Source organism: Gossypium arboreum, chromosome 3, assembly GCF_025698485.1.
Source record: "Gossypium arboreum isolate Shixiya-1 chromosome 3, ASM2569848v2, whole genome shotgun sequence".
NCBI lineage: Eukaryota > Viridiplantae > Streptophyta > Magnoliopsida > Malvales > Malvaceae > Gossypium > Gossypium arboreum.
Window position 1 is genome coordinate 56996459 of NC_069072.1, and position 72089 is coordinate 57068547.

The following is a 72089-nucleotide window of genomic DNA, read 5'->3' on the forward strand; positions in this document are numbered from 1 at the left end:
GCGCTTCCTAATCAAGTCTACAGGTGGCTTACTCAAATTCACGGATCGATGAATCGATGGCATTACGGGCTCTTGGGGTGGATTATTCAAATTCGGAAGTGTTGGACAAATAGAATTGGTTCGGGCATATTATGCGACCCACTGTTCATCATGGTAAAGAAGGCTTGTTTAGCCCCTCACCTTGATTATTCGCAGATGACCGAGGTTCAACAGTGGCGTCCCTTGTGCGAGGAGCAGCCGCTTCTACGCTTTCAACGTCATCCGCCAAGGTTCTCTCTACACCAGGATCCATTTACTAATCAAGCAAAAGTTTTAACCGTCGAAGTCATCACACATTTAAACATTAACATTAAGGCATGTATAGCTAGACTCATACGTGCTATGGTAGTTCTAGAACCGACTAAACCATGGCTCTGATACCAATTTAAATTGTAACACCCCGAACCCGAGACCGTCGCCGGAGTCGAACACGACGTGTTAACAGACTTCAAACCACTTATTAGAAATTTCCCAGACAAGCTGCCAATCTGCATACGAGTCGCATTAAAAATCATATCTTGAGTTTTGAAACTCGAAATCCATTTCCATAAATTTTTCCCGAAACTAGACTCATATATGCATCTAAAATTTTTTTTCTAGAATTTTTGGTTGGGCCAATTAGTACAGTTTATTAGTTAAAGTCCCCCATGTTGCAGGGATCGACTACACTGACCTTTGCGCATTACGACTTCGATATCTCCCTGTACAAGGCTTCAATACTGATGCCGTTTGTTTCTAAAGAAACTAGACTCGAAAAGGAATCTTTACATATATGGTATGGCTTCTAATTATCTCTGGTCCATTCACGATGAATTTCCAAAGTCAGGACAGGGACTCCAGTAACCGTTCTGGCCCTGTCTCACGAAAACTTAAATATCTCTTAACATACGGCTCACATGGTCACTTCGTTTCTTCTATATGAAAATAGACTTATCGAGCTTCGATTAAATAATTTATTCATTATTTAATTCCATTCCCACTATTTTTAGTGATTTTTCAATCTCACGTCACTGCTGCTACCAGCATCTGTTACTAAAGCAACTATGCCTATTTCGTGATTTCCCCTTGATCTAACTAGTAATTCATCATACATATCACAAATTATGATCATGACTAGCCATACCAAAGGCTAATCATTGTCAAATATCTCCCTACTACACTATTGCCATATCATGAATTTTAACACCAAAAATAATCAACCATAACATATGGCATAAAAATCGAATTACCCAGACTTGCGACCTAACATTATAGAACCAAATCCAACCGAACATTTATGCCATTTTCGCATGGCTAAAAGTTTACATACCAAATTTCAACAAAACATATTAGCCTATACATGCCGAAATGTTCTCCTAGACCGACTAAAAAGAAGATACCAAAAGTTGCTAGCCGGTGTGATGACTTCGATGACAAATCCCGAGCACGCAAAAAGACGAGTCCAAGAAACCTAAAGTAGGTGACAAGCAAACACCAAGTGAGTATATAACTCAGTAAGTCATAAGCATTACATTTCCGTTCAGTAATAATATATCATAAGAGAAAATAAATAACGCGGGATTAAAATCCTCCATCCACACTCAAATTGTGCTATAATTCCTTAGGCATTTCGGTTTAATCTCATACCAAGCCCTACTTTGATATTTCATACATTACACCATATGACATTGGATGCATTTATCTTCAAGTATAATCACCACATAGGTTCAAGACTTACCAAGCTCAATCCCAAATATAAATAAAATGTCTATTCCTCATGAGCTCAAGTGTTTACTCATACTGCTGTCCATGATTGACTCGATAAGGCCGCACACTTAGAGCATGTATATTTATTAGAGAATGTATAATAAGCCCGCACACTTAGTTCTTAATAGTCGAACTCGCACACTTAGTGCTATATAATCAAACTCGCACACTTAGTGCTATACAATTTGAACCCGCACACTTAGTGCCAATTCATGATCATAAATGTTTACACCCGCACACTTAGTGCCGAAACCAATAACTCAATACATCTCACCTCTTTTCTTTTTCATTCAATACTTTCATCACCCCATGCATACATGTATATATATATATTTATCATTCCATTCAGCATCATTACATAGACGTTATGACCATTTAAATTAATACAAAATATATGCTTAATGACTTACCTTATATTGGATAAAATGATTCCCAATCGACTACTCGATTATCTTTGCTTTGCCTTTGTTTGATTCTCCTCTTTGATGTCTTGATCTAAAATAAATACATTTAGTAGTTTAATTTTCTTGCTGGATACTTATGTGTATAATTTAATGGTTTTCACCCCATTTCACAACTATCCTTGTTCAAAATATCAAAACCTCAACCATTATTCGATTAATGCTTCAAGGTCAAATGTATTATCACTATTAAGTTAACCTAGTCTCAAGTATTTTTAATCCTAATATACAACATCATGAATCAACTCAACCTTATAAGCCAATATTACTCCTTCAATCGATTGTAAAGAGTTAACAAAGAAAAATATATTTTCACAAACATATACACCTATATGGCCGATTATACCAAATTAAATTTAACCTTACTTATTAAAAAATCTTCATTCCATACTATCATCCCCCTTCTAACCCAAACAACATGCAAGTGACCTCCAATGTTAGCACTTAGATTCACGGCATGATGCCCAAACCACCATAAAAGCTCCAACTTTCTTAACATTACTAAGAGTGCCTCCAATTACTAACTTAACCTATCATAAAACTAAATCAATAATTCAAAACTTACCTCTTACTAACTAAAGAAGAATGCCGAATTTCTTTTGGTAAGTTCCCCTTATTTCTTCCTTTTCATTCAGCCAAGAAGATGAGAGAAAGATGGACACTTTTTTTTTTGTTTTCCTTCTTACATTCACGGCAATGGGGAGGGAAGCAACTACTCACACTTTTTTTTTTCATTTCTTTATTTCCCATTCTCATTAATTTATTTTTCCACCCATGATGCACCAACAAAACATGTCAATGACATGTTTTGCCCATAATTCTTTGTCATGGCCGACCATTAGCAAATTAAAGGGGAAATTGACATGCAAACCCCTCATTTTTGGATGCATGATCAACTAGTCATCACACATTTCCCCATCATACTTTCAGAGTTTTCTACTAGGTCCTTTCTAGTGAAATTCACATTTATAACTCTAAATCAAAACATCAAAAATGTCACACATGAGTTAACACATATTATAGGCATCAAAATAAATATTAAATTTTTTTTATGCCTCAGTTTTGTGGTCCCGAAACCACATTCCGACTAAGGTCATTTTAAAGCTGTCACAGGATAGCTACCGCCAAAAGGTCATGGACAGGCCAGGGGTGGTAACAGTAATGAACGAATACGTGGAGCACCAGGCGAAAATGCAGGCCATGCTGAGGTGAGACAGCTAGCTTTGGTTTATGTTGCTCATTGCTGAGAGGACGGGGATACCCCAGATGTGATAACGGGTATGTTCCTTATATACGAGTTACCTTACATATCCTTAATTGATATTGGATCAACGCATCCATATGTTGCATGCAATAAGACTGAGTATTTGGGTGATATGTTTGAGATTATTGCGAATGAGATGACTATGATAAACCCGTTAGGGTAGTCTGTAGGAGTGAATAAGTTGTTTAGGGAGGTACCCTTAGTAGTTCAAGGGGTTGCCTTTTTAGCGGATCTGATGGAGCTGCCATTTAGCCAATTTGACTTAATCTTAGGTATGGATTGGCTGGTGAAGCACCGAACCACCTTGGATTGCACTACAAAGCGAATGGTGTTAAGAACGGTAGAGGATAAGGAGGTGGTGGTAATTGGTGAACGCCGGAATTACTTGTCGAATGTGATTCCGGCGTTGAAGGCTAAAAAGTTAATACGAAAGGGATGTGAAGCCTTTTTGGCTTATATTAGTGATACAGATGTTTAAAGCCTTATTGTTAAGGAGTTGAGAATAGTTAGGGAGTTTTCAAATGTCTTTCCCGAGGAGTTGCCTGGGTTGCCACCCAGCAGAGAAGTGAAATTTGGAATCGAGTTGTTACCTGGGACAGCTCTGGTGTCTATCGCTCCTTATCGGATGACACCAAAGGAGTTAATAGAACTTAAGGCACAGATTCAGGAACAGTTGGATCGAGGATTCATACGACCAAGTATGTCTCCATGGGGAGCACTGGTGTTATTCGTAAAGAAAAAGGATGGAACATTGCGAATGTACATCGACTATCGACAATTAAACAAGTTAACTGTTAAAAACAAGTACCCTCTGTCGAGAATCGATGATCTTTTTTATCAGTTTAAGGGAGCTTCTATTTTCTTAAAGAACGATCTGTGTTCGGGATACCACCAACTAAGGGTTAAGGAGGCAGATGTGCATAAGACAGCTTTTAGAACTCGTTATGGGCACTACGAGTTCTTGGTCATGCCTTTTGGGCTGACAAATGCACCTGCTGCTTTCATGGATCTCATGAATCTGGTCTTCCAACCCTACTTGGATCGGTTCGTGGTAGTCTTTATAGATGACATTTTCGTGTACTCAAAAAATGAGGATTGTGTTGCAGACTTTGAGAGTGAAATAGCTATATGCCATATTCAGTAAGTGTGAATTTTGGCTAAGGGAGGTTACTTTTCTAGGACATGTGGTGTCAGCCGGGGGGATTAAGGTAGATCCCTGGAAAATTGCAGCGGTGTTAGACTGGAAAACACCCAAATCAGTATCAGAAATCTAAAGTTTTTTGGGCTTGGCAGGATACTATAGGCAGTTTGTTGAGGGCTTTTCAGTAATTACTGGACCCTTAACTAAGTTGTTGAGGAAGGGGGTCCGTTTGTTTGGACGAACAAGCAGGAGGAGAGTTTTGGAAAACTTAAGAAAGTTTTAACTGAGGCCCCTGTGTTAGTTCAGCCAGTGCCTGGGAAAGAGTTTACGATTTATAATGATACGTCGCATGTGGGCTTAGGATGTGTCTTGATGCAAGAAGGAAAGGTGGTTGCATATGCGTCACAGAAACTTAAGACTCACGAAGTGAATTACCCAACCTATGATTTGGAGCTAGCTGAGGTACTTTTCGCGCTTAAGATATGGAGACATTACTTATACAGGGAGAGATGTATAATTTATTCAGACCATAAGAGTTTGAAGTACCTCTTTACCCAAAAGGAGCTAAACCTTAGGCAACGTAGGTAGGTAGAATTATTGAAGGATTATGATTGCATGATAGAATACGACCCTGGTAAAGCAAATGTGGTAGCTGACGCATTGAGTCATAGGGTTAAGTCAGACTTGAGGGCTATGCTCACCTATTTAAGCTTGTTGAATGATGGTAGCTTGTTGGCTGAGCTTCAAGTAAAGCCAGCTTGGGTTGAGCAGATAAGGAGCAAGCAATTAGTGGATGAGACTTTGAGTGCTCGTTTTAAACAAATAGAGACTAGGGAGACATCGGACTTTGGGATAAATAGTTAAGGAGTATTGTGTTTTCGTGGGAGGATGTGTATACCAAAGGACGATGATCTAAGGCAGTCCATTCTGCGGGAACCACATAGCGGTCTCTACGCAATGCATCCTGGTGGAAACAAGATGTATCGAAATTTGTGTAAGCTTTATTGGTGGCCTGGACTTAAGCTCAAGGTTATGGAGTTCGTAGGTAAATGCTTGGCTTGTCAAAAGGTGAAGGCGGAACATCAGTTGCCCTCAGGGTTGCTTCAACCAGCAAAGATTCCACTCCGGATGTGGGAAAGGATCACTATGGACTTTGTTAGTGGGCTACCCTTGACGCCTACTAGGAAAGATTTGATATGGGTTATAGTGGATCGGTTAACCAAGTCTGCCCATTTTGTACCTGTTCACACCGACTACCCGTTGTAAAAGCTGGCTAGGTTGTATGTGGCGGAGATTGTAAGGTTGCATGGAGTGCCAGTGTCCATAATGTCCATAATATCCAGTGGTGGAGATTGTAAGGTTCAACTTCAGCACGACATTCCACGCTCAAACTGATGGACAGTCGGAAAGGGTGATCCAAGTGTTGGAAGATATGTTGAGGGGATGCGTGATTGAGTTTCGAGGCAGTAGGGGACTTAGTTTTTCTTAAGGTTTCTCTGTGGAAGAAGGTATTAAGGTTTGGATGAAAGGGGAAGCTGAGCCCAAGGTTCATTGGCCTATATCGGGTTATAAGGTGGATTGGGCCAGTCGTTTATCAGCTAGAATTACCTCCTGAACTAAGCCAGATCCACGATGTGTTTCATGTTTCCATGCTGAGACGGTATCGCTCAGATCCTTCACATGTCGTGGCGGTTGAAGAAATTGAGGTCAGGCCAGACCTAACTTTCGAGGAAGAGCCCATTCAAATAATTAATCGAGATGTCAAAGAGCTGAGAAGGAAGCCCGTTCCATTAGTCAAAGTGTTTTGGCAGAATCACAAAGCTGAGGAAGCTACTTGAGAACCTGAGGAAGTGATGCGACGCCAATATCCTCAACTGTTTGAATCAGGTAAAATTTCGAGGACGAAAATTTCTTTTAGGGGTAGAGTTGTAACGCCCAAAAAATCCCGAAACCCAAAAATCCCAAAATCTTGAATTTTTTTTGTACTTAGAAATTTCGGTTAAAAGTTAATTGCGTAAGGGTAGGTCTTGGTCAAGGTTTGAGTTCGAATTAAGGGGTAGAAGAAATTATAATTTAATTATTAAAAGAATCATGGTTGGCAAGTAGTTGGGCTTTTAAATAAAGATAGGGGAAAATAGCATCAAAAAGCCTTATGGAGGAGTGGCTAAGCGACGCCACTTAGAGTGTAGGGAGGAGGTGTTTATAGCTAGCAAGGAGGTCCAAGGTTCGAATCCTAGCTTAGAGTTTTTAGAAGTTTAATTTTGGCCTTCTAGAAGGTTGGAAGTGGCATGGAAATGGACTCCAAGGGAAGTGTTTAGGAGAGAAATCTGAGGAAAAGATCAAGGGGTTATCAATGAGAAAAACGAGGAGATAAGAAGTGAAGAGCAAGTAGGCTCGAAATGGGAACTTGGGCTTGAGGAGTTCGGCCATAAGGGTTATAAATAGGTGCTTAATGCAAGAGTATAAGGCTAATACCGAAATCTTTTTCTCACCTTGTTGCCAGAAGCCCTCCTCCCTAAAAGCCGAAAACCCTTCTGTTTTCTTCCTTTTCTTTCTGCCGATTTCTCCAAAAGCCAAAAACCCTTGTTCTCCTTTTTATTTTCCTGTGCTGATTTCTTTGTTTCACTTTTGGGTTTAGCTGATTCTTCTTTTTCTCTCCCTTGGTGCCGAATAAACAATTGTTTCTATTCAAATCTCTAGAGCCGAATACTCTTTGACCAAATCTAGTGAAAGTATTACTCTTCCAATCGATTTTCTTTGCTAATTATCAAATATTGTCCCTCAGTCTTTCTAATCAACTGTGGTAGGGAATTAGTATCGGATCTCGGATCGTTGGTCTGTAACACCCCTAGCCCGAGTCCGATCACCGGTTTAGGCTATGAGGAGTTATCGAGCTAAACCTTTAATTTCAATCACATAATTATACAACAAAAGCAGAAATCAAACTGAATACATATAGATTTATAAGTTATAAAATGCCATTTTCATACGGCCAAGATATTTACAATTACAAAACATATTTTGTCAATAGTCCAAACTATACATGCCATATCGAGAACAAAATATAACTGTACCAACAAGATCGATAGTACGATGAACTGCTGACGATCCCCGAATCGGTGGCCAAAATCAACAATCTACAAAACAGAAAGATAAGAAACAGAGTAAGCTTTCGAGGTTTAGTAAGTTTTAAGCATTTCAACAATTTAAAACATATCATTTAAATCGAACAATGAATATTACCAAATTCATATTCTAATTACAATCATTTGGCCAAATATGCACAAGTATACCATACATAAAGACTATTGGCCGAATATAATACATAAAGAAATTTTTAGCACATGGCTCACTTTAATATATGGCTCATACAACTAATTTAATTCACATATTTTCATACAATGACAGACATCGATCGAATAGGTCATTTCTCTATTTCATAGATATATTAATCATTCACATAATTATATCGTTGTTTGATACTAATGACTTACTTTGCAACCAATTCACATAACGGTATATAATACATACCTGGTCATTACCATGTATTATACATATTCGATAATAGTTTACTTTGAACATTTGAGTTTGTAATCTCATTTGAATCACCGGCGTTAAGCCTGCTAGGTTTCAAAACCCGAATCCAGATACTAGCTCAAAGCCTGCGGAACTCTAAGTCCGGATATAGTACCAGGACTAAGCCTGCGGGATTTAACTCGGATATATATATTACCAACATGAAGCCTGCGGGATTTAACCTGGATATATATTATATCGAGAGCTAAGCATATTTACCTACATGATAATTCAGCTCATATAACATATCACATTTGTACTTCACTTTCTTTATTCGAGTATGAGCACACAACTAAAACATACTTTCAATATAACATAGGTTCAACGCTTATACGCAAGAACACATAACCATCTCTTTGTCTCAGCTTAACTTCTACTATCCATTTGGTTATATGCCATATACTCAATCTATTTATCATACTTATTTCATTATATCAATTATCTAATAATTGTAATTACTCAAAACTTACCTCGGATATTTTTGAATAGTTGTGAATAGGCTATTCGACTGCTTTCTCCTTTCCCTTATCGGATCTAGCTCCTCTTTGCTCTTGAGCTTAATTTAAACCAATAAATTTGTTTAATGATTTCGAACATTAAAGGTAATTTAAAGCACTTAACCCTTATACTCAATAATGAAACCAAACGGTATACCTAATTATTTTAACACATCACCTCCAATGCATATATTGACTAACATATACCCAATCCACATGCCAAGTTACCATGAATAAAAAATTACATATATATATACTACTAGTAATCTAATTTTGTACTCGATCATATAGGGTAACTTCAATGCATCATAGTTATACAATTTGCCATACACATACCACATATTTGACAAACCGAAACTACTCTTACATATTATCCATTATAATCATTTCAATATATATACATATAACATAGCTGAATATTCCTTAATATAAATGCATATAGTGATACTTTAGTAAAATATAATAACCATCTCTATAAGTATATTTTTTACTCATGCAAAGACCGTACCTAAATCAACCATAGGTAGCACCCAAATCACCAGCATTTTAACGCACCAACTACTTAAACTTAACTTTTCATACACTTATATCTAATGTCATAAGAAATGTCGAATGCTTAATTTAACCAAACTTAAAGATTTAAACTTCATCACTTTAATTAACCACAACCTATTTTTCAAGACTTCAAATACAAAGAAATGAACACTTATACTCTTATGCCGAATTAGCTAACACTTATAATCCATAGCCGAATGTCATTAAACCTAAGCTACCATAAAAATTTTACCTATCACCTTATACTTTATTATCAAAATGAATTAATTATACTTATAAAGATAATATGAAGCCGAAACCTATGCATAACATTACTTATATTATTCAAAATTATACCTTAAAAATCATATACATAGCCGAACCTTTTGATAATTAAACCTCTAATTATTTATTTCAATCACCCAAACGGCATTTGCTCACATTTAACACTTATATACCAAACAATTTTTCAAGACAAACAAAATCTCATCTCCTCCCTTGACAACCACAACCGAAAGCTCAAACCAACATCCAAATTTCAAAGTTTTCAAATGGGCTAAATATGAAACTAGTTAATTAACTTAAACTAAGCTTAAAATTTCGAAAACTAACATAATTTACTAACCTTCTTCAAGCTTCAAGTGACCGAATGTTTTTGCCCCATTTCTTCCTTTCAATTCGGCCAAGAAGACAAAGATAAAGCTTTGTTTTCTTCACCCAAATTTTCACTTATTTATTTATTCATTAATTCATTTTGTATACTAAAATATTAATAAACAAATTAAAATAAAATGCATATTATATGAGTTAATCATTATCATGGCCAGTCACTATCTCTAAATGGCTAATTAGACATGCAAGTGCACTTTTTTTAACAACATGCATTAATAGACTTTACATTTGCCTATCACATTTCACAATTGTCTCACATAAGTCCCAACTAATAAATTTCACTTACAAGTGACAAAATTAAAGTATGAAACTTTCACACATGCATATTCACATATAATAAACATAGAATATGACGGTTAATTATTTTTAAGACTCTGTTTTTGTGGTCCCAAAACCACTTTCCGACTAGGGTCAAATTAGGGCTGTCACAACTCTCCCCCACAAAAGAAATTTTTGTACCCGAAAATCTTACCAGTGAATAAGTTAGGATATCCTTGTTTCATAGAGTTCTCGGGTTCCCAAGTAGCTTCTTCGATCCCGTGCTTGAGCCATAATACCTTTACTAATAGAACCTTTTTGGTTCGCAACTCTTTCACCTCGCGAGCTAGGATAAGAATCGGTTCTTCTTCATAACTCAAATCAAATTGAATTTCAACCTCTGATGGATTAATTATGTGTGATGGATTGGATCTATAACGTCGAAGCATCGAGACATGGAAAACGTTGTGAATCTTTTCAAGTTTAGGGGGCAAAATTAATCGGTATGCGACTGGCCCAATTCGTTCGGATATTTCATACGGCCTGATGAACCTCGGACTCAGTTTGGCTTTACGACCAAATCTGAGCACTTTTTTCCAAGGTGAAACTTTAAGAAACACTTTGTCTCCGACCTGATATTCAATGTCTTTTCGTTTTAAATCCGCATACGACTTCTGACGATCTGAAGCTGCTTTCAAACTTTCACGGATTACTTTTACTTTCTGCTCGGCATCTTTAATCAAATCAAACCCGAAAATTTTACTTTCACTAAGCTCGGTCCAAAATAACGGTGTACGGCATTTACGACCGTACAAAGCCTCGTAAGGTGCCATCTTAATGCTGGATTGAAAACTATTGTTGTAAGCGAATTCAATCAAAGGCAAATATCGTTCCCATGAACCACAAAACTCAAGGATGCAGCATCTTAACATATCCTCGAGTATCTGAATTACCCTCTCAGATTGACCATCAGTATGGGGATGAAAAGCAGTGCTAAAATGCAACTTGGTACCCAAAGCTTCTTGCAATTTCTTCCAAAATCGCGATGTAAATCTTGGATCTCTATCCGACACAATAGAAATAGGTACCCCATGTAACCTTACGATCTGAGAAACGTACAATTCAGTTAGTTTGTCCAGTGAATAATCCGTACGTACGGGAATAAAATGAGTCAACTTTGTCACTCTATCAACAACAACCCAGATCACGTCTTTGTTGCTTGACGAAAATGGTAACCCAGATACAAAACCCATCGTAATTTGATCCCATTTCCATTCAGGTATCATGATCGGCTGAAGTAATCCCGAAGGTACTTGATGTTCTGCTTTCACTTGTTGACACACCAAACACTTCGAAACAAAGTCAGAAATGTCTCGTTTCATACCAGGCCACCAAAACTAACTTTTCAGATCGTTGTACATTTTCGTGCTACCAGGATGGATCGACATTGGGCTATTATGAGCTTCATTCAAAATCATCGAAATAAGTTCTGAATTTCTTGGAATACACAATCGACTTTTGAACCTCAAACAATCGTTGTCTTCAATTTGAAACTCTGAATCAACATTCGAAACACATTCAGCTCGTTTAGCCACTAATTCATCATCAACTTTCTGAGTTTCACATATTTGATGAATCAATAACGGTTTGGCTTTTAATTCTGCTACTAACACATTATCGGATGAAACAGACACGTGAACATTCATCGCTCGCAAAGCAAACAGTGACTTGCGACTCAAAGCATCGGCAACCACGTTAGCCTTTCCAGGGTGATAATCAATAACAATATCATAATCTTTCAACAATTCAAGACAACATCTTTGTCGCGGATTCAAATCTTTTTGAGTCATTAAATATTTGAGTCTTTTATGATCCAAATATATATGACATCTCTCTCCGAACAAGTAATGTCGCCATATTTTCAAAGCAAATACTATGGCAGCTAATTCAAGATCATGAGTCGGATAGTTTTTCTCATGTGGCTTCAATTGTCTTGATGCGTAAGCTACAACTCGACCCTCTTGCATCAATACACAACCCAGCCTATGCAAGGACGCATCACTGTAAATAACAAACTCTTTACCGGATTCGGGCTGCACCAACACTGGGGCTTCCGTCAAAAGCGTTTTCAGTTGGTCGAAACTTTTCTGGCACTTTTCTGACCATTCGAACTTAATATCTTTCTGAAGTAACTTTGTCATTGGTGTGGCTATCATTGAGAAACCTTTTACAAACCATCTGTAGTAACCGACAAGTCCTAAAAAGCTCCAAACTTTAGTAACATTTCTAAGAGGCTTCCAATCAAGTATGGCTGATATTTTACTCGGATCAACACGAATACCCAATGCGGATACCACATGCCCCAAAAAGCTGACTTCTCTCAACCATAACTCACATTTACATAAATTTAGCATATAACTTCTTGTCACGTAAAATTTGCAACACTAATCTCAGGTGCTCGGCATGATCGGTTTCATCTCTCGAATAGATCAAAATGTCGTCTATAAACACAACTACAAACCAGTCCAAATACTATTTGAAGATCCGATTCATCAAATCCATAAATACCGCAGGGGCATTAGTGAGCCCAAACGGCATCACTAAGAACTCGTAGTGACTATATCTCGTTTTGAAACCAGTTTTAGGCACATCTGAGTCTCGAACTCGCAACTGATAATAACCCGATGTCAAATCTATCTTTGAAAACACTGAGGCTCCTTTCAGCTGATCAAACAAATCATCGATACGCGGTAACGGATATTTGTTCTTGATTGTCACTTTATTTAATTGATGGTAGTCGATGCACATTCTCATAGTTCCGTCTTTCTTTTTCACAAACAATACTGGTGCACCCCAAGGTGAGAAACTCGGTCGAGTGAAACCTTTATCCGTCAACTCTTGCAACTGAGCTTTCAATTATTTCAATTCGGTTGGTGCCATACGATACGGAGCTATCGAAATTGGTGTAGTTCCAGGTACAAGTTCAATGCCAAGCTCTACCTCTCGAATAGATGGTAACCCTGGCAATTCCTCGGGAAAAACATCTGGATATTCACAAATCACTGATACTGATTCAAGCTTCTTTTCTGATTCTTTACTATCAAGTACGTACGCAAGATATGCCTCACACCCCTTTTTGACATATTTCTGAGCCAACATCGAGGATATAACTGTTGGTAACCCATTCATATCAGTAGACTCAACTCGGATTATCTCATCATTTGCACATCTCAAATCAATAGTCTTTCTTTTGCAATTCATAACTGCATTATGAACGGTTAACCAATCCATACCAAGAATAACATCAAATTCATTAAATGGTAAAAGCATCAAATCGGCCGGAAAATAGGAATCTCGGATTATCAGGGGACATTTCTTGCACACTTTGTCAACTAACACATATCGACCCAAGGGATTTGAAATGAACTCAGTAGACTCAATAGGTAGAGTCTTACTGGATGCTAAAGTCTCACATACATATGAATGAGTAGAACCAGGGTCAATCAAAGCAATCACATCAGTATAAAAGAGAGTGAAAGTACCGGTAATAACATCAGGCGAAGAAGCATCCTCGTGTGCGCGTATAGCATACGCTCTCGCAGGAGGACGAGCCTCGGATCTGGTTGTAGCATCATTAGACACTCTCTGGCTGCCACTAACATTTCCCGTATTCCTAGGTGGTCTACCTCGTGCTGTAGTACTCGGTTTCCCACTCTGATTCATATTCTGTTCAGACAATCTCGGGCAGTCTTTAATAAAGTGGTCGGCTGATTCACATTTATAACAGGAGCGGTCATGAAATCTACAACTCCCCGAATGCCATTTACCATAACACTTGCACTCTGTCCTGTCCCGACGGTCATTTCCAACACTGGCAACTGAAGTGGCTCGTGCACTCACAGGAGGTTGATCGTGGTCTCATCTGGAAAAACCCAAAATATTCTTTGATCGGCCTGAATCATCTCGAAATTTCTTCGATGATTGCTGAAAAGACCTTCCTGAAGATCTTTTACGAAATTCTCCAGCTTTGACCTCCGCTTTCCTTTTTTCTTTACTAAGTTCTTCGGCTTTGCAAGCTCGCTCGTCAAGTACTACGAACTCTCGTATTTCAAGAATGCCAACAAACATCTTTATATCTTCATTCAGCCCATCTTCAAAACGTTTACACATAATAGCCTCAGACGATACACATTCTCGAGCATATATACTAAGTCTGACAAACTTCCGTTCATAATCAGTAACTGACATGGAACCTTGTTTAAGCTCAAGAAATTCTTTTCATTTCTGATCAATGAACCTCTGACTGATATATTTTTTTCGGAATTCAGTTTGGAAGAACTCCCACGTCACCCGTTCTCTGAGTACAACAGAAACCAATGTGTTCCACCAATAGTAAGCAGAAACACGTAGCAAGGATATAGCACATTTTAGGCATTCATCGGGTGTGCAAGATAGTTCATCAAGTACCCGAATAGTGTTATCCAACCAAAATTCAGCTTGCTCAGCATCATCACTATCTGTAGCTTTAAATTCAGAGCCCTGCTTTCGATTCATCAACCGGAGGCTTATTTAACCTTGTTTGATTAATTACCGGAGGTATTGTAGGTGCAGGGGGCGTATTATTCGGGAGTGGGGGTTGTGGAATAGCCGTATTAGTTCGAATGTATTGGTTGAACCAATCATTCATCACACTATAAAAAGCCTGTCTAGCCTCGTCGTTCTGATTGCTTGCAATAGGTTAAGAGTCCATCGGCACTGTCCCATGCGCGGGAGCAGGCGCTACACTCTCAACATCATCGGCTACCGCTCGATTGGGATTGGGATTGGGATCCATTACTATACGAAAACACATTTTCAACTGTCAGAATTCATCATACTATCGTATTAATACTATATGGCACGTATGGCTAGACTCAAACACTTTACGTTGGTCCTAGAATCGACTAAACCGTAGCTCTGGTACCAATAAAATATAACACCCCTAGCCCGAGTCCGATCACCGGTTTAGGCTATGAGGTATTACCGAGCTAAACCCTTAATTTCAATCACATAATTATACAACAAAAGCAGAAATCAAACTGAATACATACAGATTTATAAGTTATAAAATGCCATTTTCATACGGCCAAGATATTTACAATTACAAAACGTATTTTGTCAACAGTCCAAACTATACAAGCCATATCAAGACCAAAATATAACTGTACCAACAAGATCGATAGTACGATGAACTGCTGACGATCCCCGAGTCGGTGGCCAAAACCAACAATCTATAAAATAGAGAGATAAGAAACAGAGTAAGCTTTCGAGGCTTAGTAAGTTTTAAGCATTTCAACAATTTAAAACATATCATTTAAATCAAACAATGAATATTACCAAATTCATATTCTAATTACAATCATTTGGCCAAATATGCACAAGTATACCATACATAAAAACTATTGGCCGAATATAATACACAAAGAAATTTTTAGCACATGGCTCACTTTACTATATGGCTCATACAACTAATTTAATTCACATATTTTCATACAATGACAGACATCGATCGAATAGGTCATTTCTCTATTTCATAGATATATTAATCATTCACATAATTATATCATTGTTTGATACTAATGACTTACTTTGCAATCAATTCACATAATGGTATATAATACGTACCTGGTCATTACCATGTATCATACATATTCGATAATAGTTTACTTTGAACATTTGAGTTTGTAATCTCATTCGACTCACCGGCATTAAGCCTGCTAGGTTTCAAAACCCGAATCTAGAATCTAGCTCAAAGCCTGCGGAACTCTAAGTCCGGATATAGTACCAGCACTAAGCCTACGGGATTTAACCTGGATATATATATTACCAGCACGAAGCCTGCGGGATTTAACCCGGATATATATATTACCAGCACGAAGCCTGCGGGATTTAACCTGGATATATATTATATCGAGAGCTAAGCATATTTACCTACATGATAATTCGGCTCATATAACATATCACATTTGTACTTCACTTTCTTTATTCGAGTATGAGCACACAACTAAAACATACTTTCAATATAACATAGGTTCAACACTTATACGCAAGAACACATAACCATCTCTTTGTCTCAGCTTAACTTCTACTATCCATTCGGTTATATTGCATATACTTAATCTATTTATCATACTTATTTCATTATATCAATTATCTAATAATTGTAATTACTCAAAACTTACCTCGGATATTTTTGAATAGTTGTGAATAGGCTATTCGATTGCTTTCTCCTTTCCCTTATCGGATCTAGCTCCTCTTTGCTCTTGAGCTTAATTTAAACCAATAAATTTGTTTAACCATTTCGAACATTAAAGGTAATTTAAAGCACTTAACCCTTATACTCAATAATGAAACCAAACTGTATACCTAATTATTTTAACACATCACCTCCAATGCATATATTGACTAACATATACCCAATCCACTTGCCAAGTTACCATGAATAAAAAATTACATATATATATACTACTAGTAATCTAATTTTGTACTCGATCATATAGGGTAACTTCAATGCATCATAGTTATACAATTTGCCATACACATACCACATATTTGACAAACCGAAACTACTCTTACATATTATCCATTATAATCATTTCAATATATATATATAACATAGCTGAATATTCCTTAATATAAATGCATATAGTGATACTTTAGTAAAATATAATAACCATCTCCATAAGTATATTTTTTACTCATGCAAAGACCGTACCTAAATCAACCATAGGTAGCACCCAAATCACCAACATTTTAATGCACCAACTACTTAAACTTAACTTTTCATACACTTATATTAATGTCATAAGAAATGCCGAATGCCTAATTTAACCAAACTTAAAGATTTAACCTTCATCACTTTAATTAACCACAACCTATTTTTCAAGACTTCAAATACAAAGAAATGAACACTTATACTCTTATGCCGAATTAGCTAACACTTATAATCCATAGCCGAATGTCATTAAACCTAAGCTACCATAAAAATTTTACCTATCACCTTATACTATATTATCAAAATGAATTAATTATACTTATAAAGATAATATCAAGCCGAAACCTATGCATAACATTACTTATATTATTCAAAATTATACCTTAAAAATCATATACATAGCCGAACCTTTTGATAATTAAACCTCTAATTATTTATTTCAATCACCCAAATGGCATTTGTTCACATTTAACACTTATATACCAAACAATTGTTCAAGACAAACAAAATCTCATCTCCTCCCTTGACAACCACAACCGAAAGCTCAAACCAACATCCAAATTTCAAAGTTTTCAAATGGGCTAAATATGAAACTAGTTAATTAACTTAAACTAAGCTTAAAATTTCAAAAACTAACAGAATTTACTAACATTCTTCAAGCTTCAAGTGACCGAATGTTTTTGCCCCATTTCTTCCTTTCAATTCGGCCAAGTAGACAAAGATAAAGCTTTATTTTCTTCACCCAAATTTTCACTTGTTTCTTTATTCATTAATTCATTTTGTATACTCAAAATGTTAATAAAAAAATTAAAAGAAAATGCATATTATATGAGTTAATCATTATCATGGCTGGCCACTATCTCTAAATGGCTAATTAGACATGCAAGTCCACTTTTTTTAACAACATGCATTAATAGACCACTTTTACATTTGCCTATCACATTTCACAATTGTCTCACATAAGTCCCAACTAATAAATTTCACTTACAAATGACAAAATTAAAGTATGAAACTTTCACACATGCATATTCACATATAATAAACATAGAATATGACGGTTAATTATTTTTAAGACTCGATTTTTGTGGTCCCGAAACCACTTTCCGACTAGGGTTAAATTAGGGCTGTCACAAGCTCATTGCCGAATTGCTCCTTAGGTGTTGCGATATTGGTAAGTATTCCTCCCCCATTGGCTAAGGTGGCTGAATGTTCATAGTTAAGGTAAGGGGACTTGTGTTGGATACGAGTCATCTATTATTCTGGTTTTAATGAGTAAGATTAATGCAGATCTAGGGAGTACGTGATTAATGAAAGCTATTAAGGATTGGTGTTCAAGGTAAGGTTAAGGTGAGGTTTCGATTTTTGGGTAGAATATGGATTAAGCATATGATTAATGGAAGGGTGATATCATTGTAGGTTGGTGACTAAGGGAATCGCGGTACCAGGTGTGTACATACACTGCACACACACTATGAATCGGCAAAAGCCGAAAAGCCAAAATGCTAAAAAGCCGAAAGGTTGACTACGGTAGTCTTGTGAGTGCGTAAACACCCGTAAGGAGGAGACCAATAGGTTGCCTGAGACCCATGGGTGATTCCATGGACTTGGGTTGTGATTTGTCCATACGGGCCAAAATGGGCTAAATGGGCCAATGGGCTGTTGGGCCCATAATAGGCAAAAACTGAATATTGATGCTATGTGATAGGAATTTGTATGTGAGCATGAATATGAATGTGAGTTGGCCTAACGGGCCATATAAATGTGATTTGGGCCTAATGGCCCATATACAGGTGATTTGGGCCTAAAGGGGTCATATGAATATGATTGGGCTTAATGGGCCAGATACAGGTATGTGAATTTGTTTGGGTGTTGTAAGGGGTTTTGGGCCTAGTATATGATAACTACATAAGACTTAATTAATATATTGCAACCGTGGACAAGTTAAAGGGTTAAGGTGTGGCAACGGGTATATGCATGTCTAGGATTGGATCTAGGGAGAGCTTGGTACTTAAGCGGTCTTAATGACCCACCTCCTCATCTCTGGAATCCTACCTAGTGCATAGTATTCGTTCATCTTAGCTCTCGGGACTTGTTAACGGGTCAAGGTAAGTGAAAACCATAATTAAGAGAAAATTACCAGAACGCCCCTAAGGGTGAAAATGACCAAAATACCCTTAGGTGTTTAATGGAAGTTTTATGGATGTGACATGCATACATAAGATGTTCTGCTTAGGTTGCATATGGGTGGGAACTATGGAACGGAGGAAGTATATGAGGATCGCATGGTTGCCTAACAATCGTGGATCCACCGATGGCTTTTAAAGCCCAATATGTAAATGAAGGTAGTTCTGCAACCAGGCTACCATTGGTGTGTGGGCTGGGTGGGTCAATATCTATATCCCAACATGGTGTGACGGGGGACGGAGCTGGTGTGTAGCGGATGGATAATTTGGATGGGATTGCATTGCATGTTTGATGATTTCTCTTTGAATGCTTGTTTTCTTCGAGGGTTGTACACACTGAGTTTGCAAAAACTCACTCCCTCTTTTATTTTATTTTCAGGTGATGCTCAATAGAAGGTTTGATGTTTGAAGGGACTCTGGGTGGCCGGCTAGCAAGATAATTCGGACTTGTTTTTTTTTAAGCATTTAAGTTTTTATTTCTTTTTAAGTGTGTTCAGACCAGATTGTAATAAGGTTTTCATTATGTTATTATTACCTGAATTATTATTATTATTTTCGTTGTAATTACGAGAAGTTGAACATGGATTTCTTAAATTATAGTATGTTTTCTACGTTTCCGCAGCTAAGTTTTTTTAAAAAAAAAAAATCAAATGTTTTAAACAAGGCTTTCGTAACTGAAAGGATTTTTTTTAGTTAATTAGGGTTTCTTTTATTTTAAGAAAGGTTTTCAATGAAAATACGGTTTCCGCTAAAACACTTCAATGTGACACGTTGAATTCGGCCATAACGTTCGGGTTGGGTTTGGGATGTTACACTCCGACCGTTCCCAATTTCTGAGCTGGCTTGTCAAAACTACAAAGAATGGAAAGGAGGGATTAAGCATAAATGCTTAGTAAGTTCACATAAATAGCAACTAACATAATCATGCAATCCAACATAAAACATCATTTGTATAAATATCACCAAGACATTCATGTTACATTTGCATTTACTATCTTACCAAGATTGCATCATTCCAAGTTCTCAACCTAAGGGTTTAAGCGCATACCTATCCAAATTTTATCATTCACCACACTTACCAACATGTCACCTTTGTCTTAAGTATTCTCCTTATTCACTTAAGATTCACCTATTGAACACATCAGAATATAATTTGGATACACGGATTGCATGCACGTAAGTGCCATACCCGCAGCTAGACAAACTCAATAGCCTGCGGAAATTATGTAGCCAAGCTACCATGTAACCCACCCATAAGCGAACTCAGACTCAACTCAACGAGCTTGGATGTTCGCATCCATAAGTGAACTCAGACTCAACTCAACGAGTTCGGATGCCTAGTTACATCTCACGAACTCGGACTCAACTCAACGAGTTCAGAACTCAAATCCTAGTGACATGTCACTTGTATCCTAATCTATTCCCAAGGTTCAAATGGGATTTTCCTCAATCACACATCTTTCCCGTCTTCCACAGAATATCGGAATCGATACTTGGTAGCATTTCATATTTATCAAGTAGCTCACATAATTTGCATATTAATAAATAATAATCCACAAATCATAATATTTCATGATAATAATCATCATATCATATAAATAACATTAAATTACTTAAAATGACAATTATGTTACTATATTTACACATGAACTTACCTCGGTACAAAATGTTAGAAATCGAGCCTATTCCTCGTAAGCTTTATTTTTCCCTCGATCACGACTCGAATCTTGTTTCTCTTGATCTAAAATAACAAATTTAGCTTATTTAATACTCACATTTATTAAAACAGTCCTTGACTCAAACTTTGGCAAAATTACATTTTACCCCTAAACTTTTACATATTTACACTTTTTCCCCAAGGATCGGAAATTAAACTTCATCCTATTTTCTTATGTTTTATGACATGATGATCATTTTTCCCTTCTATGGCAATATCAAATTCTCACTATAACATGTACTTATGAACATTAGGTATTTTTATTGGTTATGTAGTTTTACTCGTTTTCACGTAAAATCGCTTAGCAAAAGTTGTTTAACACAATTTAAAGCATCATATTCTACCATAAAAAATCAAAATAAACACATTTCAACTAATGGTTTTTTCCAAATATAAACCCTAGGTTAAATTATTGCTAGAATAAGCTTAATCAAGTTACAGAGACTCTAAAAACGTAAAGAACATTAAAAACGGGGCTAAAATGGACTTACAATCGAGCTTGGAAGCTTAAAAAACCCTAGCTATGTCTTCCTCATGTGAAATTCGGCCAAGGGGTTGAAGATGGACAAAAATTGGCTTTTAATTTTGTTTTTAATTCATTTTAATAACTAAATGACCAAAATGCCCTTAATTAAAAACTATGGTGTTTTATCTTTCTTTAGGTATTTTTGTCCAAACTAGTATAATGGTATAATTACTATCCAAGGACCTCCACTTTAAAAACCCATTACTCACAAGTACTTAGTGCCTTTGTGAACTAGAACACACATTGTACAACTTTTGCAATTTAGTCCTAAATATCAAATTAGACCCTTTATCGATAAAATTTCTAAACGAAATTTTCACACAATCATGAAATCATGCCATAGACCTTAAAATGATAATAAAATAATTATTTCTATCTCGGATTTGTGGTCCCAAAACCACTATTCCGATTAGGCCCTAATTCATGATATTACACTAACGGCACCGGTGCTCTATCTCCTCCCAGTCAAGGTATGAGCCAAAATAGCATGGATGTAGCATAGTGCTGGAGGAAGAGAAGTCGCCTTTGAGTGACTTGCATCATAGGGAACAGTACTCGCTGTAAGGTCGATCCAATAGCAGGAGACGAGTAGTGTATGTGAAGATGAAGATGTAAAAATTTCTTGGAAGCCATAAACTCCTTCGTGTAAAGGCCCAAAGTAGCTCCAAACTCTGGTACACTCATGTGTCGTACGAGTCCACCCAGTTTAAATATAATAGTACCGGCCTCGTCATGGGTATTCATCACATGCTGTAGATGGAAAGTAGTGCAAAACTCCAAGGTAAGCTCCAACTAGGTGGGCTCAATAATCGAAAAGAACTGATCCCACGGGGCAGTGGTGAGATGGAATCGAACAAGGTGGGCAAGTTTAACCTGCTCTAAAGCTAGCCAATCAATACAACAGCCCACACCTAGTGGTCGCACGCGCAAAATCTGAAACAAGTCATCCTGTGGGCTGTAGGAGAATCGAAGCAGCGGGTGACGAGCTTCAGTCAAGGCACTTGAGGGAGTTGTGCTAGGACCCTTCCACTTTTTTCGAAGTGGGGACAATAATCTTCTTGCCTCGTGTGTTTGTCATGGTGTTCCTAAAAAAGACAGAAGTCAAATAGCACCAAGTATTTAAGTACAAGACAAAGGAAAAAAATAGAATCTAAGTAAAAATAAAACTATAGTCCTAAAAGGTGTATACCCTAACACTAATGAAAGTAAAGACTAGAATAATAGGGACATAGCAATAGCAGTCAAGAATAAGACAACACCTAACTAAATAGATGGATGCAAATATAGGAGAATAGAAGTACTAATTATAATAAAATAGGCTAAAACAATACTTGAAAAAGCTAGAAAACTAAAACAAAGTAGAAATAATAAAATAAAAACCATAATAAACCTGAAATAGTAACAAAGAATAATAATAAAGACATTCAAAACTAAATAATTAACGAAAAATATACTAAACTCAAAATGAAATAACATTTAAGAAAGAAATAAAGAAATAAAGGAGTAAATAAGTAAAATAGGATAAAATAGAGGTGAGGGTGAAAGAGGAAACCACGGTCAATGGTCGGAGGTGTGAATGGTGGTAGACGGAGCTAGTGTGCACGTGTGATAGAGGTGGGAGTTCAAGGGTAGAGGAAGAAGATGAAAGGGGAAAAGAAAGGTAAGGGAAAAGAAGAAAGGATAGGGAAGAAAGAAAGAAAAAGAAAAGCGAAGGGGGGAAGCGGGTTGGCCGGTAGGGGATGCAGCTGCTGGTGCAGTCGGTGTTGGGGGGGCATAAGGGTGTGGGGGTTTGATGGCTGCGGTGGCTAAGGGGAGGCTTTGAGGAAGAAGACAAAAATAATGGAAATGTTGGGTTTTGGGGTTAAAAAGGGGACACGGTCGTGTGAGGCCCATGTTGGGCCACACAGCCGTGTCACATGCCCCGTGTGGCTCGAGTTTAGCCTGTGTTTGTTGCAAAAATTGAATGCCCAATCGTCACACAGCCTAGGGACACACTCGTGTGACTAGGCCGTACGTGTCGCACGGCCGAGTTCTTCGTTGTTCGCTTCTTCCACGTATATGGGCAAGTGTCAAAAACGTTCTGGTGCTTGTTTTTGATACGGATCTATGGAGCATAGGGTTAAGGATTGTCCTTAGGAACCAGATCAGGTTCAAGTTTTAGAGCAGAGGGTCGCTCAACCAGTGAGGGGTGGACCACAGTTTTCTAGAGGACGTGGGCAAGACAGAGGTGGTAATGGAAACGGTCGAGGAAGAGGAGCACCTGGCAGGGGTGCTAGATTTGCTGAGGCTCGTCAGCTGGCATTGGTGTATGCAGCTCGTCACTGAGAGGAGGGTGATGCACCTAACGTCATAACTGGTACGTTTTTGATTTCCAATATACCATACACTGCGTTGATAGATGTTGGATCTACCCATTCATATGTTCCATGTGCTATATCTGTGTCACTAGGTGTGCGCTCTGAGGAGACCGTGAGTGGGGTATCTGTACTAAGTCCTTTGGGTCACTCAGTTAGGGTAGATAAACTGTATAGAGATGTGCCTATAGAAACTCAAGGAAAAGTTTTCTCTGGAGATCTGATGGAGCTACCTTTCGGAGAATTCAATCTCATTTTGGGAATGGATTGGCTTGTTAAGCATAGGGCTACTCTGGATTGTGCTGCTAAGTGAATAATGTTAAAGACCACAAAGGATGAGGAGGTTTTGATGATAGGCGAGCATAGAGATTATCTGTCTAATGCGGTGTCGACATTGAGAGCCGACAAGTGGATTCGAAAGGAATGTGAGGCTTATTTGGCATTTGTAAGCCAATCGGAAACTGAGGATCTGACAATGGATAAAGTTAGAATCGTCAAGGATTTTTAGGATGTTTTTCTAGAGAAGCTTCCAGGTTTTCCCCCGAACTGAGAGGTTGAGTTTGGAATCGACTTGTTGCCCGGAACGGCACCGGTGTCCATTGCACCTTATAGGATGGCACCGAAGGAGTTGGTAGAGCTGAAAGCCCAAATTCAAGAGCTATTGGATAGAGGCTTCATTAGACCAAGTGTGTCTCCATGGGGAGCACCAGTGTTGTTCGCAAAGAAGAAAGATGGGTCAATACGGATGTGCATCGATTATCGGCAGTTGAACAAACTAACGATTAAGAACAAGTACCCACTACCAAGAATCAATGATTTATTCGACCAACTTAGAGGAGCTTCAGTATTTTCCAAGATTGACCTTCGATCTGGGTATCATCAGTTAAGGGTTAAAGAGGTGGATATTCACAAGACGGCATTCAGAACTTAGTATGGTCACTATGAGTTCTTGGTTATGCCATTTGGGTTAACGAACACACCTGCGGCATTTATGGATCTGATGAATCGAGTGTTCCAGCCATACTTCGACCGATTTATGGTCGTCTTTATCGATGATATTCTGGTTTATTCTGAAACTGAGGAGAAGCATGATGAGCATCTTCGTATTATGCTGCAAGTGCTGAGGGAGAAGGAGCTTTATGCGAAATTCAGTAAGTGTGAGTTCTGGTTGAGAGAGGTAACTTTCTTGGGGTATGTTGTCTCTGCTGAAGGAATCAAGGTGGACCCTCGAAAGATTGAAGCGATTCTGGAATGGAAGCCACCGAGGTTAGTGTCAAAAATTCAAAGTTTTTTGGGTTTAGTTGGGTACTATAGAAGGTTTGTGAAAGGATTTTCTGTGATGGCAGTGCCTTTGACAAAGCTTATAAGGAAGGGAGTACCATTTGTTTGGACTGAGAAACAGCAGGAATCTTTTGAGAAGCTGAAGTAAGTTCTGACCGAGGCACTGTCTTCGATTCACCGGAGTCTGGAAAGATTTTACCGTATGCAGTGATGCATCACATGTAGGGTTAGGCTGTGTGCTGATGCAAGAGGGTAAAGTGGTTGCTTATGCATCGCGACAGCTTAAACCACATGAAGTTAACTATCCTACTCATGATCTGGAGTTGGCAGCAGTAATCTTTGTGCTTAAGATTTGGAGACATTACCTGTACGGAGAAAGGTGTATTATATACGCAGATCATAAGAGTCTTAAGTACTTGCTGACTCAGAAGAAGCTGAACCTTAGGCAGCAGAGATGGATAGAGTTGCTTAAGGATTATGACTGCGTGATTGAGTATCACCCAGGCAAAGCTAATGTGGTGGCTGATGCCCTAAGTCGTAGAACTGTATCTAATTTGAGAGCCATGTTTGCTCGTTTGAGTTTGTATGATGACGGTAGTCTATTAGCAGAACTGCAAGTTAGGCCGACCTGGGTGGATGAGATTAAGGAAAAACAGTCGAGGGATGAGTCCCTGGTTTCTCGATTCCGGCAGGTTAAGAATGGGGATACTTCTGAGTTTAGACTGAACAGTGAGGGAGTTCTGTGTTACCGAGGTAGAGTTTGTATTCCGAAGGACTCTGACTTGAGGCAAGCAATTCTGAAAGAAGCTCATGGAGGTCTGTGTGCTATGCATCCTGGAGGGAGTAAAATGTATCGCGACTTAAAGGAGTTGTATTGGTGGCCTGGATTGAAGCGAGAGGTAACGGAAGTTGTGGGAAAATGTCTGACTTGTCAGCAAGTGAAAGCTGAACATCAATTACCTTCCGGACTTTTGCAGCCAGTGAAAGTACCACTTTGGAAGTGGGAGAGGGTAACCATGGATTTTGTGAGTGGGTTACCCTTGACACCGTCGAAGAAGGACTCGATTTGGGTAATTGTGGATAGGTTGACCAAATCTGCTCATTTCATACCTATCCACACTGATTATTCACTTCAGAAGTTAGCTAAATTGTATGTGGCAGAAAGAGTGTGACTTCACGGAGTGCCAGTGTCGATTATTTCTGATCGAGATCCTAGATTCACATTTCAGTTTTGGAAAAAGTTGCATGAGGCGCTGGGTAAGTGGTTGAACTTTAGTACAGCCTTTCATCCTCAGATTGATGGTCAGTCAGAAAGGGTTATTCAGATTCTGGAAGACATGTTGAAGGGATGCGTTATCGACTTTCAAGGTAGTTGGGAGGATTACTTACCGTTGGCAGAGTTTGCATACAACAACAGTTATCAGGCAAGTATTCGAATGGCTCCTTATGAGGCACTGTATAGGCGAAGATGTCGTACACCTAGTTGTTGGACCGAGTTGGGTGAACAATGTGTTCTTGGACCCGAGTTGGTGGCGATCTCGAGGATAAGGTCAAGTTGATTAGAGACGGTTGAAGGAAGCATCGATGATGTAAGTCATATTTAGATTTGAAGCGCAAGGAAATTGAGTACTCTATGGGTGATATGGTCTTCTTGAAGGTTTTTCCTTGGAAGAAAATATTAAGGTTTGGGAGGAAAGGCAAGTTAAGTCCGCGATTCATTGGGCCTTATCGGATTCTTAAGCAAGTGGGTCCAGTGGCTTATCAGTTGGAGCTACCTCCAGAGTTGAATAGGATTCATGATGTCTTTCACGTCTCCATGTTAAGGCGGTATAGTTTTGACCCACTCATGTTGTGCCGGTTGCAGAGATTGAGGTCCAAACAGACTTGACTTTTGAGGAAGAGCCTGTGCAGATTTTGGATCGAGATGTTAAGATTTTGAGGAGGAAATTAGTTCCGCTAGTAAAGGTGCTGTGGCGTAATCATGGCAGAGAGGAAGCTACTTGGGAGCCAGAAATGGCGATGCGTTAACAATATCCTCATCTGTTTGATTCAGGTAAAATTTCGAGGACGAAATTTCTTTAAGGAGGGTAGAGTTGTAACACCCTAATTTTTTGGGTTTTCTGTGTTTCTGTGATTTTCAAAATTTATGTGTGTTCTGGTTGGTTAAAATATATATTTTAGTAGGTTAGTGGGCCTTTGGAAGGCCCAAACTTAAGTTAAATTCGTGGTAGTCTTCAGAATTTTAATTTTATGAACAAGTGATGCAATTGGCGTTTGGGCTTTTAAAAGTAAAGGGTTAAGAGATGACACAAAAAGGAGTGTGGTGTAGTGGCAAGGTTGCGCCACTTAGGGGGCAAGGAAGTGACACCATAGAGGAAGCAACGGGTTCAGGGTTCAAGGTTCAAGTCTTGGCTTTTGCAATATATTTTGGTTTTTCTTTTCAATAAATCTGGAAGCAAGTAGGTGCGCTTTAAAGTTTAATGTGTTGGATTTATGACACAAATGAGTTGATGGCCTAGTGGTGGTGGCGTGAGTTGGCATGTGAGAGGACTTTGGTTTGAATCCCTTGGCATGCAAAGGTTGATTATTTTGCTATGTTGGGACGGCAAGAGTTGGTGTTGGTTTTAAACTCTGGTGATGGAGGGATCCCACATCGGGAAGCTAACATAAGAGTAGATAGAGAGCTAGCTCTAAATAGAGCAAACCATGAGGAGAGTAGGCATACCCTTCTTGAGGCGTGCTCGTTTGGGTTGGGCATCAGCTAAGAGTGTTTGGAGCGCGGATTAACTACAGTCTCCTAACAGGTGTGTATTTCTCATTACTCTAGCGGTAGGACGGCTATTTCGGTCCGCGATGGGCTGAAATGGGCCATGTGGTCCCAATAGGTCCGTAGGCCCAAGTTGATAAGTTGTAGAATTACTAAAATACCCCTGTAGGGTAAGACTACCGATTTACCCCTAGAAGGTAAAATGACTATTTTTCCCCTCGTACGTAAATGACTAGCTTGTGTGATGATTATGTTAGTTATCATTAATTCGTAAGTCTAATTCGTTAGTGATCGATTGTAGGATTATCGCGTGGGAGATATCGTCATCGATCGTCATCAACTAGGTGTGTAAACGACACCCTCCCTTAGACTGAATCGGTAAAACCTGAAATACCGAAATGTTAGTATTTAGTGAACTCGCAAGCGTGCGAGCGCTCATGAGATAGTTGTTAATGACTATGGTGCATTTGGATGATTAGAGTGCAAAGTGTTCTTTTTCGTGCACAACAGTATTTTTGGGCTTAATGGGCCGAAAACGGGCCAATGGGCCAACGAGCCCACTTTGGTAAAAAGACGAGGTAAGTACTTCTGATTACTTGGTAAATGTTAGAATGAGTATGAAACCTTAGCAATAGGTAATACTTACTGAAATACCCTTATGCATGCAAAATTACGATTTTACCCCTATGGTTATTTTTTTTCTGAAAAGCATGATGTTCTGTTTTTGTATACGTATGCCATGACATATTATCTCTGTTGCATGGGACATGGGTTTATATTGATGGAGGAAGCGTTCTGGTAGCCTCGCTATAATCTGGTGGCCTCACCACATATATCTGTTCTGGTGACTTCGTCACAATATCTGGCAGCCTCACTGCAATCTGATGGCTTTGCCACATATATATATCTGTTCTGGTGGCCTAGCCACAATATCTGAATCTGGTGACTTCGTCACAATATCTAGCAGCCTCGTTGCAATTTCTGTTGTGTGTAGCGGTTGGGTGGGTCGAGTAGTCTCCCCACATGGTGTAAGGCTGGTACGGGGGTGTTATGGATGGCTCTGGGTTGGGATTTCTGCATTCATGATATATTTGTTCAGATCTGCTATGGGCCTATGGGTTCATTCTGATTTCAGACGGGCCAAGGCCCGATAAGTCCGACTCGAGGTTTGATCTATTTTGGGCTATGGTTGGGTTATGTTACACATCGAGTTTACTCGAACTCACCCTTTATTTTCATCTCTGGGAAATCCCCAACCATAGTGGGCTTGGAGCCGTGAGGGATTCGAGTGGCCACATCATCTGCAAAGTTGGTTTTTCTAAGTTAGTTTATTTTTATTATTTTTATATTCGATTTAATTTTGGGTTTTAAGTTGTAATAAGGTCATTATTTAAATTTCTTTTTTCCGCTATGGTTTTATTTTCTGATTATATTTATACTATGACGAAACTGCTAGTGTTAGGCTGCGTGGATTTTCAAAATTAATGAACATTTTCAAGACTCAACAAGCACAACAAATGGATAGCCTAAAGATTGATAAACCGGCTTTTCATTCAACCGCTGGTTTTACAAAGACCACCCCTGTAATATCCTGATTTTGGGCCTAGTCGGAATAGTGGTTTTGTGACCACAAAATCCGAGATATAAATAATTATTTTATGATTATTTTAAGGTCTATGATATGATTGCATGATTGTGTGAAAATTTCGTGAAGAAATTTTATGCATAAAGTGCTTAATTTGAAATTTGGGACTAAATTGAATAAATTGCAAAACTTGTGTTCTAGAAGTATTTTGAATAAAATTGAATTAGATTATTAATTAGAGGTCCTTAAAGAGTAATTTTACCAATTTCTAAGTCTATGGACAAAAATTGGACATGGATGGAATTTTGGAAAGTTTAGTAGTAAGGGCATTTTGGTCATTTAGGGTAAAATGAATTAAAATACAAAATTAAAAGCCAATTTTGCTCATCTTCAACCCCATGGCCGAATATAGCAAGGAGAAACCATGGCTAGGGTTTTCAAGCTTCCAAGCTCGATTGTAAGTTCGTTCTAGCCTCGTTTTAATGATTTTTACGTTTTTGGAGTCCCTAGCTCGATTTAGCTTATGCTAGCAATAATTTAACCTAGGGTTTATATTTGGAAAAATACCCATAGGTGAAATTTGTGTATTTTGGTGTTTTATGATAGAATATGAGGTTTTAAATTATGTTAGACAACTTGTGCTACTCGGTTTTAAGTGAAAACGAGCAAAAGGGCTTAATCGGTAAAATACCTAATAGTCATAAGTACATGTTAGAGTGAGAATTTGATGTTGCCATAGAAGGAAAAATGATCAGCATGTCATAAAACATAAGAAAATAGGCTGAATTTTAATTTACGAGCTTTGGGGCAAAAGTGTAAATATGCAAAAGTTTAGGGGCAAAATTGTAATTTTTCAAAAATATGATTTTGGGTCAATTTGAGTAATGTGAGTCCTAATTAGACTATATTTTAAATGATAGAGCAAGGAAAACTGAAATTCGGGCTAAAATGGGGAAAATACCAAGTTGTGGACGAAATGGTAAAATAGCCATTTTCGCATACGAGGTAAGTTCATATGTAAATGTTGGTAACATAGTTATTATTTTAAATGTTTTAATGTTTTTAAATGATATGATAATTATTATGAAATATTATACTTGTGATAATTGTTTGATAATATGTCAAATTATGTGATATACTTGGAAAATGTGAAATACTACCGAGTATCGTATCGGCATTCCGTAGAAGATGGTTGAGACACATGATTGGGAAAAAGGTCCCGTTGAACCTCGTGAATGGATTAGGATACAAGTGACATGTCACTGGGATATTTGGGCATCCGAACTCGTTGAGTTGAGTCCGAGTTCACTTATGGATGCGAGCGTCCAACTCGTTGAGTTGAGTCCGAGTTCGTGAGATGTAACTAGGCATCCGAACTCGTTGAGTTGAGTCCGAGTTCACTTATGGATGCAAACGCCGAGCTCGTTGAGTTGAGTCCGAGTTCACTTATGGGCGGGTTACATGGTAGCTTGGCTACATATGTGGCACTTAGGTGCAAACTTTCCATGTATCCGAATTATATTCCATGTGTTCAACGGGTAAAGTTCTACTCAAATGGAGGAATACTCAAGATGAAAGGGACGTATTGGTAAGTGTTGTGAAATGGATAATTTGAACAGGTATGTACTTAACCCTCAGGTTGAAAACTCGATATAACAACAATATGGTAAGATGATAAATGAAAAGGTGATATGAATGTCTTGGTGATGATTATGCAAATGATGTTTTATGTTTGCTTATATGGTTATGTTACTTGCTATTTGCATGTGAGCTTACTAAGCATTTATGCTTACTCCTCCTTTTCATTCCTTGTAGTGTTGACAAGCCAGCTCGGAAATCGGAAGCGGTCGGAGGCACGCCACACTATCCGTATACCATCTTGGCATAATGGCTTGTATATTTTGAGTATGGCATGTATAGCATTATAATCATTTTGTATATATGGTCTTATGATATGGTTATTGAGTGGTATGGAAATAGAAATGCTTGGTAATGATTAGCCATTGGAATGGCTAATCATGATCATATTTGGTATTATGTATGTCAAATTGCTAGCTAATCCATGGAAACCATGAAAAAGGTAAAATTTACCATAAAATAGATTCAGACAGCAGCAGTGATGTGAGTTTAAAAAATCACTAAAAATAGTATAAATGGAATTAAATAATGAATAAGTTATGGAATCGAAGTTTGATGAGTCTATTTTCATATGGAATAAGCGAAACAGGTATATGAGCTATATTTTATGAGATGTTTAAATTTTTGTGAAACAGGGCTAGAGCGATTTCTGGATCCCCTGTTCTGAATTTGGAAATTCACCATAAATTTTACAAAGATAATTAGAAGTCATGCTTTATATGTACAGATTCCTTATTAAGTCTAGTTTTATTAGAGATAAACGGCATAGTCATTGAAGGTCTGTATAGGGAGATATATGATTCGTAATACACAGAGGTCAGAGTAGTTGAACCCTGAAACAGGGGAGACTTTAACTAATAAACTGTACTAATTGGCCCAACCAAAAATTCTAGAAAAAAATTAGTAGATATATATATGAGTCTAGTTTCAGGAAAAATTTACGGAATTGGATTTCGAGTTTCGTAACTCGAGATATGATTTTTAAAGCGACTGTGATGCAGTTAGCCAGCTTGTCTGGAAATTTTAAAATAAATTGTATGAGCTGTTTAATTAATGAATTAAGTCCGTTAACACCTCGTGTTCGACTCCGGCAACGGTCTCGGGTACGGGGTGTTACAACCCCAACCACTTAAACCAGTGAATGCGTACTAAGTCGTAAGTCATGTGACAAGTCAGATCTAGCCATAACGTCAGTGGACTTGTTCTTCCTCGGTGCTAGGGTTGAAGGATGAATACTCTGTGCTGTGCACTCTTCCTCCATTTGAATCACACCTCATCACTGGATGTACCTGAGTATATCCACACAAACCATCAATCTTTTTATTTAAAAGTTCTACTTGGTTAGATAGCATAGTGACCGTGTCGACGTTGAAAACACTAGCTGCTTTTTTCGGCTTCGTTTTCATGACTTGCCACTGATAGTTATTCAGTGACATCTCTTCAATAAATTCGTCAGCCTCTTCAGGTGTTTTGTTGTTTAAAGTTCCACCGGTGGCTGGATCGATCAGTTGCCTTGTTGAGGGGTTCACACCATTATAAAAAGTCTGAACCTGGAGCCATAGAGGTAACCCATGGTGATGGCACTTTCTGAATAAATCCTTGTATCTCTCCCATGCATCATAAAGAGTTTCTAGATCCATCTGCACAAAAGAAGAGATATCATTCCTCAATTTAGTCATTTTAGCCGGTGAAAAATATTTAAGTAAAAATTTTTCGGTCATTTGTTCCCAAGTGGTGATTGACCCTCGTGGTAACGAGTTCAACCACTGTTTAGCCTTATTCCTCAATGAAAAAGGAAATAACCGAAGGCAAATGGCATCGTCAGAAACACCATTAATTTTAAAAGTGTTACAGAATTCCAGAAGATTTGCTAAATGAGTGTTTGGGTCCTCGTCCTGCAAACCATCAAACTGAACAAACTGTTGTATCATTTGAATCGTGTTAGTTTTCAGTTCAAAATTTTTTGCTGCAACAACAGGTCTAACTATGCTCGATTCAGTTCCTATTAAAGTAGGTTTAGCATAATCATACATAGTACGAGGAGCAGGATTCTGATTTACTGGATTTACAGCAACCATAGGAGGTAACGGATTATTCTGATTATCAGCCATCTCCTCGGTTGTGGTATGGATATCGGGCTCTCACTCTTCCTCTATGTATTGTAGGCTTAGCCTTACTTCTCTTCAGTTTCTGCAAGCTATGCTCTCGATCTCACTATCAAAAACAAAATGTCCTGACGGGTTTTGTAACACCCCTATCCCGTAATCGTCGCCAGAATAGGTAAGGGGCATTACCGGACTTGTAACTCATGTCAGAACAGTAAAATTTTGAACTTTTTCTTGATATAAAGATCGTTCATTTAAATAAGTACTAAGCACAGCCAGAGGTAAAATTTAAACTTCACTAAGTAAACATTCAAAAGATGCCATTTTCGCATGGCTTATATACATTAACCAAAAATATTCTTCCGCCACTAGTCTATTCTATACATGCCATAAAATAATTCTAAACATAACAAGAATAAGCGGTGGATAGTGATAGTGTGACTAGTTGCTGACGATCTCCGAGCCTCAGTAGCTTCAATGAGATCTATAAAATAGAGGAAACAGAGTAAATGGAGTAAGCATTACAATGCTTAGTAAGTTTTAAGCAAGGTCAACAGATAACAATCAAATTATAACATAGTTGTTCGATATTTTATTTCAATCTTCCTTCGGCATACCATCCCTTTACCGAATATGCACATCTCATCATATACAATAGGCGATAAACTTTCACATAAAAGTGAGCTCATGTGACATAGATATATTGTATGATTTCACATAACCTCTCACATCGATCCGATGTCACATAATCATAGGAATAGTCTCATAGATTGCTCTCGTATGCATCACATAACTACCTTATGATTTAGTTCAAATCAAGCTCACATATAAACTTGGAGTACATACTGCTTAACCTTTCGCATTGAATATATTTATAAGCAATTCTTATTACGAAGTCTTATAGCTTTAACCTCTACTTGGATTATCGGCGAGACCTTTAGCTCGCATTTAAATCTCCACATCGGTTATCGGGTCTTACCCGACAAAATCTCCACACGTAGTCATCGGGTCTTACCCAACATAATCTCCACACGTAGTCATCGGGTCTTACCCTAATATATTTCAAGTTTCATGTACATTTAATCACATGTTACAACATTCACATCGATTGTCATATTTGTAATTCATTTGCCTCATCAAATATCTAATAATACACACCTTTCACATTTGGTCGTTCGGCCACAATATACGCACATCGCCTACATATTTCACACTAGCCATTCGGCTTTACCACATATACATATCTCATATATATATTTCACATTGACCATTCGGCTTTACCACATATGCATATCTCATACATATTTCACATTAGCCATTCAGCTTTACCACATATACATATCTCATACATATTTCACATTAGCCATTCGGCTTCACCACATATAGGCATGTTCATATTCATCACATTGGCCATTCGGCCTTATCACACATATGCATGCTCACATTCATCACATTGGCCATTCGGCCTTATCACATATATGCATGTTCACATTCATCACATTGGCCATTCGACCTTATCTCATATATACACATTCAAATTCATCACATAAAATCCTAAATCAAAATATAAATTTTCATGTATTCACATCACAATTATCCAAATATACTTCACATACCACATATACTATCATGTATACACTTTGTCTTGGCCAAATCTACATCAATCATTTTCCAATGAATAATTCAATTTCACGCCATACTATCATTTCATATTTGAATACTCATAAACTTACAATTTCACAAATTTAAATATCAAAGATCCGTCTAACACTCATATATCATTTTACAATATCACGATTTAGAATTCACGTATGGGTTTAATCAATAGCTTATGAGCAACTAAAACAAGTTTTATCCATGTTTACAACAAAATCACATATTCACTACGAGCTGTTTTCCTGAGCAATAGTCACTAAATTATTTATAACTGGAGCTACAAAACTCCAAATCACTTGCCGCTAATTTTCCCTGAATATAGACTCGTATATCTTCCATCCATAAAATTTCCAGAATTTTAGGTTTGGCCAATCAATACCAGATTTTTCTTAAAGTTTCCCCTGTTTCACTGTTTGACTAATCTGACCACTCTTCACTACGAATCAAATTTCTCATTGTACAGAATTCAAAATATCTTCCATTTGACTTCATTTGAAACTAGACTCATTAAAGAGTCTAAGCATATAAATTTGATCTTATAGCCATTTTTGTACAAATTATAATGATTTTCTAAAAACAGAACAGGGGATTTCGGAGTCATTCCGACACTGTCTCACACAACTTTAAATATCTCTTTATAGGAAATTTCTTTGCTCACACGGTCTCTTTTACAAGAAACTAGAATAATTAAGCTTTGATTAAATATTTTATTCAGCCTATAATTCCACACCAAAAATTTATGGTGATTTTCTAAAACCACGTTACTGCTGCTGTCCAAAACAAATTATTACAATTTGCTCTTAAATTTCCAAGTCCAAACACTTATGAACTTACCATTTGAATTTAAGACATATCATGGCCACATCATATCTTATTAAATCAACTCATTATGTCCTATTATGATTGAATTTACTCAACGTTTAATCACTTAAAACTTACCTCGGAAGTGGTCAACGATTAGATGTCCACGGCTATTCGTTTACTTTCTCTTTTCCCCTATCCGACTTTGATCCTCTTTGCTCTTAAGCTTAAGTAAAACAATAGATTTGCTTAAGTACTTAACTAATATTATTCACTTAACAATCACATTTGGCAATCACATATCATTTAATCTTTGATTGACCAATTTAACACATACCAAAATCCAATCATACATCTAACCTTTATCTCAATACCAAACCGAGTTACAAGATCATACATTATACTAGGCATATCATTAAACATACCTATTCAATTTAGCTAATTTCATAGCCGATTAATCACCTTACCCCACATTACTCAATGCCGAATATTAACCCAACATCACAAGCATAATCACCATGAAACTTACCTTAATACACATTTTATCCCATTGCCGAATACATAAATATATATCATCAAACAAATATTTATTCACATAACAACAATTCATTCACATCTCTATAAATGATCATAATCGGACATTATAAACAAATCAACTAGTTTAGCATTCAAATTCTTCTAACCATTCCTCAATCATTTACTCAATGAACAACAATCCAAGCACATCAAAGCATAGTCGAATGTATCATTCTTCTTAAATTCAAAAATAAATACATGGGCTAACTTCAAAATCTATTTAACAACTCAACTTTATAAACACATATTCGGCTAGGAAGAAATATTGATAATTTAACAACCTTAGCTTAACATATAATTTGTTGTGACACATCTTTAAGCATTCTTTTATTCCATCAACTCAAAACACATTCATCACTCTCAATAACTAAACTCATATTCGGCAATGGCCTCCAATATAGTGACCGATTCTTCTCAACTAGCACTTAGTGTACACACATGATCATTTGTTTTATTCAAGCACCTATCCACCAAAAATTCATCCAAATTAACAAGAACAACAACCACATTCTTTGTTATCTACCATGACCGAAACCCATATTCATTCACCAAATATCAAAATTTATCATCAATTTGACATATAAGGACATAACCAAATGTTTCTTGCAACACGAACTCAAAAATTAACACATGGGTCATGTTATGAGCACCAAAACAAACTCAACTTCACAAAAATTCCAAAAGAATCACATGATATCATACCTTAATTCCCCCCACACAAGATGGCCGAATGCCTTAGGTGTGCTTTCTTCCATTTCTTGGTTAGTTTCGGCTTGAGAGAGGTAGGAGAAGAAGATGAACATTTTTTTTTCTTTTCTTTTGTTTTCTTCCTTCAATTCACGGCAATGGAGGGGGGGGCATGGATGAGACAACATTGTTTTCATCACCCCTCTCTTTTCATTACTTTATTACTAACCTCTTATTTTATTCTTTCTAACATAACACACTAACACAACATGTTTCCAACATGTTTCACCCCATAGCATGGCCGGCCACTAGCTCTAATTTCGGGTAATTTGACATGCAAACCCATCATTTTCATAACATGCATTAATAGGCCACTTTACATTTGCCTAGCACATTTCTAAATTTTCTCACATAAGTCCTATTTAATAAAATTCACTTACAATTAACAAAATTCAAACATGAAATTTTCACACATGCATATATACATATAATAAGCATCAACTATGACGGTTAATTATTTTTATGACTCGATTTTGTGGTCCCGAAACCACTTTTCGACTAGGGTCAAATTAGGGGTGTCACAACTCTTCCCCCCTTTAGGGATTTTCGTCCCCGAAAATTTCTACCGATGCATAGTTTAGGATAACGTCCTCTTATTGAATTATATTCATATAAACATTAGCTCATCGATAGCAATTGTAATTCATTATTGATTTCGCATCGATCTATAAAATCATTTTCTTATCTTAAAACAAATACATAAACATTTCTACAAGTATGCACATATAACTCATTTTCTTGATTTCATAAGCAATAATCACTTAATTTAATTCACAAATGCATTTCAAACACATATTAAGCACATATTAACATGTATAATTCACATCATCAACCCACATATTTGTAACCCACATTTTCATTCATGTATAAGCTGTAACCTGACCGAAAGTACACATATACTCAAACATCCCAATAAATATCCTTTATAACTCCATCATATCTCACTATTCAACTTAACCTATTTCCAACAGAAAATCAATTTCCACATACCTGAACATTGAATTCATTTAGCACATTCAATCACCGTTAACGATACCCGTATACAATCGATTTGGCATAAAGCCTCATATAGTATACCGGCATGGGATTTGTTTTAGCACATAGCCCATATATCCAAAATTATCAGCATTCATCAAAAATTCTTACAGACTTTCAAATGTCGAACTTAATCGAAATAATTTCTTGAATATGATTAACAAAAAAAAAAATAGGGGTCATTTACCAATAGCACATATGACTTCATATACCAAGCATTCCATAAACTAAATCCGTAACACATTTATAACATGAATTCATTTCATAACAACATATCCACCATCTTTTTACGTATTCACTTATTTAGTATACATAACATAATATAATATGAACTCACAAATTTTTACTTTCATTTGATTTTCACATACCTTCCGTACATACCTGTATCACTTATTCTGATCTTACTTTATTTATCATCTTAAATATACCCGTTGAATCATTCGAAATCATTACGGATACTCATTAAGCACATATAGCTTTTACAATGCCATATCATAGATATGGTCTTACATATTCTCACATATCGAGCCGATGCCATGTCCCAGACATGGTCTTACACACTATCTCAAATCAATGCCTTCGTCCCAGCACGAGGTCTTACATGAATTCCACTTCACACACTTAGTGCCCATCGACCGATCTCGCACTCATAGTGCTCGGTTAAAGGAATTCGCACACACACAGTGCCTCTAATCATTCACACACATAGTGCTCTTATTCATTCGTTATTACACATTGAAATGACTTAACCAAGTCTATAAACATCATGTATGCACACTTTTAAACATATCATCTCATTTAAATTTGAATTCGTATAGTAATGAACACTTAAACTTTGCTCAAATTACCGGCACGAAGCCTACTAGGCACGAAGGCCCGAATACACGTCACCAGCATGATTGCTCTTCGGGACCTAGCCCGGATATAACACCAGCACGAATGCTCTTCGGGGTTTAGCACGGATATATCACTAGCACGAATGCTCTTCGGAACTTAGCCCGGATACATCACTAGCACGAATGCTCTTCGGGACTTAGTCCGGATACATCACTAGCACGAATGCTCTTCGGGACTTAGCCCGGATATATCACTAGCACGAATGCTCTTCGGGACTTAGCCCGGATATATCACTAGCACGAATGCTCTTCGGGGTTTAGCACGGATATATCACTAGCACGAATGCTCTTCGGGACTTAGCCCAGATATATCACTCTCAATTCTCATGTACATATACACATATAGCAATACACATTAGTATATCATTTACATTACTTGAATACAAACACAACATGCTTATCGACCATTCAACTTCCAGTTCCATAGCCACATACAAAAATCACATTTATAGTCATAACACTCTTTCAAAATTGCATCACTTATACCCTTATAATTCAATCCAAATCGAAATTAAAATACGAGTACATGATACGTACCTAATCAACTTAATAATTTAGGCATATCTAAGTGAAGTTATATCGCAAATTCTCATAGTCAGAAGCTTGCTACAGCTCGATCGAGATCAAGATTCATTACAATACAGCAAACACATTTTAATAGTCAAAAATCATCACACTATCATTTTATCACTTTATGGCATGTATAAATAGACTTACGCATGCTACGTTAGTCCTAGAATCGACTAAACCGTAGCTCTGATACCAATAAAATATAACACCCCTATCCCGTAATCGCCGCGGAATAGGTAAGGGCATTACCGGACTTGTAACTCATGTCAGAACAGTAAAATTTTGAACTTTTTCTTGAAATAAAGATCGTTCATTTAAATAAGTACTAAGCACAACCAGAGGTAAAATTTAAACTTCACTAAGTAAACATTCAAAAGATGCTATTTTCGCATGGCTTATATACATTAACCAAAAATATTCTTCCGCCACTAGTCTATTCTATACATGCCATAAAATAATTCTAAACATAACAGTAACAAGCGGTGGATAGTGATAGTGTGACTAGTTGCTGACGATCTCCGAGCTTGTAGCTTCGCAATGAGATCTATAAAATAGAGGAAACAGAGTAAACGGAGAAGCATTACAATGCTTAGTAAGTTTTAAGCAGTGTCAACAGATAACAATCAAATTATAACATAGTTGTTCGTATATTTTATTTCACTCTTCCTTCGGGCATACCATCCCTTTACCGAATATGTACATCTCATCATATACAATAGGCAGATAAACTTTCACATAAAAGTGAGCTCATGTGACATAGATATATTGTATGATTTCACATAACCTCTCACACTGATCCGATGTCACATAATCATAGGAATAGCCTCATAGATTGCTGTCGTATGCATCACATAACTACCTTATGATTTAGTTCAAATCAAGCTCACATATAAACTTGGAGTACATACATGTTTAACCTTTCGCATTGAATATATTTATAAGCAATTCTTATTACGAAGTCTTATAGCTTTAACCTCTACTTGGATTATTGGCGAGACCTTTAGCTCGCATTTAAATCTCCACACGGTTATCGGGTCTTACCAGGACAAAATCTCCACACGTAGTCATCGGGTCTTACCCGAACATAATCTCCACACGTAGTCATCGGGTCTTACCCGGAATATATTTCCAAGTTTCATGTACATTTAATCACATGTTACAACATTCACATCGACTGTCATATTTGTAATTCATTTGCCTCATCAAATATCTAATAATACACACCTTTCACATTTGGTCGTTCGGCCACAATATACGCACATCGCCTACATATTTCACACTAGCCATTCGGCTTTACCACATATACATATCTCATATATATATTTCACATTGACCATTCGGCTTTACCACATATGCATATCTCATACATATTTCACATTAGCCATTCGGCTTTACCACATATACATATCTCATACATATTTCACATTAGCCATTCGGCTTTACCACATATATGCATGTTCATATTCACCACATTGGCCATTCGGCCTTATCACACATATGCATGCTCACATTCATCACATTGGCCATTCGGCCTTATCACATACATGCATGCTCACATTCATCACATTGGCCATTCAGCCTTATCTCATATATACACATTCACATTCATCACATAAAATCCTAAATCAAAATATAAATTTTCATGTATTCACATCACAATTATCCAAATATACTTCACATACCACATATACTATCATGTATACACTTTGTCTTGGCCGAATCTACATCAATCATTTTCCAATGAATAATTCAATTTCACGCCATACTATCATTTCATATTCGAATACTCATAAACTTACAATTTCACAAATTTAAATATCAAAGATCCGTCTAACACTCATACATCGTTTTACAATATCACGATTTAGAATTCACGTATGGGTTTAATCAATAGCTTATGAACAACTAAATCAAGTTTTATCCATGTTTACAACAAAATCACATATTCACTACGAGCTGTTTTCCTGAGCAATAGTCAATAAATTATTTATAACTGGAGCTACAAAACTCCAAATCACTTGCCATTAATTTTCCCTGAATATAGACTCGTATATCTTCCATCCATAAAATTTCCAGAATTTTAGGTTTGGCCAATCAATACCAGATTTTTCTTAAAGTTTCCCCTGTTTCACTGTTTGACTAATCTGACCACTCTTCACTACAAATCAAATTTCTCATTGTACAGAATTCAAAATATGTTCCATTTGACTTCATTTGAAACTAGACTCATTAAAGAGTCTAAGCATATAAATTTTATCTTATAGCCATTTTTCTACAAATTATAATGATTTTCTAAAAACAGAACAGGGAATTTCGGAGTCATTCCGACACTGTCTCACACAACTTTAAATATGTCTTTATAGGAAATTTCTTTGCTCACACGGTCTCTTTTACAAGAAACTAGAATAATTAAGCTTTGATTAAATATTTTATTCAGCCTATAATTCCACACCAACAATTTATGGTGATTTTCTAAAACCACGTTACTGCTGCTGTCCAAAGCAAATTATTACAATTTGCTCTTAAATTTCCAAGTCCAAACACTTATGAACTTACCATTTGAATTTAAGACATATCATGGCCACATCATATCTTATTAAATCAACTCATTATGTCCTATTATGATTGAATTTACTCAACGTTTAATCACTTAAAACTTACCTCGAAGTGGTCGACGATTAGATGTCCACGGCTATTCGCTTACTTTCTCTTTCCCTATCCGACTTTGATCCTCTTTGCTCTTAAGCTTAAGTAAAACAATAGATTTGCTTAAGTACTTAACTAATATTATTCACTTAACAATCACATTTGGCAATCACATATCATTTAATCTTTGATTGACCAATTTAACACATACCAAAATCCAATCATACATCTAACCTTTATCTCAATACCAAACCGAGTTACAAGATCATACATTATACTAAGCATATCATTAAACATACCTATTCAATTTAGCTAATTTCATAGCCGATTAATCACCTTACCCCACATTACTCAATGCCAAATATTAACCCAACATTACAAGCATAATCACAATGAAACTTACCTTAATACACATTTTATCCCATTGCCGAATACATAAATATATATCATCAAACAAATATTTATTCACATAACAACAATTCATTCACATCTCTATAAATGATCATAATCGGACATTATAAACAAATCAACTAGTTTAGCATTCAAATTCTTCTAACCATTCCTCAATCATTTACTCAATGAACAACAATCCAAGCACATCAAAGCATAGTCGAATGTCTCATTCTTCTTAAATTCAAAAATAAATACATGGGCTAACTTCAAAATCTATTTAACAACTCAACTTTATAAACACATATTCAGCTAGGAAGAAATATTGATAATTTAACAACCTTAGCTTAACATATAATTTGTTGTGACACATCTTTAAGCATTCTTTTATTCCATCAACTCAAAACACATTCATCACTCTCAATAACTAAACTCATATTCGGCAATGGCCTCCAATATAGTGACCGATTCTTCTCAACTAGCACCTAGTGTACACACATGATCATTTGTTTGATTCAAGCACCTATCCACCAAAAATTCATCCAAATTAACAAAAACAACAACCACATTCTTTGTTATCTACCATGACCGAAACCCATATTCATTCACCAAATATCAAAAATTTATCATCAATTTGACATATAAGGACATAACCAAATGTTTCTTGCAACACGAACTCAAAAATTAACACATGGGTCATGTTATGAGCACCAAAACAAACTCAACTTCACAAAAATTCCAAAAGAATCACATGATATCATACCTTAATTCCCCCCACACAAGATGGCCGAATGCCTCAGGTGTGCTTTCTTCCATTTCTTGGTTAGTTTCGGCTTGAGAGAGGTAGGAGAAGAAGATGAACATTTTTTTCTTTTCTTTTGTTTTCTTCCTTCAATTCACGACAATGGAGGGGGGCATGGATGAGACAACTTTGTTTTCATCACCCTCTCTTTTCATTACTTTATTACTAACCTCTTATTTTATTCTTTCTAACATAACACACTAACACAACATGTTTCCAACATGTTTCACCCCATAGCATGACCGCCACTAGCTCTAATTTTGGGTAATTTGACATGCAAACCCATCATTTTCATAACATGCATTAATAGGCCACTTTACATTTGCCTAGCACATTTCTAAATTTTCTCACATAAGTCCTATTTAATAAAATTCACTTACAATTAACAAAATTCAAACATGAAATTTTCACACATGCATATATACATATAATAAGCATCAACTATGACGGTTAATTATTTTTATGACTCGATTTTGTGGTCCCGAAACCGCTTTTCGACTAGGGTCAAATTAGGGGTGTCATAGGTTTCTTAAAGTCATAAACTATAAAACCCTTCCAGAAGTAAATAAAAGAAAAATTAGTAATTAAAAAAAAACAAAATTAAATTGCAATAAAAAATGGCTAAAGTAATAAAAACTAAGCATTCCTAATATCTTAGTCCCTAGCAACGGCGTCAAAAACTTGATGGTCGTAAAACTAACTGAAAATTCGACTAAGGCAAGCGCACCTATCGAACAGTAGTATAGTTATGATGAGATCGGAAATATCGTATCCACGAGGATTAAAAGTACTAGTATTTACTATCTTTTTACTATCTAGCCTAACAATTAAGAGAATGTTTTAAACTAACACTAATTATCTAATTAACTAAGATTGTGACAGAGATTAAAGGTGGAAAATACTTTTCGAAAACCAATGGAGAAGACAATACCCAAGGAAGAATCCACCTAGACTTCACTTATTACCTTTGAATTAGACTATTTATTCACTTGACTTAATCCGTAGAAATCCCTGATTTATGTTAATATCTCTCTCGAGACTAAAAAGAACTGACTCTAGGTTGATTAAACGAAATCTCTTTCTAATTAAAACCCCTATTGTCGCATTATCTCAATCTATGGATTCCTTTATTAGATTTGACTCTAATTCGGTAGATTTATGTCGTCCTATCTCTAGGATTGCATGCAACTCCGCTCAATTATGAATGATCTACTCTTAAATAGGGACTTTTCCTCCACTGAAAAAGCACATCAAAAACTTGAATTAATATCTTAGAATATTAAAACAAGGGTTAAACTCACAATTAAGAATAAGAACAAGTATTTATCATATAACTCAATTAGAAATAAGATTCGTCTTAGGTTTCATCTCCCTTAGGTATTTAGGGAGTTTAGTTCATAATAATGGAACACATCTCAAAAATTGAAAAATAAAAAAACATAAAGAAACCCAAAGAACTTCTAGGAAATTGGGTGGAAATCTTCAGTCTTTATGTAGATCTTCCTTCTGAGCTAATCCTGATGGCTGTTCTTGAGTATTTTCTGCCTTCTATTCTCCGTGTCCCCCTTGATCCTCTTCTGGGGTGTTTATATAGACCTTGGAATGCCAAAATAGCCCAAAATTGGACTTTTTCGAATAGAATTATACTTTGGCTCGACAGGGACACGGCCGTGTGCCACGCCTATATGAAGGTCTTCAGGCCGTGTGTAATTTTGAGTTGGTTTTTAGTCGACACGATCATGACACACGGGCGTGTGGTCTACCTGTGTGTATTACACGAGCGTGTGGATTACCCGTGTGGAAGTGCCTAGGGCATGTGAAACACTAAATTAGCCCTATTTTGTCTATTTTTGGCCCGTTTCTTGCTGCCTTCCTATGCTCGCCTAAGTATAAAACATGAATTTAAAGGATTAGGAGCATCGAATTCAATGAAGCCAAGGAAATATCATCCACATAAATATGCCAAGCATGGGGTAAAAATATGTATATATTATGGTTTATAACATATATATACTCTACGATAGTGTGATGATTCCTGAGAGCTTAAATTGTATTTCATATAGTAATGGATCCTGAATGAGCTATAATAGATGATGTAGAGAGTAATGCACCAGCTCCCGCTCAAGGGACAACACCTACTGAATCTAGACCCGTGTCAAGTAGTCACAGAGGTGAGGCTAAAGAAGCCTTTTTCTAGATGATAAATGAATGGTTCACACAATATGTCCAGACGAATCCGGCTATTCAACAACCCCCACCCCCACCTATGCCTCAAAAAATCCATGTTGTTCCTCAAGTTGCAGATCTGATACATTGAACAAGCCGCTAGTGGATAAAATTCATAAACATGGGGCTGAAGAATTTTGGGCTACTATTGATAATGATGCTGGGAGAGCTGAGTTCTGGCTCAAAAACACGATTCGAGTATTCGATGAATTGTCTTATACTTGTGAGGAATGTATTAAATACACTGTATCTTTACTGAAAGACACTAGATATCAATGGTGGAATACCTTGGTGTCTTTAGTACCGAGGGAACGAGTGACCTGAGAATTCTTTCAAACAGAGTTCTGAAAAAAATACATAAGTCTACGATTTCTTGATCAAAAGCTTAATGAGTTCTTAGAGTTAAAACTATGCCGCATGACTATCATTGAGTATGAAAGAAATTTCGTACGACTAAGCAAGTATGCTCAAGAGTATGTGTCTACTGAGGAGATTATGTGTAAACGGTTCGTTGAGGGGTTGAATGAAGATATAAAACTACTAATCAGAACCCTAGAGTTGAAAGAATTTGTAGTTTTGGTTGAAAGGGCTTGTAAAGCCGAGGATCTTAGCAAAGAGAAGAGAAAAGTAGAATCAGAAGTAAGAGACTCGAGAAAAAAATCAATGAGTAAACTGTATCACTCTTCATCAAAAAATCTCGAGATTTGTTCAGTCGATCAAATACACCAATGGAATACTCTAGGAGAGATTGTGGAAAGCAAATTACGAGTTCAAAAACTCCAGCTATGTCAGTGGCTAGTGTGGGTAATGTTAGATCAAATAAACCTAAATGTGGATGATGTGGAAAACGACATATTAGAGAGTGTAGATTGAATGATAACGCTTGTTTTAGATGTAGCTTGCATGAACATTTCATCAGGGATTGTCCTGAGCTAGATGAGAAAGATAAGCCTCAGAATATAAGACCGAGCAACCCTAATGAGAGAGTAAGATCATTCCATAATGTTGGAAATGTGAGTAGTGGTAGAAGTGCAACTCGAGATACAACTGCGAGATTTGATGTTAGAGCACCTACCAGAGCCTATGTTATTCGCGCTCCCGAAGAAGCATCCTCTCCAGATGTCATCACCGGTACTTTCACTCTCTATGATACTAATGTGATTGCATTGTTAGATCCAAGATCAACTTGTTCTTATATACGTATGAATTTAGTATTCAGTAAGACTTTGCCTGTAGAGTCTACTGAATTTGTGATTAGAGCATCGAACCCCTTAGGCAAATGTGTTTTGGTTGACAAAGTCTGCAAGAATTGTCCATTAATGTATCGAGATTTTTATTTTTCGGCAAATCTAATGTTGTTGCCATTTGATGAATTTGATGTGATCTTTGGTATGGATTGGTTAATGATGCATAATGCTATAGTGGATTGTAGACGAAAGACAATAGAACTGAAATGCCAAAATAATGAGACTATTAGAATTGAATCTGATGATCTAAATATTTCGCCAGTTGTGATCTCATCTATGTTAGCTCAGAGATTCGTGAGAAAGGGGTGTGAAGCTTATCTTTCTTATGTACTTGATACGAAAGTGACAGAAACAAAGATTGAATCAGTACCAGTTGTGTGTGAGTATCCAAATGTATTTCCAAAAGAATTACCAGGTTTACCGCCTATCAGAGAAGTTGAGTTTGGTATTGAATTAGTACCGGGTACAATACCAATATCAATAGCTTTGTTAGAATACCTCCGATAGAGTTAAAAGAATTAAAAGCTCAGTTGCAAGAATTGACAGATAGAGGTTTTACTAGACCGAGTTTTTCTCCTTGGGGTGCATCGGTGTTATTTGTGAAAAAGAAAGATGGCACGATGAGAATATGTATAGACTATCGATAGCTCAACAAAGTGGCGATCAAGAATAAATATCCTTTGCCGCTAATATATGATTTGTTTGATCAGTTAAAAGGAGCAACAGTGTTTTCGAAAATTGACTTGAGATCGAGTTATTACAAGTTGCGAGTTAAAGAATTAGATGTGCCACAGACTACATTTAGAACAAGGCACGGGCACTATGAATTTCTTTTTATGCCTTTCGGACTAACAAATGCACCTACTATTTTTATGGACTTGATGAACCGGATCTTTAGGCCGTATTTAGGCTGATTCATAGTTGTGTTTATTGACGACATTTTGATTTACTCTCGAGATGAATCAAAGCATGCTAAACATTTGAGAATCATGTTACAAACTTTGAGAGATAAATAGTTGTTTGCAAAGTTTAGCAAATGTGAGTTTTGGCTACGAGAGGTTGGTTTTCTAGGACATATAGTTTCAGTCTCGGGTATCTGAGTTGACCTGAACAAAATATCAACAAATATAGACTGGAAGCCTCCGAGAAATGTATCTGAATTCCGTAGTTTTCTAGGACCATTTGGATATTATAGATGAATTGTGAAAGGTTTTTTCGATGATTGCGACTCCGATGATGCGATTGCTTCAAATAGGTGTTAAGTTTGAGTGCTCAAAAAAGTGCCAGTACAGTTTCGAACAGTTGAAAGCATTATTGAAAGAAGCACCAGTGTTAGTTCAACTTGAGTTAGGAAATGAATTTGTAGTTTTCAGTGATGCATCATTAAATGGCCTGGGTTGTTTTTGATGCAGGAAGGTAAAGTTATAGCTTATGCCTCGAGACAGTTCAAGTCGCATGAAAAGAATTATCTGACACACGATCTCGAATTAGCTACAATAGTATTCGCATTGAAAATTTGGCGTCATTATTTATTTGGTTAAAAATGCCATATTTATACTGACCATAAAAGCTTGAAATACCTAATGACTCAGAAAGATTTAAATTTCTGACAACGGAGATGGTTAGAATTTCTAAAATACTATGAATTAGTAATTGACTATCATCCAAGGAAAGCGGACGTAGTTGCTGATGCTTTGAGTCAAAAGTCTTTATTTGCTTTACGTACTTTGAACACACAATTAGCTTTGTCTGACGATGGTTCGATAGTAGTTGAGTTGAAAGCGAGACCGTTATTTCTGCAACAGATTTGTGAGGCTCAAAAATTTGATAATGAGTTACAACCAAAACGTGTTTAGTGTGAGTTTTCTGATTCCAGAGTTTCAAATAGGACCTGATGATTGTTTGATGTTTCATGATAGAATATGTGTGTACCAAGAAATTTTGACCTTATTCAGAAGATTTTAAACAAAGCACACAACAGTTGTTTATCAGTACATCCAGGAAGCACGGAAATGTATAATGATTTGCAACAGTTTTATTGGTGACATGGAATGAAACGAGATATTTCAGAATTTGTTTCAAAATGTTTGATTTGTCAGCAAGTCAAAGCTGAGCATCAAGTACTTTCAGGTTTATTACAGCCTATTATGATTCCTGAGTGGAAGTGGGATAGAGTAACACTGGATTTTGTATCAAGTTTGCCCTTATCTCCGAAAAAGAAAGATGTGATCTAGGTTGTTGTTTACAGATTGACGAAATCAGCTCATTTCATTCCAGTACGTACGGATTACACACTTGATAAATTGGCGGAGTTGTTTACCTCAGAGATTGTTCGATTGCACGGAGTGCCACTATCTATTGTTTGGATAGGGATCCAAGATTCACTTCACGATTTTGGAAGAAATTGTAAGAAGCTTTAGGTACAAAGCTGCATTTTAGCACTGCATTTCACCCCAAATGGATGGTCAATCTTAATGAGTTATTTAGATACTTGAAATTCAACCATATATGTCATATATGTCATATGTTGAAGAACCGATTCGAATTTTAGCTCGTAGATCAAAGAGCTAAGAAATAAGAGAATCACATTAGTGAAAGTATTATGGCATCGACATGGTTGAAGAATATACGTGGGAACCCGAAGATGCTATAAGAAAACAATACCCGAACCTATTCACTGGTAAGATTTTTGGGGACGAAAATCTTTAAGGGGGAAGAGTTGTAACAGCCCGTTTTTGAGTCAAATCAGAATAGTGGTTTTGGGACGACAAATCTGAGGTCAAAATATCATTTTAATATTATTTTTGGTGTTTAAAACATGTAATTTGATATGTGTGAAACTTTCGTGAGCTAAATTTATTGTTTAATTGTTCAATTTGAGAAAAAGGACTAAATTGCGTAAAATGTAAAATGCATGTTCTATTAGCTAAAGGTGTTTAATAGCTATAGAACCTTAAATTAAAGGTCCTTATGTTGAAATTATACCATCCCTAGTCTAAGTGGACTTTTATGGACATATTATCATGAATTTTTAATGGTTTTGATTAAGGTTAATATTGTAAATTGTAAATAAAGTATATTAAATTAAAGAAAACAAAAGAGAAACCTTTGTCTTCATCATTCTCAACTGAATGTAGAAGAGAAGAAAGCCATTAAAATATCTTTTAGGGTTCAGTCACTTGGTAGCTCAATTGGTAAGTGATTTTAACTCGGTTTTTAATTATTTCTATGTTTTTGTAATCGTTACAGCTCAATCTAGCTGCTCGTACCTTTAATTTTGAATTTTTTAGAGATTTTGAAAGATTTCATTGTTGAATCTATGAGTTCTTTGATGTTTAATGCTGAAATATGAAAGCTTGATTATAGTTCTACATGTTTTGTAAAGTGATCTTTTGACAAAAATGTCAAAAAGGGATTAAACTGTGAAATGTGCAAGTTAAGGGGTTGAAATGTGAAATAAATGAAAGATATGGGCTGCTAGGGACTTATATGTAATTCTACTAAGATAGAGTTTAATGAAATTACGTGAATTTTGTGTATTTATAAAATAGGGACTAAATTGATTAAATGTGAAAGTTTAGGGGCTCATATGCAAATATGCCCAAATGTGTATTTTTGGACTAAATTGAAAGAATATGTAATTGAATAAGTCAATTTTGAATTCTTATAGATCAAGAAAGAAAGAATTCAGATTTATATCGGAGGAAAATAACATCATATAAATTTTATCCTCATATCTTATATCAATCATGATGAATTAGAGAACCCAAGTAAGGTAGAGCAATACCGCTCATAAATCAACCAGACTTTCAGTAATTATACGAACTTACATGTATTGATGAGGATTAGAAAAGTATCGGTATAGGTATGTACGGAAAACTATTCAAGTATTGAGTTAGATGGAGTTGAGAACTCATGAATGATGATATGAATAAATTTTGATGTTAGCTCATGAATTGATGCTTTAAATGTTTATGATATTATTCATTTTGATTTGCTATTGAATGTTGTGATTATTTCATGTTCACATACGGACTTATTAAGCTTTATAGCTTACTCTATTTAATTTTCGATGTTTCATAGTTCTTTGAAGCTAGCTCAGATCCAGGGATTGTTAGAGACTTCATCATACTATCGATCATCTATTTTGGTACTTTTGAAGTTATGTATATATGGTATATGGCATGTATAGGCATGAGTCACTTTGGTATGTTTCATGAATATTTATTGTAACACCCCTCACCCGTACCCGACGTCGGGATAGGGTTTGAGGCATTACCAGGACTCTACATTTTGAAACGTACCAAATTAGGTCACCAAGTTTTACTCAAATTTTAAGCTTTTCATCCATGAACAACTAGTCCCTTATATAGGCCTTCGAGGCCTATAACATACCTGGAGGCAATGCAGGACAAATTCGGGTATGTTCGATAAACCTTGGTCTCCTTAGGAAATTTTTCCTTATCATAAAGTGTCACACGCCCGTGTAGGTGGGCTGATTGGACTCACACGCCCATGTAACTTGGGGCACGCCCATGCCCTTCAGCCTTGGGCAACACTGACTTATCAACACGGCTACGGCACACACTCGTGCTGCCTGTCCATGGACGACACTATCTTTTTAACACGGCCATAGTGCATGCCTGTGTGGCCTACCCGTGTACAACTTTGAGCTAAAATTTTAAGTACAGGGGACACAGGACCATAGTACACGCCCATGGAAGGGAACCGTGTGTCACACACGGCCTAGACACACGCCCGTGTGTCTAACTATGTGGACTCTAACAGGCTATTTTCCAAGCCTTTAGTCACCCATTTCTACTACTTGTGTTTACTGGTTACCAAATTCAAAGTAAAACACAATTATACACTTGTAAATAGTCTTGATTAAACTAGATGTATGGAAACCTCATTGTAGTAGGCCAAATTTGCCCGACCCATATAAAAACAAAAAAACAAACCAAAAATAAAAATAAATAAAATTATAACAGTCCATTATCTGTCTAATTACAACCCAAAATCAAATATCCTAAAACCCATTAACGGATAAACCTGCACCCAAATTACATCAGCCCAAAAGGCGAAACATTTCAAGAGCGAAACCTAGGGCTCTCTCATGCCCATAACCATTCAGCCTCCACCGCTGGCATGCTCCAAGACACCACCACCACGCCAAAGACACCCGTGCTTGCAAAACAAAAAAAGCAACAGCAGTAGAGACAAACAAAAAGGACGACAACAGAATAGCAAATGGAGAAGAATAAAAATGGATTTTTATTTTTTCATTTCCTTTTTTCTTTTTCGGATATAAAGCCTACTATTTTCAATTGTAAATGGGGCTTCTTTCTTTTTACGAATACAGACACAAAAACAAAAAAATCAATACAGAAAAGCTTGAACAAAAAAGTCTCTACAAGGTGATTTGATTCTCATTTTTCTTTTGATTTCGTTTCTATTTTCTTTGATTTATCTATCGCGTGAAAAACGAATAAAAGGGAGGGGACGAATGCTCACTAGGCACAATATACGTTTATGCATACATACATAAACAAAAAAAAAGAAAAAAATCCGGTATAAAGGTGATCTCTAGTTTTTTTCCCTCTTTATTTTCTAATCTATTTTTGGTTTGCTAGATTTCTTTTAATTTATGGATCGACACCAAGGAAAACCCAACGATCTCTGAAATGAAGAGATTTGGGTAAGGGTCGAATGTTCTTCTCAACCTTTTTCTTCTCTGTTTTTTGTTTTATTTTCAAAGAAGCAAAGCACAATTTAAAGTTTTTTTTTTCAAAAAAAGAGAAATGAGATGGATTGGTTTACCAGATCTCCATGATTGCAATCTTCACAGGCAACGGTTGGGTTGTTGACTGTACGTCGTCGGCCATTAGTCCAACATTGGCTCGTCATCTGCTAACCAAATGAAACCTTATCATTTGGGGGTTAATGACTGCTGCTACTTCTAAAAAATGGTTGAAATTAGGTTATGTTTGAAGGAAAGGGGGTTTAAAATCCTTCACAGAGCCAAGCGGCACTGTTTATAGTAGTAAAGGTCTGCGCATTGGCCCAAAAAAGTGAAATGGATTTGCACCATTTTGTTAAATGGCGATTGCCCGTTAGATCCCCTCTTGCACGAGTCTTCAATTTGTGCCCAATTGGCTTACCTTGTATTTTAAAATTTGGCACTGCTAATTTGTGCATCATTTCATTTTGATCCATGGTTCATTAATGCATTGTGGATGCTGAGATATTTACAAATTCAGTCCTCCTACATTTATGTGCATTAAGCATTAATTCATTTTGTAATTGCTTTATTTGCAAATTATCTTCCTTATTTTTACTGTAAGTTTAATTTGGCCTTGTAATTACTGATTGGTTAATTTTTAAATACATTTAATATGTGTAATACCTTACCATGAATTATTATTTCTTGGTATTTAGTATATTATTTAAATTATTATTAAACATATATTTTGTATTTATATTTAATTTGCATCCATTAGTAAAGTTTTAATATTCTTATACATATAGATTTTAATAAGTTTGTAATTAATTGTGTTTTTTAAAAAAAATTATTATGTATATAATTTATGATAAAACTAGGTTAATGCTATAATTCATATTTTAATTAGATGATATTTTGACATATAATTACTTCTTACATTTTTCACATGTATGGGGCACATATTAAATTATTTTTGCTATGGTACATGTTATTATTTTCATATAACTTTATGTAAATATTTTTCTATGTATATATATCCTCTTTCAAAATTATTTATGTGAATAATATTTTTAAATCATTTATTGTATCTTATATTATCCTTATGTTTTATATATATATATATATATATATATATATATTATTATTTATATAACGTATATGTTTACTTCTTTTTTATACAATATTAATTTCATTCTTTTTATCAATAATTATACTCAATGCTTATCTCGTATATAAAGATTTCATAAATTTACTTTATATATTATCTTATATCATATTTCAAGTCAAACTAATATGTTTTAAGCTATTTTTATAATCAATCATTTAAAAATTCTTTAAAACGAAAGCGATGTCTTGATATTTTGCAATTATGGAATCGTGCCTAACGTCTTTGGGTTACAATTTCTCGTTTGCTTAAAATAATCAAATATCCTTCAAAATTTCATGCATACCTTCTAAAATCATTTAAAACGAAGGCAATATTTGGCGTTTGACAATTCGGAATCATGCCCTATCGTCTTTGGGTTGTGATTTCTCGTTTGTTCAAAACAATCGAATATTCCTTTAGGTTTTCATTCATGTTTATTAAAAACCTTGAAAAGCGAAGCGATGTTCGATATTTGGCGATTTGAGAATCGAGCCCTATCGTCTTTGGGTTGCGCTTTTCATTTGCTCAAAATAATTGAAGATCCTTGAATTTCACTCGTATTTTCTAAGGTGAGGCAATGTTCGATGTTCGAAATTGAGGAATCGTGCCCTCTTGTCTTTGGGTTTCGGTTTTCGTTGGACCAAATAGTTGGGCATCCTTTTGTGATTTTCAAATTATAAATTTGCGGCCATCGAAACAAGAAGATTTTTGACAATCAACTCGGGTCACTCGAACGTTATTAGAAAAGAACCACCTTTCCAAAACATTTTTATCTTAGACCTAAGGACAGTATTTAATCGATTTGGTACCAATTTTGGGCGTAGTGAGGGTGCTAATCCTTCCTCATACGTAACCGACTCCCGAGCCCATTTTCTCATATTTTCATAGACCAAAATCGTTATTCTAGTAAACCAAAACATTTTATTAAAATAACCAAATCCTTAGGTGACCCGATCACACCAAAACAAAAGATCGGTGGCGACTCCATATTTCTATTTCCCAAATAGTTGATTTCCTCCTTTTTTTAAATTTTTTTAAATAAAAAGGGTGGTTTCGACACTCATATCATTCGTTTCATACATGATAGGTTATTTGCCACTTAGTGTTTATGGGTTCCCATGTCACTTTAATTCATCCGAAATTGGTTCATTCATGTGACTCATTGCCAATTGGTAACGACCCATCACTTGTAAATAAAACCATGCATAAATTCGTAGGTCATAGCCTACTTCAATTAAGCCAATTTTCGTGGCCATATACAAAAAGATAAACATATTCTTACATGCCTTCTTTTGGCAAATCAAATAACACATATAACAAAATACTCAAAAATACTATACATGCCATTGAACAAAAGATCGGTGGCGACTCCATATTTCTATTTCCCAAATAGTCGATTTCCTCCTTTTTTTAAATTTTTTTAAATAAAAAGGGCGGTTTCGACAGCTTGGTGACTCCACTGGGGATTAGAGAGAGTCTAGCCATAAATTTGATTATTTGTTGTCCTTTTGTCAGAAATTGAAAATTTGTTTTCTGCATTCGAGTATATGATCATTTTGATGTGGGTCTAGTAGAATGATGTTGCATTGCATTACATGACCGCTGTGGTTACACCTTCTAAGTGAGAGTAAGAAACTACGCTTTCGTGAGGTTTTCACCTCCGCATGGGCTAGTGGATTGCTTCCGGGGTACATCCGTACCTATGATTTCGTGAGATTTTCATCTCCGCATAGTCATAGGGAAATGTATCCCCCCGAACCGAACTCGATCTACATGAGCCTATAATGGATGAGGATCGAGGAATCTGTTGGTTTGGGTACCCTTACTCTAGAACCAAGCAACATATAGAGAGACCTAGGAGCTTACCCTAGGTAGAGCCACTCCGAACCCCTAGTGATCACCCGATTAGGTACTTTGTTGGTTGTTTATTTCTGTACTAACGTGTTTTGTTTGTTCATGATTGCATTGCATTACATCATCATAGAAAGGAGGTGTTGATTCATATTCAATTGCTAAATAGAACAATTTTTCATAAGAAAACAAATTTCTTAATAACGCGGATTACAATACGGTTGTCCGAAGTTGGTCCAAGTGAACACGATAGAAGAAGGCTAATAGTTCGTGGAGGAAAACAAACTTTACTTAAGGATTCAAGCTGATAAAGATTATCCAAAAGCCGTCGCATCCCGACTTTCTTAAAGGAGCTAATTAACATTGTGAGGATAGTAATTCGTGGCCTGGATCAAGCAAAATGAGCCAGTAGAGGCATGCATTGGAAGCTTGTGAGATTTGACTTTCACGAAGAAAAGGGATCACTGCCTTCGCCTCGAATATGAAAACAAGGCCGCATACGTAATTCGTTTTATGAAAAAGAATTTATTTTATAGAAAAGTTGTTCTAGGGGAATTGAATTCAAAATCAACATCTTCCTTTCCTTTGCATTCATCCTATGCATTTACATTGCATTGCATCATTTGCATTGCATTGCATCATTTGCATTGCATTGCATTGCATCATTTGCATTAAATTTCCCAAAAGGACCCTAATTAGGTAAAGTTATTTCAGAACCGAAAAAAGATATAGACCAAAGGTTGGAGAGAATGGAGCAAAGGTAAATATAGATGCAAGAGCAGTTGATCGAAATTCAACAAGATATGCGAGAAATGCTAGAACTCCAAAGAAATATGATGGGCTAGGTAATCCATTTACAGGCCGGAAAATTCAAAAAAAGGAGTGGCCCAGTGGTCAATGGTGGGGATGATGTTGAAGAGATCATTTACTCCCCAGGCTTTACCCCAATAAGCGTCCTGACCCAATCAGACATGCAATGGGTACCTGCTATTATCGGACACCAATATCAGACGGATACATCAACACTGATGAGTTTCTCGATGGGTTCAGGTTTTAACCCGAAAGTTGATCAAGCCAAGCCAGTTGCTCTGGCAGAAACAAAAGCAAGGGGAGAGCGGACTTTAACGGCCCCGAAAAAGAAAGAAAAGAAGGCAAATAGTACGAGTAGGTATAACAAGGGTCGTTCGGAGCCGATTATAGCAGGCCGGCCAAGGTCAGTAGCTACCAGCCATCAGGCCTCCTCAAGGCAAGAACCCAATCGAAAATCGAACTCAGAAAAACCCCAATACACGCCGATTCCAATCACATACGGAGAGTTGTACCGCGTTCTGTTCGACACACGTGTTGTATCCCCTTTTTACATAAAACCAATACAACCTCCGTACCCTAAATGGTATGATGCAAGCAGCCAGTGTGAATACCATGCGGGAATCACGAGGCATTCTATCGAAAACTGTATCGCTTTTAAAAAGCTAATCGAAAGATTTATTAAATTGGGTATTGTGGAATTTGATGGTCCCTCTGGAGCGGGAAATCAGTTATCCAACCTTTCTGTTAAAGAGGCGAATGTTATAAGTTCCATGCTAGATTGGGGCATGAGATTTAAGGGTGCATCGAGCTCGGGACTCTAATGCAAGGCCTGGTATTGGGGAACCCAACCATCAACGATGTATCAGAAGAGGAAACTCGGGAGTAGACTTTTCCAAGCTTCTGTCTTTACGTACTTAAGGTGTTTTGAACAATAGGACTGTGAAAGGGATCTTTGTATTTTTTAGAGCTAATCTAGAGTAATATTCAAAACACACTTGTTGTTTTAAGCCTAGAAGTAATAAGAATCCTTTTGTGAAATAGGCTTATATCCAAAATCTTTATTTCAATGAAATACATGTTTAAGTAAATATTCTTTTATTCTTTCTATTTTATATGTCTATTCTTAGATTCTTTCATTCATGATCATACCATACAAATAATCATTCATAGAATCATTTATTCTTTGAAATATGCCTTCGTACCTCTAACAGGTCTCTAGATATCAATGACGTGAGCGACGCTGTCATTAATTCCGAATCTTTTTTTTAGCAAGATATGTGTCTAGAGGGATCTCAGAACTTTGAAGATGACAGAGATTGTGACTTATTTCCTGATTTGTTAAGGACGGTAGAACAAGATGAAAAAACTGATCCTACTTTACAAAGGGTCAATGGACATTGTAAACAAAGGGCAAAGATTCAAACCAGAGTCACCACAGGGACAAAATGAATTGTCTTTGAGTTACTTCAAGAAATTCAAAGATGTTTTCACATGATCATGTCGAGATATATTTGAGATATTAAGATCTGTGGATGATACAAAATGTCTATACAGTGCCAAAAGGACACATGTTAAAGGTTTTATGGTAGCTACACTAATCATGAGGTTTAGATATTGTTGATCCACCATGGAAGAGGATTACATTGGTTAAAGCCACATTCATTTCTTCACAAATTTTCCCTATACGAGGCAAGGATGTTATCAGGCCATTCTCATTAATTCATCTTGGCAGTCACGAAGGGGGTGAGGGTCACTTCATGTGTCAATAATTACAAGATTAATAGTCGTCAAATCTCAAATTTCAAAAAAAAAAAAGAAGAAAGAAAAAGAGAAGCGGTTGCTGATAAGTAATGTAAAAAAGGATTATCTTCAAATACATTTGCACAATGTCAAAAGTTTGCAATTTGTTCAAGGATCAGGCACCATATTACAGTGCAGTAAAGGCATCCAAAAAGAAAGACAAAAAGTTCAAAAATATAAAAAAAAAAGGGAAAAGCAAACAATAGAACAAAAGCCATAGTGAAAAATGATCGAGTCTTGTAAATATTGGCATAAAGAAGTTATCATTTACCCTCTATAGTTGTCAAACGTCGGCCAGAACCTTCGCCGGGGCAATACATTGTTCGATGGATTTTGAAAGAAAGATTTCTTTTGGTCAAGGCTTAGCTGAAGTTGGATTAGGCAGAATAGATTTAACCCTGATATGATCAGTTGAATTTGAAGAAAGGAGATTGAAAGCCATATGACATGGCCCAATGTACCAGAAATGAATGATGCAAGCTTACATTGGAAAGGTTTTTCCTTGAGGATTCCATGAGGAAGACCTGGCATTGAAAAGTTCCTTTTTACATAAAAGGACTTCCAAGGAAAGTGAAAGGCCACAGCAAAAACCCTCAAATGATACTCTGGGATCTTCAAAAAAGAAAAAGAGAAAGAAAGAAAGAAAGAAAAGGAGAGGCCAAAGCGAAAACCCGCAAAGGGCGCCTTGAGACCAAGGGGGATTTGAGTTGAAAACCCGAAAGGGCGGCTCAAATTTGGATCAAAGTGAGGCATACAGTAATCTTGCTATATCTGAATTAACAATAAAGAAGTATGCTACATCTTGGGGCATCGACAAAGTGCCATGGATCCCCTAAACACGTATTGAGATCAGAAAGGTCCTCAAGAAGTTAGTACAGAGAAGCTCAAGCTGCGATATCTGAGGCACCTAGTTTCCATTTTGCTCATTTTGAATTTGTTATTTTTGATTGCCTTATTCTTTTCAAGATACATCCCAATAAATTTCCTTCTTATTGCATTGTTATCTTTGATTAACCCATTCATGTTGAGTTAATCGCCTTCTTGTTGCATTTGCAATCTTCGATTAACTTATTTGCTTCGAGCTGTGCTCTTACCCAATTTTCTTCTTGTCCATTGTTTTGATCTTTTTCGAGCATGTTGCATTGAAATAAAGATTAATGGACCAATAATACTTTCATAAAAGAAGTCTTGCATATTACTCGAGAGGCTTCTAAATAGTACAAGAACCTGAAACAAGACTATTGTTGAGAACCCACCAAACCTAAGGGATGGAAATGTTTGAGAAGGAGGAGTCTAAATTATGGCTATCTCTTCGGATTTTCTATCAAAGGTATCGGTTGAATGAAGAGGCAAGATATTTCATCGGTGATACAACCTTGACAAATGACGAGCAATGTCAACCCAAGTGTAAAAGGGGGATCATTATCAGGAAAAAAAATGATATTCCGCACTTACATGAATATCAAACATGCACACAGGGTCATTACACCCAAAGGATTATCAAATTGATCCTATACCCTGAGTTGCAGTAGGTTGGATAAGCAAAAACTCAATAAAATTTCAGTAGGGCAAGCTTGCCGAGAAGATTGAGAGTGTTTCTTTGGGTTTTCTATCAAGAATACTAGCTGAACAAGGTGGCCGCGTAATACGTCAGTGATAATGTCCTGATGAACGAGCAATGATACCTAGGTCTTTTTCATTTCCGTTTCATTCATAACATATCTAGTTAGAAGCATTCTATTTATTTCAATCATAGCATTCCAATTATTTGACACAAACATCACATCTAGTTAGGAACAATTGATTCATGTTGATCATAGCATCCTAATTATTCGGCATAAGCATGGGCCTATGAGGCTAAAATTTTAGATCTTGTTTCCCTGAAATTGAAGTGAAGCAGATCGAAGACGGCGAATCTGAGCTTCCTGAAGTTGCAGTGAAGTAGATTTAAGCCACCAACCTAGCTCCCTAAAGTTGTAGTGGAGTAGGCTAAAATTTCAGATCTCGTTTCCCTGAAGTTGCAGTGAAGCAGATCGAAGACGGTGAATCTGAGCTTCCTGAAGTTGCAGTGAAGCTAATTTAAGCCACCAACCTAGCTCCCTAAAGTTGTAGTGGAGTAGGCTAAAAATTCAGATCTTGTTTCCCTAAAGTTGCAGTGAAACAGATCGAAGACTGCGAATCTGAGCTTCCTGAAGTTGCAGTGAAGCAGATTTAAGCCACCATCCTAGCTTCTTAAGGTTGTAGTGGAGTAGGCTGAAGATTATAGATCTTGTTTCCCTGATATTGCAGTGGGGCAGATCGATGAAGGCGAATCTAGGCTTCTTGATGTTGCAGTGAAGCAGATTTAAGCAAGTCCTAGCTCTCTAAAGTTGTAGTGGAGTAGGTTGAGGATTGTAGATCTCACCTCCCTAAAGTTGCAGTGAGGCAAATCAAAGATGATAAATCTTAGCTTTCTGAAGATGCAACGAAGCAGATTTAAGCATCCTAGCTCCCTAAGGTTGTAGTGGAGTAGGCTGAAGATTATAGATCTTGTTTCCCTGAGATTGTAGTGGGGCAGATCGAAGACAGTGAATCTAAGCTTCCTGATGTTGTAGTAAAGTAGATTTAAGCAAGTCCTAGCTCTCTAAAGTTGTAGTGGAGTAGGCTGAGGATTGTAGATCTCGTCTCCTTGAAGTTGCAGTGAGGCAAATCAAAGACGATAAATCTTGGCTTCCTAAAGATCCAGCAAAGCATATTTAAGCAAGTCCTAGCTCTCTAAAGTTGTAGTGAAGTGGGCTGAGGATTGTAGGTCTTATCTTCTCGAAGTCGCGATAGAACATATCAAGCTAATTACAGAAGAATAGATTAAAGCAACAAGCCTCAAGTAGCCGCAGTGGAGTAGATCAAAGCAACAGTTCTTACAACTTCAGAAATGCAATGGGGCTACTTGAAGAAGAGAAGCGCCAAAGAAGTAAAGATCCTGCAAGACCAGATAGATTTGGCGTCTCTGTAGTGGTAGAGAGCAGATCGAAGATAGCAGATTTGGCGTCTCTGTATTGGCAGAGAGCAGATCGAAGATAGCAGATTTGGCGTCTCTGTATTGGCGGAGAGCAGATCGAAGATAGCAGATTTGGCCTCTCTGTATTGGCGGAGAGCAGATCGAAGATAGCAGATTTGGCCTCTCTGTATTGGCGGAGAGCAGATCGAAGATAGCAGATTTGGCGTCTCTGTATTGGCAGAGAGCAGATCGATGATAGCATATTTGGCGTCTCTGCATTGACGGAGAGCAGATCGAAGATAGCAGATTTGGCGTCTCTGTATTGGCAGAGAGCAGATCGAAGATAGCAGATTTGGCATCTCTATATTGGCGGAGAGCAGATCGAAGATAGCAAATTTGGCGTCTTTGTGTTGGCGGAGAGTAGATCGAAGATAGTAGATTTGGTGTCTCTGTATTGGCAAAGAGCAGATCGAAGATAGCAGATTTGGAGTCTCTGTATTGGCAGAGAGCAGATCGAAGATAGCAGATTTGGCGTCTCTGTGTTGGCGGAGAGCAGATCAAAGATAGCAGATTTGGCGTCTCTGTATTGGCGGAGAGCAGATCGGAGATAGCAGATTTGGTGTTCCTGAGTTTTCAAGAAGCAAGTTGAGGATAGCCAATTTGCCACTCCTGAAGACATCAGAGTACCTTTGGGGAAGAAGAGGATCAAGACTTTGAGACTTAGCCAGACCGGGCAAATTTGGTCCCTTTTATAGTCTTTACTCTATTCTCGTTACACGACAATGAGCAAAGAGGGGTAGCTGTAGTAGGCCAAATTTGCCCGACCCATATAAAAACAAAAAACAAACCAAAAATAAAAATAAATAAAATTATAACAGTCCATTATCTGTCTAATTACAACCCAAAATCAAATATCCTAAAACCCATTAACGGATAAACCTGCACCCAAATTACATCACCCAAAAGGCCCAAACATTTCAAGAGCAGAAACCCTAGGGCTCTCTCTGCACCGCAACCATTCAGCCTCCACCGCCTGGCATGCTCCAAGACACCACCACCTACGCCAAAGACACACTGCACTGCAAAACAAAAAAAAAAACAACAGAGAGACAAACAAAAAGGATGACAACAGATGAAGAAATGGAGAAGAATAAAATGGATTTTTATTTTTCTTTTCCTTTTTCTTTTGAATATAAAGCCTACTATTTTCAATTGTAAAGGGGCTTCTTTCTTTTACGAATCTGACACAAAAACAAAAAATCAATACGTAAAAGCTTGAACAAAAAGTCTCCACAAGGTGATTTGATTCTCATTTTCTTTCGATTTCGTTTCTTTTTCTTTGATTTATCTATCGCATGAAAAACGAATAAAAGGGAGGGACGAATGCTCACTTGGGCACAATATCGTTTATGCATACATATATAAACAAAAAAAGAAAAAATCCAGATAAAGGTGATCTCTAGTTTTTTCCTCTTTCTTTTCTCGATCTATTTTGGTTTGCTAGATTTCTTTTAATTTATGGATCGACACCAAGGAAAACCCAACGATCTCTGAAATGAAGAGATTTGGGTGAGGGTCGAATGTTCTTCTCAACCTTTTTCTTCTTTGTTTTTTGTTTTATTTTCAAAGAAGCAAAGCACAATTTAAAGTTTTTTTTTTCAAAAAAAGGGAAATGAGATGGATTGGTTTACCAGATCTCCATGATTGCAATCTTCACAGGCAAAGGTTGGGTTGTTGACCGCACGTCATCGGCCATTAGTCTAATATTGGCTCGTCGTCTGCTAGCCAAATAAAACCCTATCATTTGGGGGTTAATGACTGCTGCTACTTCTAAAAAATGGTTGAAATTAGGTTATGTTAGAAGGAAAGGGGGTTTAAAATCCTTCACAGAGCCAAACGGCACTGTTTATAGCAGTACAGGTCTGCGCATTGGCCCAAAAAAGTGAAATGGATTTGCACCATTTTGTTAAATGGCAGATTTGGCCGTTAGATCCCCCTCTTGCACGAGTCTTCAATTTGTGCCCAATTGGCTTACCTTGTATTTTAAAATTTGGCCTGCTAATTTGTGCATCATTTCATTTTGATCCGCGGTTCATTAATGCATTGTGGATGCGAGATATTTACAAATTCAGTCCTCCTACATTTATGTGCATTAAGCATTAATTCATTTTGTAATTGCTTTATTTGCAAATTATCTTCCTTATTTTTACTGTAAGTTTAATTTGGCCTTGTAATTCTCGATTGGTTAATTTTAAATACATTTAATATGTGTAATACCTTACCATGAATTATTATTTCTTGGTATTTAGTATATTATTTAAATTATTATTAAACATATATTTTGTATTTATATTTAATTTGCATCCATTAGTAAAGTTTTAATATTCTTATACATATAGATTTTAATAAGTTTGTAATTAATTGTGTTTTTTTAAAAAATTATTATGTATATAATTTATGATAAAACTAGGTTAATGCTATAATTCATATTTTAATTAGATGATATTTTGACATATAATTACTTCTTACATTTTCACATGTATGGGGCACATATTAAATTATTTTTGCTATGGTACATGTTATTATTTTCATATAACTTTATGTAAATATTTTCTATGTATATATATCCTCTTTCAAAATTATTTATGTGAATAATATTTTAAATCATTTATTGTATCTTATATTATCCTTATGTTTTATATATATATATATATATATATATATATATTGTTATTTATATAACGTATATGTTTACTTCTTTTTATACAATATTAATTTCATTCTTTTATCAATAATTATACTCAATGCTTATCTCAGTATATAAAGATTTCATAAATTTACTTTATATATTATCTTATATCATATTTCAAGTCAAACTAATATGTTTTAAGCTATTTTTATAATCAATCATTTAAAAATTCTTTAAAACGAAGGCGATGTGCGATATTTGGCAATTCGCGGAATCGTGCCCTAACGTGCTGGGTTACAATTTCTCGTTTGCTTAAAATAATCAAATATCCTTCAAAATTTCACGATACCTTCTAAAATCATTTAAAACGAAGGCAATATTTGGCGTTTGACAATTGGGAATCATGCCCTATCGTCTGGGTTGTGATTTCTCGTTTGTTCAAAACAATCGAATATTCCTTTAGGTTTTCATTCATGTTTATTAAAAACCTTGAAAAACGAAGGCGATGTTCGATATTTGGCGATTTGAGAATCGAGCCCTATCGTGCTGGGTTGCGCTTTTTCATTTGCTCAAAATAATTGAAGTTCCCTTCAGAATTTCACTCGTATTTTCTAAGGTGAGGCAATGTTCGATGTTCAGAAATTCGAGGAATCATGCCCTACTGTGCTGGGTTTCGGTTTTTCGTTGGACCAAATAGTTGGGCATCCTTTTGTGATTTTCAAATTATAAATTTGCGGTCATCGAAACAAGAAGATTTTTGACAATCAATTCGGGTCACTCGAACGTTATTAGAAAAGAACCACCTTTCCAAAACATTTTTATCTTAGACCTAAGGACAGTATTGAATCGATTTGGTACCAATTTTGGGTGTAGTGAGGGTGCTAATCCTTCCTCATACGTAACCGACTCCCGAGCCCATTTTCTCATATTTTCATAGACCAAAATCGTTATTCTAGTAAACCAAAACATTTTATTAAAATAACCAAATCCTTAGGTGACCCGATCACACCAAAACAAAAGATCGGTGGCGACTCCATATTTCTATTTCCCAAATAGTTGATTTCCTCCTTTTTTTAAAATTTTTTAAATAAAAAGGGTGGTTTCGACACTCATATCATTGGTTTCATACATGATAGGTTATTTGCCACTTAGTGTTTATGGGTTCCCATGTCACTTTAATTCATCCGAAATTGGTTCATTCATGTGACTCATTGCCAATTGGTAATGACCTATCACTTGTAAATAAAACCATGCATAAATTCGTAGGTCATAGCCTACTTCAATTAAGCCAATTTTCGTGGCCATATACAAAAAGATAAACATATTCTTACATGCCTTCTTTTGCAAATCAAATAACACATATAACAAAATACTCAAAAATACTATACATGCCATTGAACAAAACAAACAAAGTCTTTATACCAAAGCTTGTCTAGTTGATAGTGTGTTGACTCTCCAATCGTCTTCCAATCCTTTCGAATCCTCGAGCTCTGTGAGACAGGAAAAAAGGGAGGGTAAGCATTTACATGCTTAGTAAGCTCGAATAACCGAAAAGTAAACTTACTAAGTAATTAGCATACCTCCATATTTAAATCATGAAATCATCAATTATGAAACGATTCCCTATCACATGCACTCAATCAATGAGTTAGTTACATAACAAAGCATCATGTAATTTATGTAGATGAGCTCATCATTCATCATCTTACTCATATACATCATATTAATCCCGTTGAGTTTCTAGGAAATCTTGATGGAATACCCATTATTCGTCAATTCTTACGAATCATCATTTCACATATATGCACTCCCGCGAACCTCACATCTCATGGCAGGATTACCAGTCCAGGCTAAATCCCCCATATCATGAACTCATAAAGTGATGTTGGGATTACCAGTCCAGGCTAAATCCCTTATAACGACAAACACCCTTAATGAGTTCGGATCTGAATTACCAATCCAGGCTAAATTCAAACCCTAATCGGATTACCCGTCCGGGTTAAATCCATAATGCACACACATTCTTTGGGTGGCTTGATCATTCAAGGAACACCCGTCTGGGTTAGATCCTTTTCATACTTAAGATCATGGATTACCCGTCCGGGCTAAATCCTTACTGCAACACATGCAGGATCACTTTACACATATCAATGAGGGTTTATCCATCGAATTCCCTTTGTCAACCTCATCCGAGACATTTTTCACATGTTACCATCAAATATGCATTTCTATGATATTTCATGCTAATAATAAATGCAATCATCGTGCATTCATAAACCATTCAATTATGCATATTAGGGGTTTACTTTAAGTTATTCGAACTTACCTGATATTCTTTTCGGAGTTGTGTTTCGGTTATTCCTAAACCTTGTGTTTACCTCGATCGACCTTCAAAATTTGTTCCTTGGGGTCTATAACAACAAAATTTAACTCATTAATACACTACATTATACATTTCAAGTTTAATATCTACCCCGGTCCAAATGACCGTTTTGCCCCTAACCTTTCACATTTTTACGATTTAGTCCCTAGGCTCGTATAATGAAACACATACACTTTCTATCTTACCCAAGCCTTGACGAACACTTTTCCTTCTTATGGTAGCCCACATTTTCCATTATTTTCTCATTTCTACCACACATTTACATCTTTTGCAAAATAGTCCCTATAAGGGTTTTTCATGAAAATCAACTAGGAAAAGATGTTTAATACACATTCATATTTCATAATCCTTCATAATTCATCAAAATAGAAGCAACTCATGCATGAGTAAATTTTTAATCATTAACCATAGCATGAAATATGGGTAGAAACGGAGAGAGCAAGCTACCGGGATTTCAAAAATACAAAGAACATGAAAAACGGGGCTTGGGAACACTTACTATTGAGCTTGGAAAGCTTGAAAAGGCTAGCTATGGAAACCTTGAAGTTTCAGCTGGACAAGGAAGAGAATGGGCTGATTTTGGTTCATTTTTCCCATTTTATTTCATTAAAATACCAAATGACCAAAATTCCCTTAAACCCTTTCCTTAAAATTCCATCCATGCAAGCCCATTTTTGTCCAAAAACATAGAATTTGGGAAAATTGCTCTCCAAGACCTTCTAATTTATAACCCAAAGAAATTTCATACAAATTGCTTCTAGAATTCAAGTTTTGCAATTTATTCAATTTAGTCCCTAATTTTCACTTGAACACCTTACTCAAAGAATTTCTTCATGAAACTTTAACACATGCATATACTCATATTATAGGCCTTATAATAATCATAAAGTAAATATTTTGATGTCAAATTTTTGGTCCCGAAACCACCATTCCGACTAGGCCCTATTTTAGGATGTTACATTTATTTTAGCCATTTGAGTTGGCATAAGATGATGAACTTGATTATGCTTATGAATGTGAAAATAGTTCTACTTTTAAAGTTTGGTAATAGACCTATCTTGAATGAATGTGGTTAAAGTGATTATGTATGTTAGGGTTGGTTTAGTTGGATGAATTATATATTTGAATTATGCTCAGTAAAGTAAGATAAATTCATTGGTATTTGAATAGGTAAATGTTATGGATTTTGAGTATTGAATTTAGTTGAAATGGATATGGTATGATTATGTATTGGTTGATGAACTTTGACTGCATTTTTATGACTTAAAATGATGCCATATGAGCTAGTGTAGGTATGTGCAAAAAGGGTGGCAACTTGGCTCTGCAAATGGCCTATTTTTGTCCACACAGGCAGAGACATGGGCTTGTGTCTCATCCGTGTACAACACACAGTTAGGTTACATGGCCGTGTGTCCCCTAGTGTTGAAATTGAATTCAAGTTAGTATGCTCCACACAGTCTCACACACAGGCGCATGACTGGTCGTGTGGTATAAGTCAGTATAACCCCTCTAAATGGCACACGGCCTAGCACACGGTCGTATGTGGCCATTTATAAGGGCACATGGGCTAAAACACGGGCTTGTGGTTGGCCATATGACCCAAGTTAGTATACTCTCCAGTTTTCACATGGCCTGGCATACGAGCGTGTCCTTGGCCGTGTGATGCAAGTCTGTAATATCCTGATTTTGGGCCTAGTCGGAATAGTGGTTTCGTGACCACAAAATCCGAGATATAAATAATTATTTTATGATTATTTTAAGGTCTATGATATGATTGCATGATTGTGTGAAAATTTCGTGAAGAAATTTTATGCATAAAGTGCTTAATTTGAAATTTGGGACTAAATTGAATAAATTGCAAAACTTGTGTTCTAGAAGTATTTTGCATAAAATTGAATTAGATTATTAATTAGAGGTCCTTAAAGAGTAATTTTACCAATTTCTAAGTCTATGGACAAAATTGGACATGGATGGAATTTTGGAAAGTTTAGTAGTAAGGGCATTTTGGTCATTTAGGGTAAAATGAATTAAAATACAAAATTAAAAGCCAATTTTGCTCATCTTCAACCCCATGGCCGAATATAGCAAGGAGAAACCATGGCTAGGGTTTTCAAGCTTCCAAGCTCGATTGTAAGTCCGTTCTAGCCTCGTTTTTAATGATTTTTACGTTTTGGAGTCCCTAGCTCGATTTAGCTTATGCTAGCAATAATTTAACCTAGGGTTTATATTTGGAAAAATACCCATAGGTGAAATTTGTGTATTTTGGTGTTTTATGATAGAATATGAGGTTTTAAATTATGTTAGACAACTTGTGCTACTCGGTTTTAAGTGAAAACGAGCAAAAGGGCTTAATCGGTAAAAATACTTAATAGTCATAAGTACATGTTAGAGTGAGAATTTGATGTTGCCATAGAAGGGAAAAATGATCAGCGTGTCATAAAACATAAGAAAATAGGCTGAATTTTAATTTACGAGCTTTGGGGCAAAAGTGTAAATATGCAAAAGTTTAGGGGCAAAATTGTAATTTTTCCAAAATATGATTTTGGGTCAATTTGAATAATGTGAGTCCTAATTAGACTATATTTTAAATGATAGAGCAAGGAAAACTGAAATTGGGCTAAAATGGGGAAAATACCAAGTTGTGGACGAAATGGTAAAAATAGCCATTTTAGCATACGAGGTAAGTTCATATGTAAATGTTGGTAACATAGTTATTATTTTAAATGTTTTAATGTTTTTTAAATGATATGATAATTATTATGAAATATTATACTTGTGATAATTGTTTGATAATATGTCAAATTATGTGATATACTTGGAAAATATGAAATCTTTAGAGTATCGGTATCGGCATTCCGTAGAAGATGGTTGAGACACATGATTGGGAAAAGGTCCGTTGAACCTTAGGAATGGATTAGGATACAAGTGACATGTCACTGGGATATTTGGGCATCCGAACTCGTTGAGTTGAGTCCGAGTTCACTTATGGATGCGAGCGTCCGAACTCGTTGAGTTGAGTCCGAGTTCACTTATGGATGCGAACGCCTGAGCTCGTTGAGTTGAGTCCGAGTTCACTTATGGGCGGGTTACATGGTAGCATGGCTACATATGTGGCACTTATGTGCAAACTTTCCATGTATCCGAATTATATTCCGATGTGTTCAACGGGTAAAGTTCTACTCAAATGGAGGAATACTCAAGATGAAAGGGACGTATTGGTAAGTGTTGTGAAATGGATACTTTGAACAGGTATGTACTTAACCCTCGGGTTGAAAACTCGATATAACAACAATATGGTAAGATGATAAATGAAAAGGTGATATGAATGTCTTGGTGATGATTATGCAAATGATGTTTTATGTTTGCTTATATGGTTATGTTACTTGCTATTTGCATGTGAGCTTACTAAGCATTTATGCTTACTCCTCCTTTTCATTCCTTGTAGTGTTGACAAGCCAGCTCGAAATCGGAAGCGGTCGGAGGCACGCCACACTATCCGTATACCATCTTGGCATAATGGCTTGTATATTTTGAGTATGGCATGTATAGCATTATAATCATTTTGTATATATGGTCTTATGATATGGTTATTGAGTGGTATGGAAATAGAAATTCTTGGTAATGATTAGCCATTGGAATGGCTAATCATGATCATATTTGGTATTATGTATGTCAAATTGCTAGCTAATCCATGGAAACCATGAAATAGGTAAAATTTACCATAAAATAGATTCAGACAGCAGCAGTGACATGAGTTTAAAAAAATCACTAAAAATAGTAGAAATGGAATTAAATAATGAATAAGTTATGGAATCGAAGTTTGATGAGTCTATTTTCATATGGAATAAGCGAAACAGGTATATGAGCTATATTTTATGAGATGTTTAAATTTTTGTGAAACAGGGCCAGAGCGATTTCTGGATCCCCTGTTCTGAATTTGGAAATTCACCATAAATTTTACAAAGATAATTAGAAGTAATGCTTTATATTTACAGATTCCTTATTGAGTCTAGTTTTATTAGAGATAAACGGCATAGTCATTGAAGCTCTGTACAGGGAGATATCTGATTCGTAATACACAGAGGTCAGAGTAGTTGAACCCTGAAACAGGGGAGACTTTAACTAATAAAATGTACTAATTGGCCCAACTAAAAATTCTAGAAAAAAATTAGTAGATATATATATGAGTTTAGTTTCAGGAAAAATTTACGGAATTGGATTTCGAGTTTCGTAACTCGAGATATGATTTTTAAAGCGACTGTGATGCTGTTAGCCAGCTTGTCTGGAAATTTTAAAATGAATTGTATGAGCTGTTTAATTAATGAATTAAGTCCGTTAACACCTCGTGTTCGACTCCGGCAATGGTCTCGGGTACGGGGTGTTACAAAGTCAGTATGTATGCCCTGTTTCAACATGACCTAATACACGAGCGTGTCTATTAGCTGTGTGAGGCACACGGCCTGTTCACACGGGCATGTGACCCTTGTATGATTGAAAAGTTTCTAATTTTTTCAAAATTTTTGTATGTTATTGGTTTAGTCCCGAACCATTTTTAAAGCATGTTTAAGGCATTGTAGGCCCTTATAAGGGACAAGGTGGTTGTATTGAATGATGTATGAGAATGAATGTTTTATAATGATAAATGTAAGATATATTTTGTGTATTGATTGGTAATACCTTATAACCTTATTTCGGTAGCTGATATGGGTTAGGAGTGTTATGATGTACATGTAATGTCATACTATGGTAGTTTTAAAATCTTAAGTGGTTGATCAAATTATGTCTAACATGTGGACTAAACTAAGGTAAGATTGTCAAAATGTATGAATGAAATGATATGCATGATGAATGATGGAATTTTCTTAATTTGAATGCTTGAAGTGGTTGGTGCTTGGATGTGTGATTCAAGTGCAGGTCATGGGTGTGATTTTGGGTGAGAAATGAAGCTAGGGATGGCTTTGTTTTGTCCAAACGGGCAGACACACGGGTGTGTGTCTAAACTATGTGTGACACACGGCTAAGTACATAGGCGTGTAGTTAGGCCGTGTGTCCCCTCCACCTTAAATTTTGAGAAGAAAAATGTTTAGAATTGGGCACACGGGCAGAGACACGGGCATGTGTCTTAGCTTTGTGTGCTACACGGCCTAGATCATGGGTGTGTATCTTGGCCATTTGAAACCTACACCTAAATTTGAAATGAATTAATTAACTACGCAGCCTAGCACATGGGTATGTGGCACGATCGTGGGCACAAGTTAGAGAGTTACACGGGGTCGAACACGGCCTCCAACACGGGCGTGTCCCAGAGTCACACGGGCGTGTGACCCTACTCCTGGAAAAATTTGAAATGTCGCAAAAAATTCTTAAGGGTTCGATTAAGTCCCGACTCGATTCTAATGCTCGTATTGGACCTCGAGGGTCCATTTAAGGGACGATTAAATGATTTCAAAATTTGAATAGTAATTTACATGATCTATCTGTAAATGTTTTGAAAGTTCGTAATGCTTCAAAACCTGTTTTGACGATGGATCTGGGTTAGAGGTGTTACATTTAGTGGCATCGAGCTATGGTTTAGTCGATTCTCGATCGAGCGTAGCATATGTGGAGTCTAGAAATACATGCCATTATATAACCTATGATAGCATGATATCTCCGATTTTGATGAAAATTGTCTTACAAATAAATGAGATGCTTTCCACCAACCTAATTCGATACTCTTGAAAGAAATACTCATGTGCACGAGTAAAAATGTTACTCATGATGAAATAGAATTGAAAAGGTACGGATGTTTTATAGTACATGAGAATGATAAATGTTATATTATATGAGTATATATATGAAAGTTAAATTTTGAGGCTTACAATCTCCACCCCTTACCGTTTAATGTTGTACAATGAAATTCACAAGATTTATATGGATTAAACTATGAACATGGAACTAAAGAGTTCAAGGGCTAAATTATTAATAATGTAGTCGAAAATAAGAATGGGTTAGTAAGTAAGACGGTATTAAAAGAGATA

At 36.5% G+C, this 72089-nt stretch overlaps 1 non-coding gene across 1 annotated transcript; it reads left to right on the plus strand.

Annotated features, from left to right (window-relative positions):
- Positions 1–32559: 32559 nt before the first annotated feature.
- On the plus strand, positions 32560–32666 carry LOC128291322 (small nucleolar RNA R71). Its single transcript, XR_008281098.1, has one exon. It is a non-coding gene; the product is annotated as a small nucleolar RNA R71 (small nucleolar RNA).
- The last annotated feature ends 39423 nt before the right edge of the window (positions 32667–72089 follow it).